General features: G+C 53.1%; 2 protein-coding genes across 2 annotated transcripts; both read right to left on the minus strand.

Moving 5' to 3' along the window:
* Positions 1–3,827: 3,827 nt before the first annotated feature.
* Matn1 (matrilin 1) lies at positions 3,828–12,817 on the minus strand. Its single transcript, XM_038335343.1, has 8 exons — positions 12,715–12,817; positions 11,056–11,402; positions 8,829–9,051; positions 7,514–7,639; positions 6,646–7,062; positions 5,683–5,835; positions 4,390–4,470; positions 3,828–3,877 (listed from the first exon to the last, which is right to left on the minus strand). The coding sequence occupies exons 1-8, from the start codon at positions 12,815–12,817 to the stop codon at positions 3,828–3,830; spliced, it is 1,500 nt and encodes a 499-aa protein (XP_038191271.1).
* Positions 12,818–20,841: 8,024 nt separating this feature from the next.
* On the minus strand, positions 20,842–41,805 carry Laptm5 (lysosomal protein transmembrane 5). The gene is made up of 8 exons (XM_038333767.2): positions 41,677–41,805; positions 29,196–29,289; positions 28,717–28,793; positions 26,719–26,847; positions 25,903–26,025; positions 24,677–24,772; positions 23,706–23,798; positions 20,842–22,174 (listed from the first exon to the last, which is right to left on the minus strand). Exons 1-8 carry the CDS (start codon positions 41,761–41,763, stop codon positions 22,085–22,087), a joined length of 789 nt encoding a protein of 262 aa, XP_038189695.1. The 5' UTR covers positions 41,764–41,805; the 3' UTR covers positions 20,842–22,084.
* Positions 41,806–70,376: the final 28,571 nt, after the last annotated feature.

Consider the following 70,376-nt stretch of genomic DNA (forward strand, 5'->3'; position numbering starts at 1 on the left):
GCTGATCGAGCAGAAGGTGGTTAGTCAGAGTGGAGACCAGAGCCAAGAACAAAGAGGAATGGGGCCCAATAACATGGCTGAACATAGGGCCTTCAGGCATGGTCTCTTCCATTACTTTCTTAGCTGAAGTCCTTGTCAACAATTCAGAAACTTGGTCATATGTCCCAACTGCTGGTGCCTGAGGCCATCTCCTGAGAAACTGGCCAGCTGCTTCCCTCATCTGCATTCCCAACTCTCCTGATGCAGAATTCTTCCTCGCCAGCACACACACACACACACACACACACGCACGCACGCACGCACGCACTCGTGCACACTCCATTTGCTGGGTCCAGCAAGAACTGACTGAGTGGGGACAGCTGCGGCCTCGCACCACGGAAGCCTCTGCCTCTCCTGCCCTCCGCTCTGCGGTCCCTCCTGGCACTGGGCCTTGTCAATTTCCCTGACTGTATTTTCTCTACCCCGCAGCCTGCTTGGTGGGGTCCTCACTCACGGCCAGCACCCTGGCCCCCAGGCTTGGGGCCCTGCTTCTCAAAGAACTGCCTGGTCCATCTGTGAGCCTACCTCCTAGAACAATGGCAGATGAACCGTGGCCCCCCAAGTCTGCTGAGTGCATCCTGTGTGCTGACGCGTGTTGTTCATTGTCGGGAGGTGGGAGTAGTGGGGAGAAAAGCCGGTTTCTGTGTTGGCATCCGGTAAACCGGTAAAACCGGAAGGGATTTCCAACTGCTGCAATCACCAGGATGAGTCCCACATGCCCCAGAATGAGAACACAAACATTGCCTCCTGGGTGGAGGGGAGACCAGTCAGCAGCTCTCCCTGCAGGCCAAGGTCTAAACCAGCCCAAGGGTCTCAATGCCTTCTACCAACCACCTTGCCTGGGATCCAGCAGGGTCAGTTTCAAAGGCCTTGTCCTTCCCTAGAGATGTGTGTGACATAGATGCTCGGTCCCTTCCACCTCCTGTCCCATCTAGTGTTTGCGGGAGGCATAACAAGTCATGCTTGTACAAGAGGGACCTGGAGATGTCCACCCCCTCCCCTGAAAGTCTCCAAGACTTCCTTCCCACTGCCCTCCAGATTAAGCCCAAAGTTCAAGACCAATTCATGGACCCTTCAAAATCTCTCAGGCTTCTTCCCAGCCCCTGGCTACTCCCTGGCCCTGTGGCGTTTACTCCAGGCTTCTTTCCAGTCCAGGACTTCCCTCATGCCTCTCTCTGCCCATCAACACATTCTTCCCACCTCTCTTGCCCCTCTATATGCTGGCCTCTGCCAGGATGCCTTCCCCAGCCCCAGGCTTCACCAGCCACTGGAGTCACTGACCCCTACCACAGCCTGCTCTCCCACTCTCTAGTCCTGGCTCAAATCTCCATGGAGTTCTTTCTAATGCCTGTGGTCCTCCCCTACACAGTAAGTGCAAACTACCAGAGGCCGCGGGGCATTTTCCATTTTATTCCCAGCACCTGGTGTGTACTCTGCCTTCCGCGTGGCTTCGTTAATGTAAAATGAACTCAGGCGTGCATGAGTGAGCCAAGCGATAAAGAATAGGCCATTGAACCTGGCTACTCAGTTCTCCTCCCAAAGCCCTGTACCCTTGCTGTCCTCTGCCCATCTCCTAGTGTGCCTAACATCCTGGGTCCTCAAAGGGCTTTGCCTGGCCTCCAAGGCTCTCCCACCAAACCCACATGTGCCCAGCAGGTCCTGTCCCATGTGTACCCAGCCCTCAGCTCTCTGGAAGCCCTGGACACAGGTATCTTGTGAGATGGCACGGGGCACCAGTGGACAGTCAAGGACGCTAGAGTCTCTTCGAGCCAGGGAGCTGGTGGGGAGGGGTATTGATTCACACCCTGGGATCCTAAACCCTCCACCCTCACCTCCCTGTGAGACAGCTCGTGGACACTTGGAGCCTGGTAGCCAGTCTGTGCCAGGAACGGGCAGTACTCGTGGGTGCTTCTCTACCCGTTTGCTTCTGTTTGGGGTCCTTGGAAAGGACCTGGGTCAAATCTCCATTGCACTGAGAAGGACCCAAGATCCATATTGGCCTGAGATCACACAACATTGGCAAAGCAAGGCTGGAAGCTTTTGCTTTCAGCTCTGTTCTTTTCCTAGCACCTAGACTAAGGCCTGGCCTAAATCCACTGCATTTGTTGCATGACAGACTAAGAGGCAGTCACTGTCCTAAAAGCCTTCAGGCTCTCTCTCCCTGCTAGCTGAGCCCTGGAACCTTCGGGGTGGTGCTTCCCAAAACGCAGACGAGGCTGTCCCAGAGAAACCACCCATTGAGTACCCAGGCCTTGGTGTCTGGAAGCCCTGGGCACAGGCATCACGTGAGAGGGCCCAGGACTCTGTCAGAGAGTACCCCTGTGGCCTAAGTTCCTTATGAGGAACAGACATGGGGAAAGCCCAGGTAGGCTTTCCCCAGTGAGCCACGGAAGCTCATCAGAGTTGTTGAGACTGGAGAATGTTCCCCCACATTCTTGTAGTCCAGGTTACAGGGTTCAGGTGTCCTTTCCACAGCTGAAGACTCAAAGCAGTGACAGGTTTTATCAAGTCACCAGGTAGCTTAGTGGTACAGGAGCCAGAATCTGGGAACTGAAGGAGGAAGCCTCCAGGTCAGAGAGGAGGGGACTGGAACTCAGCGTGTAGCTGGCAGGGCCCAGGAAGAGCCAACATGGAGCAAGGATCTGGGAGAAGCTATCTGTGCAGGGGTTGCCACTGTAACGGCAGAGCATCAGGGACACGCAGGAAGCAAACATACAGGGGACACAAAGTAGCAGAAAACATGAGGGGCCAGGCCAACCCAGGCTCAGTGGACTTCCCCATCACCCCAGGCTCAGCATCACCCCACTCGAATGCTCCCAATCCAGGCTTCCCAGGAGAGACTGGCACCACCTAAAGCCACATCCTTCTCCAGATGCCAAGATGAAGCAAAGATTCTGCCTCCCTGAGTCCCTCTCAGGGCCACCCTCTCCCTCCTGCCTGATCTGGAGGCTGGGTACACTTTCGATGATACCCGAGAAATGAATGCAGGAATAATTCCTAACTGGTATCACTTCCCACCCCTTTGACACCACGTTCTTTTGCTGTCCTGCGGTCCTGATGCAAGAGCCGGCACACAGATAGAAACCTCGTCATCACTCAGCCTTCCCCTCCATAAGGTGGGTACCACGGATGAGCCTTCTCTGGCTGGTCCCTGGGAGTGTGGACTGGAACCACGGGGACGAATGTGAAGGTGAGCAGGCGGGACATAGGCCGATCTGGTCTGGGTGTGACCTCTGTCAGCTTCGTCAGAACCCTGCGTCTGTCCCCACAACCGTCTCATCCCAGCAACCCCAGCATGTGCACCTCCATCATCCTTCCTCCCCGCCCCCAGGCACCACTTCCAGTTCCATCCATGGTATACGGTGAACCACATTTAATTATTTCCCCTCAAGGAATAGAAGAATCACGGAGTCGAGAAAGGCTAAAGAATTAACTGGAGAAAAACAGAAATATATTAAGCTTTTGGTCGGGGGGGGAGGTGCACACTCAGTCTCTCACACACCCATTTTCTGTATTTCCACCTGTGCACACGTCCCTGCTCCCAGACACACGTGAGTACGCTCAGGCACACACATTCTCACAGACATCATCACACACTCCCAACAGGCACAGCACGCGTCCCCTCCTGCTCTCAGCCCTAGGACACCAGAGGCTGGGGAGACCTACGGTCCTTCTCCCCAGGCTACCTCGCTACTGCATCGAAGCCAGACTAACTCCAGCTACAGAGGACCTTCCCAGGACTCTGCGAGCCACGCGTTGGGTGGAAGATGCCAAGGCCACGGGAACTGTCAGACGATTCTGTTCTCCAGGACAGCCAGCCGCTTGCTCAGAGCTTCCAGTGGACTTGGAGTTAAGGGCAGGAGCAGGTGGTCAGAGCTGGGAGTAATGACCTGACCCCACTTCTGGATTCCCCTAGGAGCGACATCCAGAACTTTCTCTCACTCCCTTCCACTCCACCAAAGCCCAGGAGTGCTTAGTCCTGGGGAATTCCTGAGACTGGCGAGCTGTCAGGGCTGGGTCCGCCTCTGAAGTTTGCCAAGTCACCAGGTGCCTGAGAAAGGAGCCCATGAGCTCCACATTTGGAGAGCAGGTCCAGATTCCATCTGTGCCCCATCCCTAGAACTTGGCTTCTGCCTCAGTTTCCCTGCCATATGGGAGCTACTGAGTTTGACAAGGTTCATTGCCAGGCAGTTGCCAGCCTTGCTAGCCAGACGCCAGGCCTTAGCAGGAGGGGGCTGCCCCAAGCCTATACCTAAAGCTAGACCCTCTGTGGTCATGCCCCGATATCCTGGCCCTCTGTGCTTCTCCCACCCTCCTCACCCCTGCCCTCCACAGCCTGAGCAAGGATATGCTTCCTGGTTAGGGCCTGCAGAAGATCCTCCACCTTGGCCTCAAATCTCACTATGGACTCACAAGCACATGGGTCTTCCTCTGCGGTAGAGAGAAGAGAGGGAGGGAAGACCACTGCTGAGCAGTGGGAGGGACTGGGGCCAGTCACTGCTGGGGCTGACACAGGGGAGACTTGGGGAGGAGGGGGAATGGAATCTGGGAGGACAGAAGGAAGAATAGCAGGAGGACATCAGGGGCTTTAGATGGCGCCCCCAGGAGTGATGAAGAGGAGCTTTGGTTGTCCTCAGAGCCCTGATAGGGAACTGGGTTGAGTACCTGCTTTGTGGGGATGCTCATGTCATCTTAGCTGAAGGTTCATCTGGGTCTGACATCTGGAGTGTGTGCTTGTGCGTATGTGTGTATGTGTGTGTGTGTGTGTACGTATGTTCCTGTGTGCATGCACGTACATGTGGCAGGTATTGCCATCTATCTAGTTTTTTGAGACCTAGTCTTGAAGCTCACCAAGTAGGTTAGGCTGCCTAACCAGCAAGCCACAGGGATCTGCCTGTCTTTGCCCCCTTAGATGTGGATTACAAGCATGCCACACCTGACTTTTTAATGTGTTTTTTATGTATGTGGGTGTTTTGCCTGAATGTAAGTATGCATACTATGTCCATGCAGGGTCCTCAGAGGCCGGAAGCAGGTGTCAGACCCACTGAAACTGTAGCTACAGACAGTTGTGAGCTACCACATGGGGGCTGGGAGTCAAAGTTAGGTCCTCCAGAAAGAGCAGCCAGTGCTCTTAAGCACTGAGCCATGTCTCCAGCCCTCTGGCTGTTTTGTTTGATTTCTGAGATGGACCGGAGGGATAGAACTCAGGTCTTCATGTTTGCAAAGCTGGCACATTACCAACTAAGTTCTCTCCACTACCCAGGAGCCCAGACTTCTTACCACAAGGATCGACCATGGGCCAAGACATCAGTAGAGCCAGGAAGGCAACAGGGTTCAATCCTGGCTACAACAATCAACAGTGGTCCCACTCCTTCTGCCTTTGCTTTCCTGGCTATAAAACAGGACCATGATCTTCCTACCAAATGGGACAAATGACAGAACGTGCAGACCACTGAGGATAGCACTGATCAAGGACGGGGGTGGGGTGGGGGGTCAGCATGCCTCGGCTGGTACTGACTTAGCCAACCCAGTGCTGGTGCTGCCACCACTGTGCCACTTTGCTTTGCCCAGGCCACACTCAGACCCAGGGTGGCTCTATTCCCCACAGAGCTCCTCCCTTTGACAGCCCCTGGGCTGGCTCACCCACACAGATTTTCTTCTGCAACTTCTTGCCGATCTGGTTGATGGTCTTGAAGTCGGCTGTGTAGAAGTAGTGGTCGGCCACCGGCTCAGAGGCAATCTCCCTCAGCTCCTCCTCCACAGCGTTGCCCACGCCCACCGCAAACATCTTAAAGCCTGTCAGAGGAACCAAACACAGAAGGCTGGCCTCCAGGCGGGCTGGCCCAGAGATGGGTGAGCCTCCTGGGGAATGCCTAGACTGTCTGTGCAAGACACTTCCTGGTGGCAGCTGCTGGAATTGCAGGCACAGTGCCTGTACCAAGAACAAATAGATCTGCCATGTTGGCTGAGGTTCTGCTATGTGTTCAGTAATGTTTGTACTGCAAGCATCATCTGACCCTCAAAACATCTGTCTGATGGTTTGTATTTTCCTCATTTGGTTAAAATGGTATAACCTGTCTTAAAGTGTGGTTGTTTCCCAACAGTTGGTGCATTCTTGGGAACCAACATTCTGCTGGGAGTTGTGGGAACTCTTTCAGCCAATAGCCTTTAAGATACCAGCCCACTTTGGGTGTGGACTCATGTACTATAAGAATAGATAAAAATCATGTGCGACCGCTTTTTCTGCTGGATTTGGTTCCAGTTCCCAGCTCATGCAGAGAACTGTGGATGGCTACCCTTACTGTGAGTTTATCCCCAAATAAATAAACATTTGTTATTCTCCTTTCCAGGCTATTGTTGATATTACTACAGCTGGGAAGGTTGAAAGTCTCAGCAACAAAGGGACCTAGAACAAGCCACCCGGTCCTCCAGAGCCTCAGTTTTATCATGGGTATAAGAGAGAAATGATCTAACAAACACCTCCTTATTTGAAGTAATCTAGGTTTAAACGTTTATCGGAAGTCACAGAGAAAGCTACAGTATTACTGTGCCTATAGGTATCCCTGGTCATCAGTGGGGTCCAGAAGCCAGGCAGGAAACACATACCGAGGTCCTTGGCCTTCCTGGCAGCATCATTAATATAGTCCTGGCTCCTGCCGTCAGTGAAGACAATGCCCACCTTCTGGGCGCCAGGCCTTGCCCCGCTGGACACGGTGAAGGAATTATCTATGAGATACTTAAGGGCAGCGCCAGTCATGGTGCCCTTCTCCATGTAGGACATGTTCCTCACAGCCGCCTTGATGTCCTTCTTGGTGTGGAAGCGGCCAAGCGGGAACTCCTGGCGTATTGAGCTTGAGTACTGCACCAGCCCCACCTGGGCCAGCCTGTCTGACACATCCAGAGTGTCCACAATCTGGTTGATGAACTTCTTCACCAGCTCAAAGTTCTCAGGCCGCACGCTCTTGGATCCATCAATGAGGAAGACCAGGTCGGTGGCTGAGCCACTCCCACCGCCACTGCAAACTGAGGAGAGCACAGTGACAGGAGGGTGACGCTTGAGGACATGGTCATCCATTGCCACCTTCACCTGGCCACTCAACTGTGTGCAAGCTCTGGACTCAGGGGTCACCCTTTTTGTGTCTCAGGCTTCCCTCTACAAAGCCAGATTTCCTGGCTGCATTTTACGGCATAGGAAACAGCTGGGGAATCACACAGCTCAAAACCGGTGACACCAAGACATCAGCTCAGGATCTGTGCCTCGCCCTACCTCAACACACCGTACCTAGTGCAATGAGAGGGAGTCAGAAGTCAGGAGGGAACCTCCCACACAGTTAAGAGGTTCTAGAAAGCATCTGCCTACTTTGTAGATCAGTCCAAAAGCAGAGAACACTAAATCTCGGATGGGTGTCCTGGGAAGCGGCCAGGATCATCTCCCACCTCCCTCCCCAGGGTCTTCCCAGGTTCATCCACTGACCATTGCAGGTCTTGCCGTCACTGTTCAGGGTGAAGCCCTCGTGGCAGGCACAGGTGTAGGAGCCTGGAGAACTGACGCACACCTGCTCACAGTCATGGTCCCCTGTGGCACACAAGTCTGACACCACTGGGAAGACAAGAGGAGGCCAGATATCACACTCACAATGCTTGCTCATCTCAGCTCCTCCCTGCCCATGAAGACCGGACCCTGGCACATTCAAGGAAACTGAGACTCACACACAACCCACACTGGATAGAGCCCAGTTCCCACACTCTCAACCCAGGGTGGCATTGCTTAGCCAGAGCCAGGGTCCCCCAAAAAAGGGATAATGCTGCTAGTGGAAACCAAAGCCCCCTGCAACGGTAGAGGCCACGGGGGCAGGGTCTCTTGTACGTCCTGTCTACTCCTGTAGCTGAGTCTCTACAACTCACATGACAATAAGCACAGAACACACAAATCCCATGATAAAAAGGCTGTTGCAAGCTGGGAGCTAGTGTTGTGCCTTGCATGACCTAGTTAATCATCACAGTAAGGAATGGGTTCTGAGCCCCATTACCTACATGGGGAGGAGTGGGCCCCAACCTCATCCCTGGTCCAACTCTATGCCTTGTGACTAGTCACATCCCCAAGAAATCCTCAACCCCAACCCACAAAGGACTCCAAATCTTCCCAGGCCCCAGACCCTCCTGCATCATGGAAACCTTTGGTGCTGAGATCTACCTGGTAGGTTGGGTTTGGTTTGGTTTTGTTGTTTTGTTTTTAAAATTCTCCCCTAATGGGTTCAAGCCCACCCTTGGTCCCTGTAAAGTCATCCTATAAAAAGGTTCTTGAACTTCAGGCTGGGGTACTTCCAAAATCTGGAAACACCCCCCCATTATTGGTCAAGCCTGGATGTACTACCCCACCTCAACCTATGCTAGGTTCCACTCCTAAGTCATGGAGGCCTTACCCTCGACCTCATCATGATACTGATGCTAACAGTCCTTAACACTACCCATCCTGGCTCTTTGATCTCACAAGTCCCTAGCCTGTCACCCTGTCCCAGTCCCACCCCTAGGACTAGCCCCTCCCAATGCCCACTCTGCACTGCTACTGTGCTCTGCCCCCAGACCCTCCCTCCCACGTTTATTCTCTGTCTCCACCCTTGCTTCACCCCATCTCCACCATCCCAGGCCGGGCTCTGAGATCAGCTCCATCCTGTCCCATGGTCCCCAGAGTTAGTCAACCCTTGTTGACTCTTAACCCTTCTTCAAGCCAACCTCTGTCCAGGCCCCGCCCCCAGGCCTGCTCGGCCCCGCCCCTCCCGCACGCGCACCACATAGGGCCTCCTGGAACTTCTTAGACAGCTTCTCGATGACATTGTAGCTCTCCACGTAATCCACGTGCTCTTCTTGCGGCTCGCTGGCGATCTGTCGCAGCGTGGCTTTGTCCACGCGGCCCACGCCGATAGCGAACAGCTCGATGCCGCTGGCCCGCGCGCGCGCAGACACGTCCCGCACGCTGTCCTGGGGTCTCCCATCAGTCACCACGATGACAACCTGCACGCGGGGGCATGTGAGGACCGGCTCCAACAAACCCTCAAGACAAGAGTCTGAAAGGCATCGGAATTCGCCCAGGGGCACACACACACACACACACACACACACACACACACACACACATTAGAAAAGAGATCCCACTAGCCATGGAGGCTACAGACTTTTTCTGACTGTGGGAGATGAGGACTGAGGTGTCTCCCTTCTGACTCCAGTCTCTGGAGCCTCCTCCATCAGTCCTGGGGTCCCACCTCCTGAGAACAAACAGGAACTTTGAAAACACGGCCCAGTGTCTTCCTCACACTCAAGCTTTCTGGGGCCTCCAGATGCCGAGAACCACGCCCTGGTGACTGTGGCTTCTGGTCTCCCTGAGGTTCCCGTGGTCAGCGTGGGAGAAAATGCCCAGGCAAGAAACTAACCCCTTGCAATTCTTCATAATGACCACCAGAGGGAAGCCGAGTCTCATAAATAAAGATGGGGCACCTCCAGGATATAGCTGTGTTGTTTGGGTCCCCTAGGAAAATCAACCCCCCCCCCAAAAAAAAATCCAGAGAACCAAGCCACTAAAAGAAAATGCCCTTCTGTCCTCCTCCACTACCCAGGATGACACCTACCCCTTACAGGGAAGAAGAGCCTGCCGACTGCTCCCCTCCCCCATGCTCTTGCTCAGTGCCTTAAAAAGAGGGGCTCCAAGCCTGGCAGTGTCCTGGTGCCTGATATGAAGTAGTTAAGGCAAGTATGGGCCAGAACCTGGTCTCCTTCCCTGTGTCCCTCTTTGCTTACCCAGGGTCTCTGCCTCTGTGAAAGGCATGGGGCCACAGGGAGTGAGATGAGTCACCTGCAGAAGCCCCAAAGGATCAACTGCTATTTCAGAACCATCACACTGTCCCCTGGGAAGTGATTCTGCACATTCCTCCCCTCGGGGACCTAGCTGTGACTCTGAGGTGTCACACTCCACCCAACCCCTGTGGTTTCTAGCTTCTACCCAACCTTGGGACTTCTAAAGGTCCCACCAGGTGTCCACCCCCCAGCAGGCCCCCTGTGACCTGCTGGGAGAGTGTTGTCCTCATCAGCACTCTGAGGCCACCAGTCTGATCTAGGGGACCAGTTGACTCTAGAGATCTACAGGCTGCAGATAGCACGGGTCACCTCTCTCTCCATCAGCATCCGCTGGAGCTACCCCAGCCCCTAAGCACGGCCGTCGGCCCCAGCTCCTGTACCTCGTGGTAAATCATTAGAGCAGCATCACAAAGTAGACCACCAGCGTCTGGTGTCACTTCTCTGGGGACTGGGGGTAGCTGAGATTGTGTGTCACCGTCCCTGAACACTCCTGCCACTGAGAATTTGGACACACTGCTAGAGCTTTCTGTACCGTTTCCCCTGTGTATTCAATGGAGTTATCAGCATCAGGCATTGGTCTCCGGTGAGCAAGAAAGTGGGCTACCGAGAGTGAGGAAGGGGCTCAGGGCAGGGAAATGGTGGCTTCTCAAGCCAACAAAAGCGGGCATGGGGACAAACTCAGAGAAAGGGCGATGTGGGAAGAAAGCCTGTGTGTGGCTCAGCACATGCCTGGGGCCCTCTGTGATGGTAACTCTGGGGACTGTCTCACCTTCCCAAGCACAGGCTGACAAAGTACACAGGTGTGCCATGTAGGGCATGCTGGGTACCAGGCACCTTGTTGAGCCAAGCTGCAAGAGAGGTTATCAGTACCCCATTTCATAGGTGCAGTAACTGAGGAGCTGTGCTTAAAAGTAGAGTATCTGGAGTGGCCATGCGGCATCAAGGCTGCTGAGTCCTTATTGCCGCCACCTGGCCTGCCTTTCTCCACTTCAAAGAAGATTCCCAACCCTAGCTCTGCCACTTCCACGGCGTGGTGTTTGTAATGACCTTCCATCCCCGAAACAGCTGCCCCACGGGAAGACGCCAGGCAACGCTCTGAACAGAGAGGCCTGGAGAACTCGATGGCATCAACCCTGAATCCTACTCCAATCAGCCAATGCTCCGTACCTTGCTGATGTCAGGGGATTTGGTACGCCCCCCCTCAGCATCACTCAAGGCCTTGGTGATGGCGTATTGCAGGGCCAGGCCAGTCATGGTGCCCGTGGACAGCGGCTGGATGCGGCGCACAGCTTGCAGCAGCGAGGCCTTGGAGCCGTGGGCCCGAAGTGGGAACTCAGGCTTGACGGTGCTAGCATAGTTGATCAAGCCAACTCGGGTGGCGTTGGGCCCCACATCCAGCGACTCGATGACCTGAGACAGGAACACCTTCACCTTCTCAAACTCCACGGGTCTCACGCTGCGGGAACTATCAACGACAAATACCAGGTCCGTGGGGCGTGTCCGGCAGAGGTGCCCTAGGAGGGGCAGGGGGGTGGGGAGAAAGCAGAGAGACGGAGCAAATGTTAGAGGAGTAGCCTCGGACTCCAGAGAGGTCAGTGTGGGCCTCAGTGGTCCCGCTATATCCTCAGCTCAGTGTGTAGTCTCGGGCACGCGGCTCAGCCCGTGGGGAGAAAGACGGGAGACCCCTCTTATCTTGGGCCACACATTCTCTCTTGAGCCTTCCTCATCTGAGCAGCGGGCTGATGGCACCTCTTTGCGGAATCCTCCGAAAACAAGCAAAGATGCGTAGAGGCCAGCGGGACTTGCTGGCAGAACGTTAGGCAGGACAATGAGCGGCCTCCAGGGTGGGCACGGCCGGCCGTAAGAGCCAACACGGTACCCATTCGCACAGCTCATTTTCATCAACAAATTTAGAGCCACTTCCCTCCCAGGACATGGAAGGAGCAGCAATTCCTAGAGGCACTTTGTCATCCTGGCCAGGTGGCCCCAAGACACCCCCAGGAACAGTATTCCTCCAGACCCCAAGGCAGCACCAGTGACCGCGAGTGCCAGCCGTGGAAGGAGGCGGGCTTGGGTTCAGTCCCTGCTTCGGCTGCTCTGTGACCCCAGGGCAGAGGCAGCACTTTTTGAACCTCATTTCCCATCTGTGCAGAGGGAGACGAAGCTGAGGACCAGAGGTCTTGGTTCTGCAACCGAAATGGGCTCTGTGACACACTGCCCTGCCCAGCCCTGCCACACAGAAACAAATCCATTCCCTAAGGACACAAGGGACCAGAAAACGAAAGATGTGCCAGGGTTCTTCGCGATTGACAGCCTGCTCCCTGCCAGCTTAGCCTCCAAATGAGTGGACTGGGGTCCAGAGAGACAGAGTCATATCCCAGCCTCCTAATGGACCTGACCCCTAGTGGCTCTGGGGCTATCTCACAGGCCAAGCTGAGGCAGGTCTTCCTCCTACAGCCTCAGTTTCCCCATCTGTACTGGTACGGCTGAGCACCTGAGAGCTGCCAGAGCACTGCACAGCTCCAGAAAGACGGATGGAAGCTGAACAGACACCCGGTCTCCAAATCTGCACTCACAGAGCCCTGAGCCCAGTACTGCTCCCAACTCTGGCTGGCTCTTTGGAGGTTCCTGGTCCCCACAGCATGTGTGGCCCTGAGGGTCACCTGCCCCAGCCCTCACTGACACCAATATCCCCACTGTCATTCCTATACTGACACCCCCAAACCCTGATTCCCATTTAGCCTCCATCCGTATCTGTGCCTGGATTCTCACACCGTTTGTCAGGGGCCGTGGATCCAGCATCCCCATTATCCATGGTCCCCTTACCTCTGGGCTGAGAGACGAGGCCATGGCTACCAGGGACCTGTAGCACCAACAGCAACAGCAGCAGGCTACAGAGCGCAAAGATTGGGCCAGTGGGGACTTTCATGGTTGCGGCAACAGGGACAGCAGTGGCACACCGGAGGGGCCAGAGGGAAGGGTCTTATCAACCCGCTGGGCAGGGGACAGCACCTCGGCCCCAACCCCCGGGGGGCGGGGCCAGGCTGAATGGAGGTGTGTGTCCCTGGAAAGGGAGGGTGGAAGCAGTTGGCCACAAGAGCCCCTTTGCCTGCAGAAGCGACTCAAGCCACAGCTGGAATTCAGGAAATCTCAGGTGGGTGGGGGAGGCCGCTTTGGCCCGAGCCCGTGCTGACTTGGACCTACCACCCAGGGACACTCGAGCCCTTGCCCTACACTGCCCCTCATTCCTAAGTCCTCCCAAATCCCAAACCCACAATCCCAAACCCAGTTTCCTCGCTCAACCTGCTCCCTTGTCTCCTCAATGCGCACACCTTCTCCAGCTGTGCCAGTTCTCCTCAGAGGCCGCTGACTGAGCCGGGCAGGGCCATCTGCCCAGAACTTCCTTCTCACTAACTTCATCCCAGCACAATTCTCCCAGGTTGCGACTAGCACGGCCATGCTTAGCGTGCACAAGGCAGCACACAGGGTGGCGGGGAGGGGATAATGGCTAAAGGCAGATATGGGAGCCAGAGCATCTGCTGGTGTGACCTCCTGCAACTTGCTGCACCCCTCTGTGCCTCGTCCCTCTTCTGGGAGTGGGAACAGTGCCAGTGCTGTCTGCCAGCTAGAGAGACTGAGGGATTATCTGAGCCAGCCGTGCGGGATCACATCAGGGAGGCAATGAGAAGACAGGAGAAGGAAGATGAGGCAGGGGAGTACCACTGATGCACTTCACTGGTTTCAGAGAAGATCCCCGGCACAGCTGACCTAGTCCACGGCTCCATCTTCAGCAACCGCGGCATCATCCCTCACACTGCCTTGACGACCATGTACCGCCATCCTGTGTGCCACTCTTCTGCGTGTGTGCCCACAAACCTGTCAGGCAGTCTATCAGCCCAGAGAGGCCCAGAGAGGTTCAGCACCTAGCCCAAAGCTACCCAGCCGGTTCAAGGGCAGAGTCAAGACATCTTCCCCTTTGTGGCTACGTTAAAGAAAAATTGTTCTCTTTGCCTTCTCCCATTTGGTTTCATCTGACCCCAGTTCTCAGCCCTCTGCACTTCTGCCAACCCAGAGGTCTCTGCGCTGCTGACACCTTCCTTCCATTCCTTGGGGGTGGGGGGTGTCTGCACAGTCCCCAGAAATTGCAGCAGATATCCTGTCTCCCAAACTGTACTGTTTGGCTGTCCTCGCCACCCCGGCGTGGGGGTCCTTTTTGGCTCAGTTCCTTTCCCATTCCTGAGGCCCAGGGACAATGATAAACAAAGAAGTTTGTTAACTAGTATGGTAATGAGTGGGGTCCCATCTGGGTCACATGAGGGGTAGCAATGGCGACAGCGATGGTGTCCTCAGCGAGAGGTGCACGCTCAGGCTCTTGGCAGGGTGGACAGGGAGAGTTTGAGCCAGCACTCATCCTGCGGCTCAGGGGACAGAGCCTGTTGCTGGGCCCAGCTGGGCCCATGAAGCCGCCCTTTCAGCTTCTTCTGAATGGCCGGTCTGTGCCCCCAGAAGCAGCACAGGCGCCTTCTCTGTGTCGCTCCCCTAGTTAACAGAGTCCCAAAATATGCCACAGGTAGGCTTTCAGGAATGGCAAGGGTCGCAGAGAGAAGGACGGCTTTCACATTCCAGCATGGGGCCGACAGCTGGGGGCACCTGGAAGTTCAACCTATACATTGAGGACAGAAAAAGAAATATTTGTGTTTTGAAAATGTGAAACATTTTCCCTGGCCTAAACTCAGGAGCTCTGTGTGCTCCATTCCCATACCCAACAGCCTCCCAGAAATCTAAGGTGCCCAGGGTGGCTCAGGGAGTAGAGTGCTTACCACTGCCAAAGTACGACTCAGGACTCCCTCTCCAGTGCTCACATGCAGACCCAGCACGTTCCTCTCAGCCCAGGAAGCCTGCCCCCCTGCATCCACTGCCCATCACTGACTGTATTATTACTCAATCCCAAAATAAATCTTCATTACTTTTTTCCTAATGTTTTGAGACAGAGTCTCACCCTCTAGTGCAGAATGACCTCCAACTCACAGATCCCCCTGCCTCAGCTTTCCAGGTGCTGAGCTCAGAAGTATGAGCTCTACTCTGTGTGTGTGAGTGTTCACATGTGTTCGCGTGTATTATATGTGCATGTGTGTATGGAAGATTGAATTCAGCATGAGTGTCCTTCCTCTATCACACTCCACCTTAGTTTTTGAGACTGTGTGTGGTGGTTTGAATAAGAATGGCCACCATAGGCTATTTGAATGCTTCCAGGGAGTGGAACTGTGTAAAAGGATTAGAAGGATTAGGGGGTGTGGCCTTGTTGGAGTAGGTGTGGCCTTGTTGATGGAAAAGTGTTATTGAGGGTGGACTTTGAGGTTTCAAAAGCCCACAAGTCCTAATCTCTCTCTCTCTCTCTCTCTCTCTCTCTCTCTCTCTCTCTCTCTCTCTCTCTCTCTCTCTCTCTCTCTTTCTCCTCTCCTCTCTTCTCTCTCCCCTTTCTCTGCCTGCAGATCAGGATATAGTTCTCAACTACTTCTTCAACCCACCCCCACCATGATGACAGTGGACCAAAATGGAAACTGTGAACAATCCCCCAATTAAATACTTTCTCTTAGGATTTTCCTTGGTTGTAGTGTCTTCACAGCAATAGAATAGTGACTAAGACACAAGGTCTCTCAGTGAACCTGGAGCTCACCAATGCAGCTAGGCTGGCTCACCCATGCATCTAGGGGATCTGCCCGTCTCTGCATCTCATACCTAGTCCTGGGGTTACAGGCACCCATCACTATGTCCAGCTTTTATATGGACATACAAGAAATACGTCCACATATGGACTCAGGTCTTCATACTTGCTTATCAAGTGCTTTACCCGCTAAGCCACCTCCCGGCATATATAACTTCTCTAATTCCTCCACCTCCTACCTCGATAACTCTGAAACAACTTGTATTTTAGAACTCCCTCCTCCTAATAAAATAACAGCCGTGAAATAGGTGGTTTGAGGCGCAGTTTCTATGTTTACTCTATTCGTAAATTCAAACTAGTTACATCTCAGCTTCCTCATTTGCATATCGCCCAGAACTATCTTACACTATGCCATGGGCCAGACTCACAGGGATCCTGGCTAGCAGGAAACACCTGAGAATTGAATGGAGCTGGGCTTGATGCCCTGTCCTGTTGCGTGCCCACTATGGTGGCTTCCAGAGGCTCCGTCTCCCCAACCCCTCTGTAAAGCTGAGGCCTTCAAGCTCCTATCACAGGCAAGAAAGGAGCACAGTGAGCGCTACGTGGACGCTTGTTTGCTCAGTACCTTCTGTGTCAGTCAGGGGAGATGAGAACGCAGTGACAAGCACACCTAGGGTCGCAGTGGCTTAGCACAGGTTTTGGCCCTGCAAGGGCCTGCCCCAGTGCTGCTCATGGTGGTGACCTGCTGAGTCCAAGTTCTACGTCCAGACACCTGGCTCATGTCTCAGACAAGGAGCACATGTCCCCTGACTTCCTGACGCCCCACCATGGACACACAGGGAGTGGCAACAGGCTGAGCCACTCTCTGTCATGGCTAACACTGATGGTCAACTTGAGGGGAGTCTACTTGGAGACCGGCCTCCAGGCACACCTGTGAGGAACTGTCTAGATTAGGTCAGCTCTGAGCATGCCTGGAGGGGTTACCTTGATTAGGATAATTGAGGTAGGGAGACTCACCCTAAATGTGGGCAGCCACCTGGACTGGGGTCCAGGACTGAATAAAATGGAGGAACAGAGCTGGGAAGTAGCACTTTATTGCTGTTTCCTGACTGCTGATGCAATACGACCAGCCACCCGGAACTCCTGCAGCCATGGCTTCCCTACCTCAAATTATGGGCCAAAACACCCCATCTCTTCCTTAAATTGAATTTCTTAGGTTATCTTGCCACAGAAACAGGAAAAATAGCCAATACATTATTCTGGGTGAAAAGGTATCTGGGGGCCCAGGTCACCCCCAGATCAGAAATCAAATGGCCAGAAGCTCTAGCAGACACATGTCATCCTGGCCTTGGAAGAAGAGGATTGCTTAAACATGGAGCTTAATACAAGCCTGGGTAACCAAGTGAGACTGTGTCTTAAAAATGGAAAAAAATTTCAGGCTTCCTGGTCAACCAAGTGATGTAATACCTCATACCTTGGGCTGTGCAGAAACCCAAGGTTCATCTAGACCAGAACATCCGAGAGTGGCTGCACAACCCATCCTATTGGAGAGCACATGGGCCAGAGGATGCTGGGCTGACTGCCCTGCTGGACCATCTGGAATTCACTATTCCCCAGACAGGCTGGGCGTTCACATCCAACTTTGGCTCTCCCATGCTGGCATCTTTTCCCTGCTGGGATATACCAGACAACTAACTGGGCAGACATCCTTCAAGATCCTTGGAAGGACCTGGCTAAGGGCACTGGTCCCCAGGAGCCCAAACTGTCAGGGTGGCACACATGCCTGTGGCTGCAGAGATCCACCCAGCTGCTGATTTCCACTCCACAGAGGCTCTGCCACCACCAAAGGCCCATGGAGGGCCCCAGCCCAAGCTCTCAGCCTGCTATTCCAACATGTAAAATGATTCTGTCACCTGTGGTCAGTGTCTACTCCAGGTGTTTCTAGGTTCTTGGCGTCTTGTTCCAGGAACTGAAATAAAGGCGCACAGCAATTGCAAAGCAACAAGGAACCTTTCTTCAAGGACAAAGGGATAGGACAGGTAGCTTTGCTGCAAGTGAGCTGCTGGCTGCCCAGTGAGAGAATGTTGAAGGGCCCTGGTTATTGTTTAGGGATGCCCTTTATGAGGTCCAAGGGAAAGATGAGCTGGTTTCCAGGGGGCTTATCAAGAGCGATTCTCTACGTTGATTGACAGATTCTGTAACCTTTTCCTGCCATGTTTGTCCCTTCCCATGATGCATCTGATTTTAACTATATGCACGCCCAATTACACTCAAGCAGAAGATGGTAATCGGGTCTTTTACCAGAGGACACAGTTTGTCTTACTAAGCATAGACCCAAAGCCAGTCACGTCTGCATCTGTCTAGTATCTGATATATCTAGGCATATTTGAATAAAAACTATTCACAAAAGGAAAATTTTTCTCTGTGTGTGCTTTTTGTTGTTGTTTTTCTTGGTGTGTGTGTGTGTGTGTGTGTGTGTGTAGGCACACACATTCCAGTGTGCATGTGGAAGTTGGAGAGAAGCTTTCAAAAGTCAGCTTTCTCCTACCATGTAGGTCCTGGGATCAAACTCAGGTTGTCAGCCTTGGTGGCAAACACCTTTAGCTGCTGAGCCATCTCACTGAGACATATATGGGGAGTTATTGGTGATTGGTAAATACATTCTACTGTTTGGAGCCGAATGAATGTGCAGCTCAATGCAGGTATAGTCTTGGATTACCAAGTACATTTTTTAGAAGAGGGTTGAGCACATAGTCCAAGCCAAGCCAAATCCCAGGTGCCAAGCTATTCCCTATGCTTGCCTGCCTCCATTCTATTATAAACTGGAGCTGCTGCCAAAAGCGATAGGATTGAATGGAATCCCCAGTCACCCCAAAGTCAAGCAGAAGCCAGGAAAGGGGGGGTAGCTAGTCAGCTGTCACAGAGCAAGTCCTACTCACATGAAGAGCTGTTTGACATCCAGGACCTACAAAAGAAAAGGGACCCTGCCATGTCAGCAGCTAGAACACTGCCTCTGTGGGATGAAGAGCCATCAGTGATGTCACATGATCTTGGGTCCTGTGAGGGGTCACACCAGCTGGAAGCCAAGTGCCAGATGAGGCAGGGGGTGTGCAGGGAAGCCAGCAGCTCGCACTGCTAATGTATGGGATCGCCTTCTACCCGGGGGACATTCTCTCCTAACATCCACCCACATGTCCACAGAGGGCACACACTTCTCTGCTTCCCTGGTCTGCGTACAAGAGCTGTGCAGAAGTCACCCTTGGGGTCCAGGGTAGGGGTGGGCACCAGCCTGACATCACATGTGGGTCATGGGTAAGGTTATAGCCTGCCTGCGTCTGATACCCCATATGTTTGCAGAGATAGAACATCAAAGGGCCCAGGCAATTGGGGGAACATTCTGCCACCACCATAGTCCCCAAGAAACCTATGCGTTCCTGCTCCATCACCCGGCAAGATTGTGCACATTCTAGCCGCTACCATCTTGCCGGCCCTACAACAGCCCCTCTCCCAGCTGGCTTCCTCCTGGCCTCCCACTCAGGCAGCCCCCGGGGGTCCCCATTCCCCATCAAAGAGGCCCTGTCTGAGCCTCAAGTAGAGCATTGAGAGGCCCCAACATGGACTGCCCACGCAACCACAGCCCGCTTGACTTGGCTGGCCACATGGACTACCCCAAACCCAGCTATTTCCTGTCCCTAGGCTGCCCCCTCCCCGCTGCCTGACCACAAGGCACAATCCCACCACACAACTCAGCACCAAGACTCCTGGCCAGCACTGGGGGCAGAGAGGGAGGAGGCAGATGTACACCCAGGCACGCCTGGTCCTTGGGATCCACAATTTGGCTCATTGGATCCAAAGAATGACAGAATGCAAGGTGGTCTTTTCCTGTGGCCTCTGATCTTGCCCCATCCCCTGCTTGCTGGGGCAAACTGGGCTCATGGTAAAAGGGTCTTCGCATGGATCTTTGCAAGACACAAGCTCACACAGGCTGAGGCCCTGATCCATCTCAACAACCCTCACTTGGGACTGGAAATAAAAGACCTCCATCTAACCCGAATGCTGTGGGGCCTTAGGAAAGTCACTTGGTGTCTCTGGGCCTCTCTGAAGTTCCTTTTGCATCCATGTTGGAGTCACGTGCTATCGGTTGCTTGGGGGTTCTGGTAAAAACCAAATAGAACACGCAGGGAAATCTTTCATCCCCAGGGATCCCTGACACCCCTGAGGCTAGAGTCTTTAGCCTTTGGTTTTGTTTCCATGTGGTGTGGGGGATTGAACCCAGAACCTTGTGCATGCTGTCACTGAGTTATGCCCCCTGCAGCTGGTTTTTCAAGACAGGGTCTCACTATGCAGCTCAGGCTAGCATAAATAACTGAGATCCTCTTGCTCCAGTCTCCAGGTGTGCCACCATGTCAGGCATTTTGTCTCTCTTGATGACAGATCCTGACTCAAACTACCCTAGCTTATCTCCTGAAGTCCCTTTTAGGCAGGACTTCACTGCTCAGTGGCCCTAGATTGGGGAAGCAGGATATAGAGAAAGACAAAGAGACACCATGAGGAAAATGTCTGTCTTGGACCCAGCCAAGCCTGAAGCCCAAATTCCCTGGCCTTTTTCCTCTGTGATGAGACCTAAGATCCATGGGGCCATGTATGGGAACCCTGGGCATGAAGGGGTTGCTAACGCTTCTGTTACTCACATTCATCTGCATTCACGGTAAGCTCTTCAGGATGGGATTGGCCAGGGTGAGCAAGCAGAGAGTCCTGCCATGCAAGGGGCCATGCTTGCCTCCTCTCTGCTCAGCTGGTAGAACACAGAGCCCAGATCCTCCCACACCATGGTGGCCCTGCACATTCTGCAACTTGGGCCTGGACCAGCCTCTACTTAGCACAACCTGTCCTTCACTCCGTTTGGTGAAATGTCCCCTAAGGAACTTCATCCTTGAGACTCTGAGGTCATGGACGCTCTCCGTGGCACTGGGTGATGACCACAGTTTATGGATCTGTCTCCCAGCCCCAGTCTGTGAGCTCCCAGCATCCAGAGCAGGCCATGACTGGAGGCCATCTCTCTCCTGTGAACAGAGTTCCCCCCAGATCAGGGAGATGGAGACATGAGGATGTTCACATAGTGACCTGTGGTCAAAAACAGCTTTGGAGGGGTGGCACTGGCAAGCTGAGCAGGCCCCAGGGGATAGGCAGAAGTGCTGTGCACATGTGTGCTGGGGTAATGGAGGCTGGAGGCCAGGGGCGGGTCCTCAGTCCCTGAATTATCTGTCAAGAACCACATGAGTCAGAGCAAAGCTTGCAGCTGCTTTATTGGCCCCTATTCCAAGTCACACACAAGCAATGCCATAGGTGCAGTGGGAACCTCTCTCAGCCCTCTCTCAGCCCTGCAGCTCTGTCTACACCACAGTCAGGGTGTAGACCCTTAGCAATAGGATTAATCCTCAGCATAACCCCTAGCCATGGGAAAGCCAACAGACTAGCATGGACTGACCCTCCCTGCCACCACCATGGAACACAAGCCTCTGTCTAGATCTTCACCGTTCATCGGCTAGCCTGCCCCAGTTGGGCAGCCATGGTGACAGACTGCTCCCCACAGTGAGCCTGACTCCAAGCCTGTCATCACCTGAGCTTAGCCTTGGTCAAAACAGGCTGGATCAATCTGGTTGTTGGGATGGCATGACAACCAGACCCTAAATCTGCCCGTGGCTAAGGGACCTCACCACTGTCTGTCCATAGGGAACACAGAGCCAGCTCTTGACGGAAGGTGAGGACAGCTTGCCATCAGAGCAGTGGCTCATGGGAAGAGTTGTTTAAAACAGAAGCAACCATTATTTCCCACATGGAACAGAATGAACAGGGCAGCGGTGGGAATGTTTGTTGGACTCCCAGCCTCCAGCTTCTAGAGGAACTCAAGCAGAGGCTGGGTGCCCACGGGGTACATGGAAGCGAATAATAGGAGGAACGCCATTTCTTTTTTCCTTCTGTTTGACACCTGTTTTTTTATTGGATTTTATCATAAATCCTAGTGACAACAGTTGGCTGAATTGCTATTTAAGCAACCTGTTTGAAGGGATTGTTTTATATGTATACTTTGGGAGTATGGGATTGGTAAATGGGCACCATAATCATGAACTGCCCTGTAGCCTGAGAGCTACACGTAAACAGATACCCAGAACTGTTGCTTGTCCAAATTCTTTTCCTGCTGCCCCTTGGGTGTTGGCTGCCTGGCTAAACAGATCAATCTGGTAGCTGTTAACCAAACTCACCCTACCAAGTTTTCCGTGACTGGGCTCTGAACAAATACCATTGCCGATGGGGACAAGATGAGCTGCTAGGCTGAGTATTCTGAGACTCAACGGGTCATTTAGCCCAGGGGTGACTCAGTCATGGGTGAGGGGTCCCCAGGAGGAGAAGACAGTAAGGGGATGCACAAGCAGATTGTCCTGTAGTAAGTCACAGCAGCCACCAAAGTGAAGAAGAAGCAGGAGGAGGAAGCTCTCTCTCTCCCAGCCCAAGGGCTGAAGCCTGGTGGCATCACACTTCTGAGTATGGGGGTGGCGCGGGGTCTCCCTCTGGATTCTTAGTGGGTAGAGACAAGGCCTCCTCATAGGACGGCAGAGCCACCTGGGAGAGACAGAGAAGACAACTGAGCACCGTGAGGTCTAACCTGGGGTACGGGGACCCTCCCACATCTATCAAAATGATGATGACAGCAGCTTGCATGCCTGTGAGATCCGAGTACACTTCCTATTCCCACGGGGGATGCACCTGCCTCGGCCCATTGGCCTCAATATCCCAGGGCTTTGATGAACATTCTTGGCCCAAATGCTCTCGAAAGAACTGATCCCCATCCCTCCCGTCCATGGCTATCAACCTCTGACTGGGGAAAGTAAAGTGACCCAAGCTGGCCCAGTCAGATACACCACCCTTCCTGCTCGGGTGACTGAAGGGTAGGGTGTCAGTCCATGGGTTCTGACAGCTCTTTTGCTATGGTAGAGGAGGTCTGCCTGGAATTGGGGCACAGACCGAGGAGAGGAGAGTCAAAAGATAGGGATCAAACCCCAAGATCAGGACTCAGCCACACCTGCATTGGACTTCTAAGTGCTACAGACTAACTCACTCCCTCTTGGGACTTATAGCAACAGGAGTTAGGTCTCTGTTCCTTGCAACCAGAAGTGTCTTAATTAAAGCAATTTCCATGGCTTGAAGAAAAGTGAGCTCCCAACACTTAGCGCAGCTGCAATTTTCCATCATTTGACAGTCAGCTGCTGCCAGGAACCCTCTCTCTTTCCCATCCCCCTACCAGAGGTCACCTCCTCCAGGAACCAGTCCCTAGTGCACTGGTGTGCCAGCTCAATGGTCTAGGTCCCTGTGTTTCATACCATGGTGTAAGCACATCTCAGCAACTGGAATCACTCTAGACTACGCACACCCATAAGACAGAGGTGACATTCTCAGTGTCCTCCACCCTCCAACACTGGGTAAAAGACCAAAGGAACAAGCGGCAGTGAAGGAAGGAGGAAGGATTGAGGGATGGTGGACAGATGGATGATGGTTAGTTGGGTGGTGAGTGGTGAGTGAATGGGTGGATGGGTGGGTGGATGAGTAAATATATGGTATGGATGATGGTTTGATAGATGGGTATACGGGTAAGTGAGTGGGTAGGTAGAAAGATGGATGGATGGATGGATGGATGGATGGATGGATGGATGCTGGATTGTAGAATGAGTAAACGTATGGATATATAATGGTTGGATAATGGGTAATGGATGGGTAGGTTGTAGGTGGGTGGATGCATGGATGGATGGATGGGTAGATGAATGAATGGATGTATGAGTAGGTGGTCAGAGGGATGAATGAATAGATGGATGGGTGGGTGGATAGGTGGGTAGATGGCTGGATGATAGATAGATGAGTGAGCAGGGAAATGGGTTGATGGAGAATGATGGATGGGTAGATGGGTAGATGGATGATGATAGATGGGTAGGTAGGTGGGTGGATGGATGGGTTGGTGGATGGAATCTTAGACTATTAGATGTGATGTTGTTTACATTTCTTCTGATCTAACAATCTTCTTACAAATACTGAGGCCTAGAGAGGGAACAGAACTGGCCCCAAGTGGTAGCTCTGGTATTTGCCCCTTCATCAGGCTCACCTTGAGGAACATCTTGGAGCTGCTGTTCTCTGTGGCCGAATTTGTGTACTTGATGAATCTGTAGCATCTCAACACACACTTGAACATGTAGACCTGGAAAACAGTCCATTTTGGCTGTGCTTTGCCCGCCCTCCTCCTCTTGCCTGAGAGGCTCCAGACGGATGTTCAACGCCTCCAGGGAGCTACCGCTTGCTCACCCACAGAAGTCAGCATCCAAACAGCTGCTCAGACACCCCTCCCATTCTGGCTTTGGGCTTCCTCACATGCCAGTTTGGCATGCCCCAGAGATTGCCCATCCTGATTCCCAGAGCCACCATGCAGCAAGGGATATCCAAGCTTCTGATCAGCCCTCCAGCCTCCCTGGACACAGACACACCCTACTCATCCACCTGGGTGATGAGGAACTCACTGTCTGAAGGACCCCACCCATCTTGAAACAGAACTCAGCAGTATGAAAGTCCTCTTCAAAACTGCCTCTGAGCTGAGATTGAGGGCATAGACTATGATCCCAGCACTTGGAAAGTGGAGGCAGGAGAATTAAGAGTTCAAAGTCAGCCTGGGCTACATAGTGACTTTGAGGCCAGCCTAGACCCTGTTTCAAAAACAAAACAAAGACACCTGATACATTGTTTTTTAAGAGCACAGAACAATGTGTGTAGCCTCTGCCCATAGGGCTGAAGTTTAACCTAGGACCGCACATTGGGCAAGTGTCACAAAGAGCTACAGGCTGGGCCCAGGCGGCAGAGTGCAGATGACTTCAGAGACCCACAGACTCTAAGCAGAATGTCCGGAAGGAGTCCAAGCCAGGTCAGAGGAGCTGAGGCAGGTGGGTAAGGAAAGGTTAGAACCAGGAGGGGACCACAGCGCACACCTCATTCTGCCTCCTCATAGTCCCTTATGGGGAAACCTGAGCCACTGCACAGCCTGAAACCATGCTTAAAAGAGAACCATGGCTGCGCAGGGCCACTCACCTTCAGGATGAGCACAGTGACAAAGGCCACTGAGAAGATGATCATCATGTTGATAAACTGGCTGTGCGGCATGCCCTCCTGGCTCGGGAGATAATTCTGCAACAATATAGAGCCACATCAACACCTCAGTCCTGGGGGCTCTAGTTCCCCACCAGTCAGGGTCACAGGTACACACACACACACACACACGCACACATACACACTCCACCTTGGCAACTCCCAGCTCAGGAGTCCCAGGGAAAATGAGTGTAGCCGGTGCTTCCCAGGTTAGGAACCACCTCAGGTCTTCACTAGATGGCTTCAGGGAGCTGCCTAGTCCTCCAACACCTGGCAGGTCACACCCCCCACCTCCGGGGTAGCTCCAGCTGGGACCAACTTGCTTGATACCAGGTGTGAGAGGCACCACCTCTGGGAAAGGAGGAGATATGCCCGCACATTCTGTCTGCCTGTCTGTCTGTTGAAACATCTTGCAACATAGTCCAAACTAGTCTCAGACTCACAGCAATCCCCCTGCCTCAGCCTCCCAAGTGCTGGGATTCCAGGCGAGCACCACTATGCTTGGCACCCCTGACATTCTTTGATCTTCCTTTTTCTGAATTCAGGAACACTGGCCTCTTTCCTGGAGGGTGGGCTAGATTCACTTGGGGGCAATGTGAGCTTTCAGGGACAGCCAGCCCGATGCCTGATGAAGACATCCTTATTGATGCCTCCCTTTCTCCTTCCCAACCTGTCCACTGGGAAAGTCAGCAGCCATGCCCTGAGGATGCTCAGGCTGCCCTACTTGAGGTCCACACTGTGAGGAACTGCAGGAGGCATCAATGCTGATACAAGGACCCCTGGGGGAGCCGATCACTCGCCTCCAGCCTAGCGACCATGCTAGCTGTCACCAACTGAACCACCTAGCAAGCCACCACAAAGTTCCTGGTCCTCAGAACTGTCACATAACATGTGTTATTTTAAGTCACCATGCTTGGGGACAGTGACAGCAATGGACACTTGGTATTATTCCTATAAGGCAGAGCAGGATGTCATACTGCTCACTGTGGCCTGGCCTCCTTCCACCCTAGAAGTTTCTGTCTGACAGTTGCTCCCCCGGTACCTCACTCACACCTGAGTCTTTCCCCCTGGAAACTCAGCCTCCAACCATGACGCCTTCCCAGCGTAGGGGGACATCTTGCCCCAGGCTGCACAGCCAGGATGTGGCCTGGTTTTCCACCAGCACTCACCATGTGGTTCATGGACTTGAAGTTGAGGTAGGTGGGCACTTGCATGTAGGTGCTGCACAGCGTCAGAATGCTCAAGCAGAAGTCGAGCAGCTGCAGGGTCATCAGGGAGACCTTAGAGGGACCCTTAGGAGGACCAAGAGGAAGCATGAAACCTCATGAGCGAGGCACAGAGTAGCCCTCCCTTGGGAGACCATCCACTAGCCACACCCTCGTCAACTGTACTTAGAGAAAGGGACGTGTGATGCTCCCATCAGGGTGTGCACTGAGCTGGGACCATGACAGGGATTTTCCAACTCCCCAGCCCTCCCACCTTCCCCTTCCAACAGCCCAGGCCTTTGAGGACCAGAGCTGGGGGTTTGAAAGGCAGGTATGACAGAGCTGTGCCTATTGCGACCGGTTAGGCCCACCACAGCTCTCTTCCATCCCTTCGTTCCTTGGTCTTGACCATCCATCCATCTTGCTGGATTCCAAACGAGGAATTAGACTAAGACTGAAGCCTGAAAAGGCACCATGCCTTTCTCTCCGGTGTAACCCATGCACGGCCAGTGTGAAACAGCCATCTCACCAGGCTCTGGGGTCTGGAGACATAGTACTCTCGTTTGGGGCGAGGCTGCTGCCCTATGGTAGCATTACACACCATGTTCCAACCTCATGCCACCCTTATGTGGTCCTAAAGCAGGAGGTGTAGCCTGCAGAAAAAGGATCCTGCCTGCGAGTAGTTTGCAGGGATCAGGGGCCTTGCTGAAGGATATGAGGAGGAAAGAGACCATGACCTGGCTAGCCTGCCCAGGTGAGGTCACACACACGGGTACTCACAGAGCGGGGCTGGGTGGCAAACTTCAGGTAGGCTGGCAACTCGATGTAGGAGCCCAGCAGCGTGAGCAGGCACAGCAGGAAGTCCATGATTTGAAGGGACAGGAAGGGCATCAGGTACTTCTCCCGGTTCTAGAAGGCAGGTTCATCCTGTCAGGCCCCTGGCGTGCCCACACTCCACGGTGCTGTCCTGTCCCCATGCAGTCTGTTCCCTGCCTGGCTTTCACTAATGCCACCAGATCAGTGACTAGCCCTGCCTGGATCCACACACCTTCCTGTGAGTCACACTCTGGGGACCGGGAGACGGGCATCATGGTGTCTCAGAGGACACCAAGGAGCTGGCTCCATACACAGGCGGCCGGTTATAGTTTTTGTTGTTTTTTTTTAAAGATGTGACCTCATATACTCTAGGCTGGCCTCAAACTCCCTCTGTAACAGGGATGACCTTGAACTCCTAAGTCTCCTGACTCTGCCTCCAGAGCGCTTAGACTGCAGGCATGCACCATCATGCCCTGGCTGTGCGGTGCTGGGGATTGAACCCAGGGCCGTGTGCATGCTAGGCAAGCACTCTACCAACTGAGCTCAGCAAAGGGGTCATGAGATGATGACATGGGCAAATGGTACTTAGGGGGTGTGGCCTGACTAGAGGTTGAAGGTCACTGGGGGTGCTCTCTGGACTTAGCCATGCCACCTTTTCTCCTCTCCCTCCTTCCTGGCTACCATGAAGTGAGCAGTTTTGCCAGCCAAATGCCACTTCCTCCCCACTGTGTCGTTCTGCCTCATCTCACACCCAAAGAGAGAGCCAGCACACCGTGGGCTGGAAACACGAGCCAAAATGAACCCTCCTTCTGCATGATTCTCTTGGGTATTTGCATCCCAGCCGTGGGAGCTAGATGACAGACTCCGAGAGCAGAGCCTGGCTCATTGGTTCTCCCACAAGGTGATAATTCTACAAAAAAGGGCACCAGACAGGGCACCATAGAAAGAGACACCAGCTAGATCTGTAATTTGTTAGATGAAGAGACTGAGCACAGGGCCAGAGGCAGGGGAGACCAGCAGGTAAAGGCCCAGGGGGAGGAGCCTGCCCTGTGTAGTAGCCACCTTCCTCCAGGTGGTCAAGGCCAGATATGACAGGCCATGAAAAGAGTGCCCGGGAGGTCAGTCAGCATCTCTCTGCATTGGTGGGAACCCAGTAACCATGCATATCTTCTGTCATGGGGGCTGGGGCAAAGTCACAGAAACACTTGTATCCTTGGGGGAGGGTCTCATAGTTATCTAAGCTACTCAGAGGTGATGGGGAAACCCTGTCTGAGTCTTCAGGGACCTCTGCTCTGGGCAGGGTGAGCTCCTGCAGTATCCCCTATAGGCACATCACAGAGAGAGGACACAGACACAGCAGAGTGGCCGGGAATGAGACACTCCAGGTCAACATTAAAGCCACCACTTCTGCCTAACCTGCATCCCCACCATCTGCCGGGCAGGACTCTTTCCAGGTGGCCAAATGACATGGTCCACTTCCTACCTCCCGGGGGCCATGGGGCCGATGACTTCTCTTTTGCAGGAAGTAGAGCCTGACTCAGTCTCCCCCAGATTCCCCCAAGTCACCCCAACTCTCTCTGTCTGGATCTGTATAACCACATTCCCAGGATTTTGTGAGCAAGTGTCCTTCTGCAGTGGGGGGAGGGGGAGAACAGAGACTCTTGTCCCTAAGGAGAAATTATCCATCTCCCTATAACTCTACACTATTGTCCCCGTCTTCTTGTACCTCAAAGCTCCCAACCCTACTCATAGTCTATAGAATGCAGATCTCCTGTGAGTGCCCTGCTACCCCATAGCTCCCCTGATGACCCAGCCCAGCCCCTAAGGTACTGAAAACCGACAGATGATGGAGTCGCATGGGGAACAGAATCTCTCCCAGATGGGCATATGAAGACCTGTGGGGTATTCAGGACAGCAGGAAGGCGTTTGCTCTTGGCCCCTCCGTCCCTGCACGGGCCTCACCTTGACCACTCCGTACAGCAGGCTGACGCTGATGGCAAACAGCACTCCAATGAGCAGGAAGCTGGAGAGCAGGTCGGCTGCAAGGCAGGGCAGAGACTGAGGCAAAGTCTCAGTGGGTTCTGGGGACCAGGCTTTGGGGACCGTTAATGTGGGGCTAGGAGTGTGAACAGCAAAGCCCGGGATCAGACCAGGGCAGGAGGCTGGCTCTCCTCAACACGGTGGGGGCTAGGAAAGGCAGAGGGAGAGGCTGGTGGGCAGGACATGTACGAAGTGGCCAATGTGGTCTAAGCCTCAGAACCTGAGGCAGGCTTTAGCACAAACAGGGGAGAGCCTCATTTGCAGATTAAATACCCCAGGCTAAAGAGTCAGGGGTACACAGGAGTCCAGTGAAGAAGACAGGACCACAGCCCCCAGCCTCTGTGCCCTAACCGTGCACCGCCCACAGCCCTCCTCCCAACCACGGCTGTCCCCAGACATACCAATCCTGAGGTATGGCATCTTGGAGAATCGGCAGGAGACCTTACCACGGGCCACCTCCACCACATGCTCGATGAACAGCAAGACACTCATGACCTGGGGGAGAGTGGAGCACCAGTCAGCCAGGGCTGCCATCCAAGCAGGGTACTGTCAGGGGCTGGAATGACAGCTTGCCTGGTCAGTGAGCATCCTGGGTAAACATATGGTGTTTAAGTGCCTCGTGTTGGCCCTTCCTCTTCCTTGCTGTATGACCGTGGACAAGTGACCTGACTCCCCACAGCCTCAGTTTCCACGTCTGTAATTAGGGTTCATTCAGAAGCTACCTTAGGTACCTCCTGTGAGGGGTACAGGGCAGACTCAGAGTGGACACCCTGCTTCTGGGCTGAAGATCAGGCACCCCAACTGCACCCCTTTCCTGAACCCTCTAATCCAGAACAGGCTCTGGTTGACATGGAACCTTAGTTTTCACACCCAAGAATCGTGGAGCTTCAAGGCTGTGGGCTGTCGGTGGAGGCCTAAGGCGCACTGTGGAGTGCCAGGCCCGCAGTGAGCCGTTGCAGGTCACCACAGCTCCAGGAGGGGCTGATAACGCCAGCCTCCTAGACTGTGGGGAGCCAGACAGGATGGCTGACCAAAGCACATGACAAGTAAGAAAGTTCAATCTGCACAACAAGGAGCAGGTGTGGCCTGGACTTCCGGCTCCAGCAGGGAGGCCTGGGTCTCTTGTTGATTTACTGACGTGGCTGTTTCATTTAAAGAATTAATAAATGAATGAATGAATGAATGAATGAAGCCTATCCCTTGGGGATCCTTACCATCCGGGACAGACAGAAGGTGTGATTCTGGCAGGCCTAAGTATTGGGTGTCTGTCCCAGTGGCCAAAACTGCAGTTTGAAAGGATGTCAGGGGTCACATTTTATCCACCCAGCGGCCATCTGGCAGAAGAGAGCCTGACACCATGCAACCTCACGGACCTCACACCCTGCTACGTGTCTGCCCATGGAGTTCTGTGCCCCTTCCCTACTACAACACACTCAGCTCTCCAGGAACAATCTCCCCACACTGATCAGCATCCCCCTCTCTTGTGTGGCTGCTCTATCTCTATCAATACAGCCTAAGATCGCATTTGACCACTATGGCAGGTCATACTGAGTCAACAGGCAGCCAGATGCCCTCCGTCTGCTTCCCCTTGCTAACTCCGGGGGATTGGTCAGTTGGTTGGTTGGGGTTTTGGGGGGTTTTTTATTTGTTTGTTTTTTGTCTTTAGTATGTCTCAATTTACCAGTCTCAAGCTATCATTCTGAACCTCCAGTTCAGGAACACAGAAAAGACAGCACAGAAAATGGATGGAGAGATGGCCCCAGGATTTGGGTCCAGATTGCTGTGTGTCCTTGAGAAAGTCGCTTTACCTCTCTGAATTTGCCCATCTGTAAAAGAGGCGATCATAGGATGCAGGAGACACAGACTGCACAGTGTTAGAAATGCCCTAGGGGGGACCTGGCAGGGGCAGAGGCCAGAGCCGGCCTTGGGCTGGGCAATCACTCACAGCTTCTTTCTTACTGCTTCTCCGCCTGATGTTCAGGGATCCTCTGCTTCATGTTGAGAGGCAGCAGGACCAATGGGGTGGGGTGATGCAGACCCACTCCCAGGCCTGAGCCCAGGAACTTTGCCATGTAAGACGATCCCAACTTCCAATTGACAGATGATCCCTGGGTTCTCTTGTATTATAAGATCTCTCTGTTCATGTCATAAGTTCAGAGAGACTAGGGGGATTGTGTCTGAGGCCACACAGCAAAGCAAGAGCAGGGTGGAGATAAACATCCAAGTCTTCAATACTGTCCCCATACCTAGCCATCTCCAAACACACTGAGCCAGGTCTGTCGGCCCAGACCCCAGAATGAGCAGTCACTATGGCCACATACCAACATCCAGGAAACCTTCAAGAATATGCCTGCATTCCTATGCTGTGTGCAGGGTACTGCAAACATCAGAGACACACGCCGAGACCTTCCAGAGATTAATAAAGGAGATGGTACAAACTTCAGAAACCCTCACGTTGGGTCTAGGGTACAATGGATAGTGCTTACCCAGCATGCAGGACACCCCACAAGTCCCGCGTGCTACAGCGTTTTGTAATCCTGCTTCCTGAGAGGTGAAGGCAGGAAGATCAGGGTCATCCGCTCTAAGCTATAGAGTCAGTTTGAGTCCAGCCTGGACTGCACGAGACCCTAACTCAGATGAACAAATACGTCTCTCTTACACTGCATCTAGGGGCCCTAAGGACCCCCTACAGGGAGCTTGGCTCCTCCCTGTCCCTACCCCCACGACTCCTCAGCCTGGGGCTGGCTCTGAGAGATACCACCACTTGGGTCCTAGCAGCAACCCTTGGGAGTAGCCAGTGACCCAGAAACAGCAAGAAAGAGCCATACCAGGGTCGGTCTTTGTACTCTGCCCCCTCCACAAACCAGGCTCAGAGGTCGCGGAACTTGCTCAAGGCCTCCCAGAAACCTCTGAAAACCTATACCAGGCTGTTGCTCTTCACCACTTGGCTCCCTGTGTAAAATAAAAGTTTCTGCTAGCTCTCTGTCACCTTGGATCTCTACTCAGTAGGTTGCTGAGGGCTGGGGGGAGGGGTTGTCCTTATTTGTCATTTGAGACTGGGGCTCAGAGAGGGCAGATAGCAGCCCAAGTTCACACAGCAAGGCAACCGAGGAGTCTGCTCAGCAGCAAGGAGTCATCCTCAGAGCCCATCACCTTGTGCTCCCCAAGAGAACGAATGGCAACTCGTGACATTACTGACCCCACTGTGCGCTCAGACTTGAACACAAGTTTGGCCTACAATTGCCTGTGGCCCAGTAAACAAACAAAATGAACCAGCCCGGGCAATGGGGACCGAGAGAAGAGGGGCTGCTCTGCTCCACAGGACACGTTGGATGGAACCTTGTGCCCCGGTTCCCGCCCCCAGGGCTCTTCTCAGGGCTGGTAGGTCTGTTCACAGCCTCCTCCCTCCTCCCTGGGAACTGGGAAGGGTCTCTTCCATGGGCATCTGAGGCCACTGAAAAAAATATGGGAGGGCCACAGAGCAAGGCCCCATCTCAAAGGCCTTCTACCCACAAAGCCTCCAGCTGCATCAGCCCAGAAGACACTGTTCCGCCATGGCCAAACGCCTCAGTGAGCAGCCAAGCTCCCAAGAAGCAATTGGTTCTTTCGAGGCAGCCATGAGAGGACAGAGGACAGAGAGGGGGATTTCCAGGCTTAGCCTCCCCCTCACTGACCCTGGACTCCACCTGGCTACAGTCCGATGCTCTCCCAGGCTTCGGGAAACTGGCTAGCGGTGTCCTGGGGATCGGTGCTGTCCTCTCTCCAGAGGCCAGCCAGGCGTCATTGAACCTGCTGTGCCACCCCAGCATCCTCTCACCACACAAGTGACCTTTTGTGGCTATGAGCGCTGCACCCTGAGTTAGCCACTGACCTCTCTGGGCTTTGAAATGAGGATGGACACCTTCCAAGGTTGCTGCAGGGTCACAGGGCACACGGGGTACAGAGCCCGCCCGTAGACAGCTTGAGCAGGTCTGGGCACCCACAGGGGAGGGGCGTGAGGGAAAAGGCAGGCCAGGGACCGAGGGCCGAGCATAGTGATGAGAGAAGGCGTCAGGCTCAGAGTGCCAGCCACGCGGACCCCGGATGAGAAGGGGCGGCACCACTTTCCTGGCGTCAGCCTGGCATAGGGGACAGGGCTGCGGCAGGACGGGTGATGGAGCAAACACCAGTGGGCGTGCTGGGAGGCAAGTAAGTAACGGCTGTGGTCGCCGTGACGAAAATCCCTGCCACTGACACTGAAGACAGGGATGGGAGATGACAGGGCCGTGTTCAGATGCCAGGGTGATAAGAGGACGGTGAGCATAGTGGGCGGGGTTAGTGACGTCAGACCTCTCGCTCTGGGTTCAAATACGGCAGGACGAGAAGGGGAAGGTACGCAAATGGTGGGGCTGGAAAGATGCCTTCATCTCCCCAGAGGACGGCTCCCCAGCATCCACAGGGGGCTCACAACCACCGTAACTCCAGTTCCGGGGGACAGGCTGCCCTCTCCTGACCTCTGCGGGTGCGCGAAATATCCGTTCGGGTGAAGGTAATAAAAAATAATTTCAAAACAATTAAGAACAGCTGCTTAAGGCCGCGCTCCCTTCCCAGCTGGAAACCTACAGTTCTCTAGGGCTCTCCTGGGAGCCCCGTTTACAGGCAAAGCCTCATCCTAAACCCCCATGGTATCTCCTGGTTCTTCCTTAGCAGATGTTAATCCCACCCCAAGCACCTCAAGAGCCACCGCATAAACGACTCATCTAAAGGAGAAAGGGGAAGTGGAGAGGTCTCCTAGCAACGCGTGGAGATGAACTCAAGAGTCATGCCCAGGCCTGTCCTCACCCTTCACCAACAGTGAGTCCCTGGTGCCACCCACACCCTTCCAACATTGACCCATGGGTACATCAGCCCAGACTGTGTCCTGCCACTTGGCCTGGAGCCTTGAGAAGCTGCAGAACAGGAGGCCTAAATGTTTATCCCACCCTGAGAAACCAGATCAAGGCATCAGTGAGGACATGTGTCAGCAGCCTGAGGAAGTTCCCTTCCCCTTCCCTCCTTCCTGTCCCAGCTTATCAGGGTGCGTGGGTAGGGTCACTCCCCGCAAAACACTATCTCCTCTGCACACCCCCAGCCTCCAGATGCCACCGCAACACCCTGGCCCTGTTTGCACACTCCACTGCACCCAGCTGTCTCCCTTGCCACCGCCTAGGTCCAGAATCACCAGAGCTGGCTCTGCTCCCCCAGCCCTGATGGTCCTCCCCACCCCTGCCCAGTGTCATTAACTATCCCTCCCCACTGCAGGCTTAGAGGCCCCGGATGTGGTGGTGCATGCCTATCATCCCAACACCTGCCTGATGCAAGCAAGAGGATCAGGAGCTCTGGGTTATCCTTGGGAACATACAGAGTTCAAGGCCAGCCTGGACAACATGAGACCTTCTCCAAAAGAGAAGGAAAGAAAGGAGGGAATGAGAGAGGGAGAAGAGAGAGAGAAAAGAGAGAGAAGCCAGGCGGTGGTGGCACTCTCCTTTAATCCCAGCACTCGGGAGGCGGAGACAGGCAGATCTCAGTGAGTTCGAGGCCAGCCTGGTCTACAAGAGCTAGTTGAGGACAGGCTCCAAAGCTACAGAGAAACCCTGTCTCGAAAGAGAGAGAGAGAGAGAGAGAGAGAGAGAGAGAGAGAGAGAGAGAAGGAAAAACATAAAAGAACCCCACTATAGTCACAAGAGTCCTGTGTGGGCCTCACCAGGCCACTTAAACTTCTCTGTACCTCAGCTTCCCCAATATAGAAGAGAGAGCAGAACCCTCCCACCTCAGAGAGTCATTGTGAGGAGAAAATGAGGAGACATCTATCTGCCACAAAAGATGATGACCCCAAAAGATAGGCTGATCCCCACAGAGCACCTGTGTAAGAACAAGAAACACAAGCTACAAGTAGCTGCAGCTAGAAGCCTCAGAGCCCAAGCCACCCCAGCCCCGTCTTCCTTCACAGAGAGGCAGCCAAATAAACACACCCGAGAAGCTCCCACTGTGAGACCCTGTGCAGCAAAGGAGGGGCCAGAGGGCTAAGGTGACCTCAGGAGTCGAAGGCCGTGAAAACACCACCCTGGAGCGCTCCAAGCACTGAGGCACAGTCACAGGCAGTCACAGGGCAAAGCAGTGACCAGAGGGACACCTCAGGGGACAGTTGCTTGGTGAGAGCTGGTCACGATTTGGGACAGAGATGTCTGTTCGTTTCTAGGGGTAAGTAACCAGTTAATGGATTACAGAAATGAAAGTCACTAGGGCCTGGCTGCCACCTGCTGCATGCCAGGCCTCAGCACTTACGAAAGATGACTCAGGCCAAGCCAACCTCTGGAGCAGCTGCCAAGGCAGAGCACAGAGACATAAGGTGCAGAACCTGGGGACGTGAGGGGGAGGGGAACTCGGAGACTCTGGGGGCTCAGGGGAGGATTCTTAGTGGAAGAGAATATCCCTGGAAAGGGCTCAGTCATAGCAGACGGCACAAGGGAAGGACAGAGCCCCCACCCAGGAACAGAGGCACCCCTCTTAGTAATCGAGATTGGCAGTCGTCCAATCACACAGTGAAATCCCCCACCCCATTAGTGACAGCAGTTATGTGGCTGGGGACGGTGTGGGACAAGCTGGGAACACCTGACGGGCATGGTTGACAGCCACCCTCCAGAAGTCAGGGCACACACAGAGGCCCGAGAACAGCAGAGCTGAGGGGCGTTGATGACGTTGATGACGTCTGACACAGTTTACCACCGGTGTACCCAGAGGGCTGGCAGCCTGTTCCAGCTCTCTGGAGATCCCCTCCCCCAGCAAGGCTGCCCAACCGAAGAGAAGACAGGGTCTGCCCAAAGACACAGAAGCCAGGAATAGATTACCAGGTCAAGGAATGGACAGAACGCCAGATGCCCTGGGGTGGAGGTCCACCCAACTAATCTCCCTTCATGGGCAGCCTTGTGAAGCTGTTCTCCAGGCTCAGTCCACGGCCTGGTTGCTCATCTTTAACTTCCTGTATACCCACCCCAACCAGTTCCTTATACCACCACTTCCTGTTTATCTTGTTAATTGAAGTTAACAAAAACAAACAAAAAACAAAACAAAACCCCACCTCCTCAAAACACTAAACACAACAACACATTAAACTACAGGCTGATGGATTAGGTTTAATGACTGGAGAGCTGGACCGTTACAGGCCTCAGCTTGTAGAGCCTCTCTTTAGCCCCTAAACAGCCACATATTTCCCACCTCGGTGTTTAACCCCATGACTTTGCCATTGTTGGACAAACCCTTTCAGAATGTGCTAACGGACCCCAAGCCTCCACCAGCCAAAGGCTAAAAGTGTCCCAGATAAGCCTCAGAGGCCCTTGGCACAGACGTCTCTGCTCGGCTGTGACAAAGGGCTTCCACCACTGCATTTGGAAAGTCTGTTGATTTATGACTTTCCTTGTTCTGCTTCTATAAATAAAAAATAGCACAAACCTGTTACTGCATTAAGACATGGTGCCTGAGTAACCCGAACACACGTGTGCCCTTCTCGGGGCAAAGACCTCCAATAACAGAAGTGAGTGTTATGGCAGCTGTAATTATTAGGCACCTACTGCATGCCCAGGTCCTCCCCTGAATGCTGACCTAGGCCCTCCGAGGAAGGCTCTGTCAGGATCCCCACTTTCCCCATGGTGCAGGTAATGATGAAATTGAGTCTTGACATGTGGGTTCCATGTCTAAGATTATGTCTGCTGGGAACATCAGCCCATGGCTGCTGGGAACACCACTGTGTCCCCTGCCTCCATCTGGATCAGGAACCCAGGCTCTTTGTTCTTTATCTGATGAGCCAGTTGGCCTGTCCCCTCAGCAGCCTTTTTTGGCTTCCCTGTGCCTCAGTTTCCTCTTCTAAAGAACTGAGGGCTTGTGTGGAGGTGATCGCTGTCAGGGGCTCACGCTGGGGACACTGGCTTCCCAGGCAACTGGGGGATCCTGAGGCTCTGTCCTGAGGTTCCTCCAGATAGGATCGGAGCCGTGTATCTCTGGCTGCTTTCTTGGGGTTCTGAGCCCCCTTCTAAGGCAGGTGGGTTTTATGGGAGGCTCAAGTTCAGAGCCAATCCCTTTTTCTGGGTCACTGCTCTAGGCTGATTCTTGGGTCACTGTGTCCAGGTGATGCCCTAAGTCAGGGCAGCTCCCACCCCGCTAGTGGAGAGGTGTTTCAGTGCTTCCCTAGCCACACCCTTCTCAGGACAGGAAGACACTCAAATAAGATGCCCAAAATGATGCTGAGGAGGGGCCAGACCCCTAGGCTAACCCTGCTGGCCTCTCCAATGCAGGTAGGAAACACAGAGGTAGCTGGATCTTGCCTCTGTCCAGTCCAGGGTATCAGGCAAAGAGGTGCCAGGCCCCAGACCTTGGTTGAGACTTTCCCCCACTGAGTCAATGAGCCTGATTTTTAAGATTCCTGTTGAGCACATATGCTTTCAAAGGGGGAATGACCTCTGTGGTTGAGCCCCATTGCCAGCCACGGACACCCAGGACTACCAAGCTGAAAACCTAGAAAGGATCACCCTTGGCACAGAGACCATTGGCCTTGGCTAACAGCTGGAAACACTAAGGCCCAGAGGGCAAAGATGGTCATGTTTCTGGTCGGAACGTGACACATATCAACTCACTACCCACGGCATGAAGTTCGAGGAGGAAGCCTGGAGTTCTGAGGCAGGCAAGCCAGTGGGGCTTCCTGGAAGAGGAAACTACCTGGAAGACCATAAGAGAAAAATGAATTCCAGAAGACTGAGGGAGGAGAGGGGCCTCCCAGACAGGCCAGCTGCCCCAGCCAGGGCCTAGCAAGGAGTCCCGTTGCTCCTTGTCTACATGCTGCACACGGTGAAGGATGCACCACCTGGTTTTCTGTGTACAGCACGGTGCTCTATTGACACATTAAAGCTCCTCTGCTTGTAGACACAGTATCTGTGAGTCCCCGCCCTATATGCCCGTAAGCCACTCACTAGACATGGACATGAGAATGGACGGCTGTCCCACGAAGAAGCCCCAGTCCTCTGTGTGTCTAGTCTACCCTCCAGAAGGCAGAACCTCACTCCCAACTCCACACATATGAGCTGGGCAAAGAGCCACTCCCCAAAGGGAAAGGGGAGAAAGAAAACTCTGCAGAGAAGATGCCCGCCAGGGGGTCAATATCACCTCTGTACCTGTCTGAGAGGCGGGTAATACAACCCCTCTACACAGTGCCTTAAGCATACTGATCCTCCTCCCTGGTGCACAGGAACCTGGGCTCTTTGTGACAGCCCACCAGGCAACCCCCAGTGAGGCACAGTCCACAAAATGCCTGACAGAGAGCCTCAGAACCATCCCAGCATCAAATCCAAGAGACTCCAGGAGCCCTGAGAGCCTGCTGCTGCCCAGAGGAACCCAAGAAGTATGGCACCCGCTGTGATGGCCCAGAGAGAGAGACTCTGAAACAGAAAAAGGATAAGGACAGAAAGAGAAAGCACAGCATGTGGGTACTGACGTGCGGTTGTCACAGGTGTGTCCCACTGACGTGAGACACAGGCGGCACGGAAGACAGGAGGGGGCACTTGGGAGTTCTCTGTGCACTAACTCTGCCATTTCCTCTAAGTCAGAAACTGTTCCAAAACCAAAATGCGTGCTTTAGAAAGTAGTCTATGTGCTGGGTCTAGTGGTTCAGGCCCATCATCCAAACGTCCTGAAGGCTAAGGGAGAAAGCACACAAGTTCCAGGCCACCCTGGGTCAAAACAAAGAGATGGCTGGGGATGCCATCCCTGCCAGCGAGTTTCCCTGGCATGTGTGAGGCGCTGGGTCCCAGCTCACCCCAGTGTCACAGCTTGGGAGCAGGGTCTGGTGGAGCAGGGTCTGGTGGAGCACACCTGTAAACACAGCTGTGGAGAGGCCGAAGCAGGAGAGTGAGCTCCAGGCCAGCTTGGGCTTCATAGAAAGACCTTGTCACAAAGAAATAAAATAAAGCAAATACAGGAAAAAAAGGGGAGGGGAACACAGAGGTTCCACAGTCCACAAGCTAATAGCAGCCCAGTTGCTAATTATATCAGCCCCACAGCAGGTACGAGCTCCGTGCCCCCACCCCATATCAGGAATACGGGAATACAGCAGGGGAGAGCCCAGGAATGTCTCTAGCAAAAGGTCTGCTGGGGTCCCCTCCTCTCTCCTTGTCTCCTGCCCCAGACTTAGGACACCCTGGGCAGGACTCGAGAGACCAGTGAAGAGCACTTTCACTTCCATGTGCAAGCCTGGGAACCTGAAGCCTCCGTCCAGACTACAAGCCATGCTGCCAGGCAGGATCTTCCCATAATTGTGCCCCTGCAGGTCCCTGAAGCGTTGCCCTATCTCAGGCGTCAATGGCCCAATTTAACCCTCACCCACGGGGGCCAAGTCCACAAATAGCTCGCAACATACAGAGCTGTCACCCATGGCTGGCTCCAGATGACGGCACCTTGAGTGACTGGTACATCTGGCCGTGGCTTCTCTTTTTCTAGCCAGATGTGTGAGGTCCTATTGGCACACCTGCCACCCACCTGCTTCACCAAAGGAAAGACCCCAGCCCCTTTTTTTCTGGGAAGAAACAGGAGTCTCGAGCCAAGGGGGTAGGAAAATAAACTGTGTACCCTAATCCAGTCCCTGGGATGGGTGTCTGTCTTCCAGGCTCTTCCCCTGCTCATCTGCCCCCTGTGGCTCTAGAACACTCCATGGCTCTGCATGTCTCACATACTAAGCAGTGGTTCTACAGCCAGCACAGTCATGGCCCCCATCTACGGACTCAAATGGTGGCTAGGGGGTGACTCCTGGCAGACAATGCAAGGACCCACCAGCCCCAAATAGCAGCAGAACACAGGAGGAAAGGGTGGAAGGCCCAACCTCACATAAAGCTGTTAGCACTTCCTCCTCCCCAGCTTCCCTGGCAGCCTCAGTAGGGCCCTTGTAGCAGACACACCTCATCTCTGCACCCCAACTTCTCATGAACACTTCCCCAACCACACTGCAACCAAACCCTGCCCTTCCACCCATGGTGTCCCTTCCAGGAAGCCTTCCCAGACCACTTGGCCCACAGTCTCCAGGTTTCTATGGAAACAGGACATCACTCACCCATCCATAGCCAAGGAGCTTGGATGGCATGAACAAGAAACCTCAATGGTCACACAGTACAGCCTACTGGGGTGTTGTGTTGCTGTTTTTAATATATTTAATATATTCTGAGATACCAGACGATCAGACGGTAATGTCCTTCTCAGAAAGGCAGGAACACAGTCACCAGAGCAGCCCTCAGAGCAGGCGGAGCAAGGGTCCCCGCTGCTGCAAGCCCCTCCACCCCACTGAAGCCACTTAGAGACCTCTCGGCACTGTGCCATCATCTGAGTTAGAAACCCCCAGACCACAGCGTCCCCACTTTAGAAAGGGAAGCAGCCCCAAGTCAGATTTTCTCAGAAACTCAAACAGCTGGCTAGCACAGAGCTGGCATAAGGACCTCGCCACATCCTTCCCAGAACACCGCGCCATCCCCGAGATGACAGCCTGAAAGACTTGATGCGGAGACAGAGTGCCACTGCCCCGTCAGCTCCCTCTGAGCTCCCCCTGATGACAACCTCTGGATCGGGGGTTCTCAACCTGTGGGTCGCGACCCCTTTGGCAATCATCTATCCCCCCAAAAAGAATTATGATTCATACCAGTAGCAAAATTACAGTTATGAGGAAGCAATGAAAATAATTTTATGATTGGGGGGGTCACCGCGACACGAGGAACTGTATTTATTAAAGGGTCACAGCGTTAGGAAGGCTGGGAACCACTGCTCTACATGGACATGTCGGGGCACACATAAAAAGGCAGTGGGCTGTGTTAAGCGGCATCCCTCACACTTTATAGATACCAGCTTCACCCACACAGCAGCCTCTCACTGGCTCTTATCATCCTTATCGTCTTTTGATCTAAGGAAGCAGGCTCAGAGAGGTTACACCAGTCACCCAAGGTTACACAGCAAAGGCTGGGAAGCGGGGAGGGCAGGGAGACACACACAAGAGCCTATGGACAGAGCAGGTTCTTACCACTGTCCAGCCACCCTGCCTGTGGCCGGAAGCAGATGTCACCAGGCTCAGCAGCCTACGGATTTAGGTTGATTTTGAGGAAGCGCTTCCAGGCCCAGGAGAGTTGCAAGCCACAGGCTCTGTCTGAGTCAGTGAAGCAGGAAGACGCCTGGGCCGCAGGGAGCTGCTTGTGGCCAGGGGCTGGGGGTAGAGGGTGGGGGGCAAGGAGGGTATAGATCTGAGCAGAATAGAACAGAGACCCGAGACCCGACTTTGGGCGCCAGGGGCTGGGGGCAGAGGTAGATCCAAGCACAACAGAACAGAGACCCCAGCCTTGGGCCAATCCAGAGAGAGACTTTTCCCTGGGGACTGTGACTTGCCCAGGGTCATGATGTGGCAAGCCTGGAGTCACTGAGTCATGCTGGCTGCACCAAACAGTTCCCCAAAGCTTAGAACTTGAGCTGCCCTGGAAGGGAGAAGCCAGTGGTTTAACTGAGCTGTGAGCTAAGAGGAACAGGGTCCCCTGGATCTATTGGAAGCCCAGTAGGTGTGACCCCAGATCCCAGCCCTAGGACAGGGCCCAGAAAGCCCTGCAGTCAGGCTTGCGTGGGACCCCCATCCTGGAACCATCCCAGCCTGCCCATCTCTTCGCACACTGACAACCTTAAGGGCACTGTTCTGATTCCATCTGACAAAGGGATGCTGAGCCCAGGGCAGCACAAGGCTTGTCCAGAGTCCCACAGACACCTGATAAGCAGTAATCCACCTGTTGGGAGGTCTCAGTGGGTCGGCACGCACATACACGCACGCACATACAACACCCCAGACACCCCAGTACTCACTATGTGGTAGATAGCCAGGGCGGTGGTGGCAACTCGGACATTGAAGCAACAGCATGTCTGCCGGACCGGTGCCGCGCGGGAGGCCATGGTGCACGGTCCCCTGTTCCGAGGCTCTGAGCAACAAGGAGTCCTGGGCTCACAGCAGGGCAAAAAAAAAAAAAAAAAGAGGAAGCTGCCGACTGCCCGCCTCACTTCCGCCTTGCCCTCAGACAGTGGGGGCCTAGTCTGTACGTCTGGGGTAAAACAGCTGCAGTGGGGGGGGGGGGGGGTCACATCTGACCTCAGGGAGCCCGACCGGGGCATCTACCACTCCCAGCGGCACCGGTGCTCTGGGGCTGGGCTAAGCATTCATACACACCGAAGCGCATTTCTAGAAAAAGAATCTGCCAACCAGAGAAGTCAAGACTTTGCCCCCAATGAAACAGTATTTCTGATAGCAGGATTCAAACCCAGATCTGCCTGGCTGCAAAAACAGCAACTGTCAGTAATCTGACCCTTCTTGAGCTCGTGTGGCTTAGCCCCTTTGCTCCTCACCTGGGCTGTTCCAGGGAGGTGCTAGTCTTATCCCCATTCTACAGAAGGGAAAACTGAGGCACAGGGTGAGCTCATTACTCGCTTGCTGTTGCCCAGCTAGTCTAAAAGGGAATGAAGATTGGAACAGAAGCCAGGGGCTCTAGAAGCCACCCCTGGAGATGAGATCCTCGCTCATTTTCACCTCCCCCTCAACCTGGACTCTGAAGGTGAGAAGAATTGCCACCAAGCAAAGTCATGGGCTTGAGCATGGGCTGGGCCCTGTAATAGGCTCCCCTTTTTGCAATCTGTAACCCCTGGAGGTGATTTGGGAGACCCCTGGCCGAACATGCTTTGTGAGATCTCTGAAACAGAAAACCGGGATTTCTTCCTAGGAAACGTTGAAATTAATAAGCTCGGGGCTCTTCCGTGACTTCTCAGAGCATAAGGGACCCTCATAATTAAAAGGAAGGGACGCGAAGCCCCAAGCGGAGAGCAGGGTAGGAACCTCTGGGAAGCCCCGCCTTCCGTGACATTGTAGAGCTTGGATTGGCTACCACAGGAGTTCATCATTTTCTGCCCCAGGAGAGATTTTAAAAGGCCCTTCAGCACCCCGCCCCCCATCTTGAAAAGGATTGCCCGACAGAGCAGCAAAATCCAGCAGGGTGAGGGCTAGAGAGATCGCTTAATCGATAAAGTGTTCCTCACTGAGTTCCTGAGTTCGGCTCCCCAGCATCCATGTAAAATGCTGGCAAGGCGGCCCCACTTGCAATCCAGTGGGTGAGCTCGGGGCTCGGTGAGAGAACCTGCCGCCAAAAATAAGCCGGAGAGCCATTGAGAAAGACACCAGTGTCCAACCTCTGCCCTACATACACACACACACACACACACACACACACACACAGGAGCTCCTGGGAGACCGAGACAATCAATCCCTTTGCTACCTCTTTTGAATTGAAAGCTTAGCTGAGCCCTGACTTCAAATGATCCGGGAATTGGGGACTCGTGACCAGGGCTCAAATCCTGACAACTTCCGGCTGGGTAACCAGGGCAGAGGGTCTGGCCTAGGACTGAGCAGTGCTGGGAGACCGCACACATCCCTGGGGATCCACATGTGATGGCTGGAAAGGTGGGGGAGGGGAGCACCCATGGATCATGGCAAGGGACCGCTGTCAATACTGCTATGGTCGGAAGAAGCAGCTGCAGAACCTATCCTGAGGACAGGGATTGTGTGGCATTGCTTTATATAATCTGTAGATAGACATTTTTTTGCTTGTATAGTGATAAATTATATTTTAATGTGCCTTATAAAAACATATATAACCAGCCCATGAATTCTGTGATTTCCCACTTACGGGAGCTTATAAAGTTCCATTTTAAGACAGATGCATTAAACTACAAGGCGGTCCATGGATTTAAAGGACATAGGAAGGAGGTCTTGCATGCATGACAGCGTGGCAGCTACAGCTTGGCTTGACATCCCAAGGCCTGGGAAAGCCCGACCCCTCTCAGCGGCTGTGCTATCTCAAGAAGAGAATTCGGCCTCTCTGAGCTGCTGTTTCCACACTGCAGAGCCCGCAGGGCAGATGAAATGAGGTCACTGGAAGCATCTGCTGGCTTCCTCCATGGTAGCCCCACCCCAACCTCCATCTATACCCTGCCAGAGGGCTGGGACCTGCCAGAGGGCTGGGACAAGGTAGAGATGGGATTTGAACTCTGGTCTGCTGGATCCCAAATCCTGGGCTGGATCTCACATACTGCCACAGATACACATATTCTCTGCACTGCTTACCGGCCAGGCCCTGGCTGGATTGCCAGCCTTCAGAGGCTAGGGACTCCCTGGTGGAGCCCGCAGTCCCCTCTGGAATGATCCTGACCGGCATGTCCCCTCCCAACAGCTGTCCTTATTAGTGGGTGGCCATTGTCTTCAAAAGTCAACTCTCCCCAAGGCCACCATGTTGTCAGGACAGAGCACCCCACAACACCCATCTGGTCACCCTAAAACCTGCAGTTGCAATTTTTTTATATGGCAAAGAGACTTCTAGAGAGGGGATGGGTTACTGATCTAGAAATCAAGAAATGGTCTCAGACGGTTCACACAAGCCTGGTGAGTGAAGGAAGGGAATATGAGCCAGAGGCAGGAAGACTCCATAGGGCTGATGGCTCTGAAGGTAGAGAGACAAAGGGTCTGTGAGCCCAGGAGTGCAGGCTGCTTTTAGGAGCTAGAAGAGGCAAGAGGAGGGGATCAGCACCTGGGGGCTTCTGTTCTCAGAGCTTAGCTGTGGGGAACCCTCTTAAGGGCTCCCAGCCCATAGACTGTAAGACAGCAAACTTAGGTTATTTAGGGTGACTCACTCTTAGTAACAGATGCCAATACCCCCTGCCCCCTCCATGGAGGCCACCCTCCCTATTCATATGCATGGAACCCTCAACTCCTAACTGTTACCTTGTTTGGGCCTCGATGGTCCTACAAGCCTCTCTGTTCCTTCATGCACAGAGCGGTGGCCAGGACAACCTCCATTCCCAGGGGAGAGTTTAGAAGGAGCAGAGGACAACAGCACAGACTTCTCCTGGGCACTGTCTGTCAGGCCTGAGTTTCCCCCAGCACAGCTGCACCCTTCCTGCTGGCGGATGGAGCCCTCTATAGCTCAGACCCTCTGCAGTCACCTAGGTTATAGGGAATGGAGGGCGGGAGGCTTCAGTCTGCTCACAAAACCGTCCTTGCATCAGGTTTGGCAGAGCAGATCTACGATCCCAGCTGCCCAGGAGGCAGAGAAAGGAGAATCAAAGGTTTGAGACCCATCTGGGCTACACAGTGAGTTCAGGGCTAGCCTGGGCAACTTAGGGAGCCATTGTCTCAAAAAGACAGGCCTGGGGCCTCTCCGCTCAGTGGCAGAGAGTTTGGGGAGCATAGGAGACCGTGGGTTCCGACCCACTGTTGAAAAAGGAATAAACCAGTGATATAAAAGTCTCTGCAGACTTGCTACCTGGTGAGACTTCTGAGATCCTAGCTCATCCTTTCTCCTAAGGAGACTGGGTTCCTGGCAGGGCTCCTGTTCTGTCACCTGCCACAGCCTGCTCCAGAAGCCAGCACCGAGGAGGAGCACTCTGCTCAGTGCCTGCCACTTTCTCCACGTGGCCAGCGCAGGCTCAGAACACATCCCTCTCCACCCACACGCTGGGAGGTAAAAATAGCCCTCACAGCTCCACCAGCTTTCACATTTCAACAATGAGTGTGGGAGTCTGCGTCCCTTCGGCCATCCCAGATGCGGCAGCGGCTGCTGTCGCGTCTCTACCTGGGACCTTCTTCTGATCGCTGTTGTTGCTGCCACCTGTTCTGTCCTTGATCAAGCCCTCTCATGAAAGTCACCCCCAGGCCCAGCTGGGAAAGGAAGGCAAGAGGGATGTTGGTGTACTCCTAGCTGACCTCGACCTGAGGGAGGGTACACAACAACCCGGCAGCAGAACCCTTCTAGGAGGCAGGTCCTCCTCAGGACCCTGTGGGCGCGGTGCGTGGGGCAATTTAGGGAGGCTCCTGCTCCGGGGACCTCTTCTAACCCTAGGGTGGCCTCTATGGGGCCTTCTGCCTGTGACCTCATCCTCCTTTGCCCTTGGGGCTTGGAACTGAGACCTATAGGCCCAAGGGTAGAGTCACAGGAAATATGAGAAGCCAGAGAGCTCCCTGTCCCTCTCAGCCCCGCCCAGTGCGTTGGCCCAGGCTTGTCTGCGCCTCCATTTTGCTGAAGATGCATTGCTCTGAGAGTCACCTGGCAAACACAGCCTCAGACCCAGGCCGGGAAGCTCCCGGTCTCCAGTGAGTTCCAGGCTTTCAGAGGACCCTGCTCTGAGGTGTTGAGCCCTCCATCCTCCAGGCTCGTCACCAGGCAGTGCAGAGGCCACGGCTGCCCCGAGCACTCACATGTTGAGACCTCCATGGGCCCTGCAGACAGGAGGCCCTCAGGGCCACCACCCTGTGGTTGGCAGGGACTCTGTGGTAAATAATCTAAACAGCCCAATTGGTGTCCATAGTTGAAGACTGACTCTGATCACCCACCAAAACCCAACATAGGCGTGTGGGTGTGGCCAGTGCTATGGGAGGGGAGCAGAGCCCCAGGCCTGTGTCTCACACACACACACACACACACACACACACACACACACACACACACACGCAGTTACCCCACCCTCCTAGGAAATGACTGAGGCAACACCTGTAGCTCACACCCTAGTAAGAACAGTAAGAATTACCTCACAGGGCATTTCCCCCACAAAGGGGATTTTTATTTAACCAAATAAAACAACAACGGCCACCAAACAAAAATAATAGGCCCTACCCCTGAGAGAAGCTAAAAATAAAAAAGCAAGGCAGAGGGCTTTAAACAGCCTACTGCTCAGGCACTTCTAGGAAACCTGCAGTTTTCTGGTCTAAAAAGCATAGCTTCCATGAGCACAGGTCCTCTAACCACTGTCTGGCCTCCCTTCTTCCCAGAAAGGCAGCTGCAATGTTTGGAGGAGCAGCAGCCCTTTTAGAAACGTGAGAACCAAAGCTATCATCTCTGGAGGGATGAGACAGCCCAGGTCCCTGGCGACACCAAAAGCTCTGACTCGGGCCTGTACAGCTTTCCCTGGACAGTTTATACTAAGAAAAAGAGAAAATTGTCCAGGTATTCTGACTTCCTGTGTGAGTTCATCAAACAGCTTGTTTTAGTACCAGCGAGATGGCTCAGTGGGTAAAGGCGCTTGCTGCCAAACCTGACGACGACATGGGTTCAATCCCAGGACCCATATGCTGGAAGGAGAGAACTGGCTCCAGCTAGTAGTTCCTTGGTGGCCACACATGCACCAAGGCCTGCTTTAGCTGCTCACGTCAGAACCATAAAGAAGATACACAGGGTATGTGGTTAGTTTAGTTAGCTTGACAGAATCTAGAATCTTCTCGGAGATTAGCTAGGTAGGTTAGGCTAATAAAGGCAGGGCGTACACTGGAATCCTGGATCAAACATAGAGGAAGCAAGCTGAGCATGGAGCCTTCAGCTCTCTCTCTGCTCCCTGTTGCCAGATGCAATGTGACCTGACATCTCCTAGGCCTGCCTCCACATCTTCCCTGCCGTGATGGACCACACTCTCAAGCCATGAGCCCAGAGGAACCCTTCTTCCCTTAAGTTTCTTTGTCAGGCGTTTGATTTTGTCTGAGCCATGAGAAAAGTAATTCACGAGGTCACTGCTCCCGGGGAGACAGCCTACAAAGATGTCCATCCATGAGGCCGTGTCCGCAGTCGGAATTCACTGCTCCCAAGCCTGGCTTCTGGTCTTGATTAGAGTCCAGAAGTGATGTGTGACCTTGGGATTTTCACTTCCTCACTCCAGCCTCTATTTCCCTATCTGTAACGTCAAGGAGGCTCCAAGCACCCCCAAGTCTATATTCTCTGAGGTTCTCCTGCTTAGCGGGACCCATCCCTCTGCACATCTGTGCTCAACAGCTGGCTGCCCTCCAGCAGGATGGGGCTGATGCTGCTCTCTGATTTCCTGGCTCTGGGTAAACAGCCAGGAGGCCCTGCTGCCTGCCAGGCCTCTGGCCAGCAGCTCTCTGGAGATGCCAATAAATCTCGTCAGGTGATGAAAAAGCTGGCTCCAGCCAGTAAGCCATGGGCTGAAGAGCCCTATTGTGGCTAGGCCTCCCTCTGGCAGGGCCAGGCGCAGCCCTTGGGCAGGTTGCAGGTCCAGGCTTTGAGGAAGCCAGCTCTAGTCTGGGTACTCAGTTATAGCTAGCCCCTGATAGGCCATTGCTGGGCTCTAACTCCCTGAAGTACACATGCTCACATGTGTGTGTATACACATGTGTGTGCACACGAGTGTGTGCATACACACGCATATATATGCATAGCCCTGCAACCACGGAGCACTTGATACATCTCAAACTGACCCCTCTAGGGATGGACGCCTCTTGCTTTTATTGCTGGCCAGTCTGAGATGGCGGACTCAGCTTCCTCTGCCTTTACCTCCAACTTCTCTCTCCATTCACCCAAGCCCTGTGGCTTCTGAGTCCTTCTCATGTGCCACTATCAGGATCCAGCCACATCAACTGTCCCTGTACCCCAATATGCAGCAAGGCAGGGGGGTTGATGGAGAGAAGACCTCATGCTGGGTCGCCTTCCTGGCCACCACATACAGCTATCTAGACAAGGAGCGAGCTAGGCCCAGGGAGCTGAGGGGTTGGGATCTATTATAAGACCCTGGCCAGGGACTTCTGGGTCTAGAGAGCAAGTAGTCAGGCCACCATATCATAACAATACATGTTATCAATTAGTAGTTTTTTAAATATTTATTTATAATTAAATATATATAAATTATATTACATATTATATTATATATCATATATTATATAATATATTGTATAAATTATTATATTAAATATATAAATTAAAATATTATTAATATTTATTTATTATGTATACAATATTCTGTGTGTATGCCTGCAGGCCAGAAGAGGGCACCAGACCCTATTACAGATGGTTGTGAGCCACCATGTGGTTGCTGGGAATTGAACTCAGGACCTTGGGAAGAGCAGGCAATGCTCTTAACCTCTGAGCCATCTCTCCAGCCCCTGATCAATTAGTAGTTTTTGACAAATAGACCACTGTGTCCCACTTAAGGGCTACACCAACCCCAGATCAACTCAGCCCCATCCACAGGCATCTATCAAGATCCTAGCTGGACATGGACCAACCTCATTGCTGAGGGAACTTGGTCCTTGATCTTGCCCTTACCCAGGATGGCATTGTGAATGTGCTCTTCTGACCTGTGCTGTCATCACTTGGTGACTGGGTGCTCACTGAGTCTTTATGAGGACCTACTACGTTCCCAGGAATGTAATCTAGATACACGAGGTTCTGCCTACAGGCAGTCCAAAGGTCCCGGCCCCACTCACCGAGGTCAAACAGGGCCTTAGCAGGGCCCAGGTGGCAGCCTCCAGGACCCAACAGAAACCCTGCAGGGACAGGTGGGGACCACAGTCTCAGCTTTAGTAATGGCTCCCAAGTCAGGTACAAGGCCCCCACTTAGTAAAAGGTGCAATTGAAATGACACCAGCCATCTAAAAATACCTCTCTGGAGAAGAATCAGGTGGATCTGGGAGGGCACAGCCTGGCTTCCCATGCTGACTCTACTGGGGCAAGCTGGATGACAAAGCCTGTGTCACCACCTCCCTGGGGCCCTGTTTTCTCTCAGTGGTGAGAAGGAGGTGACAGCAGCCCCATCCTGCTTACGGAATTACTGTGAGGGCCAAGATAATGCTGGGCAGGTGGCCTGCGAGGACCCACTCCTCCTCCCCCAAGTTGCCACCTTCCCCCTAGGCCAGTTGTGCTCCCGAAAGCTGGTTCTGAACAAGCCCATCTGGCGCAAGAGCTTTCAGTGGCTCCCTACGGCTTGCAGGCCTCATTCGGAGCAAGTGTTTCAGCTTCCTGGTGACTCTCTGGTGGGCACAGAGCCTCTCCCGAGGAGGCATGGTCTCCAGCCCCAGGGCATCATGTCCAAGAGGACCTGGGGTACAGGCCATTGGTCTCACAGCCCCCCAAGCCTCCTCCTCGTGCTGGAGGGAAATGCGGGGGCGGTTGTGGTTGAAGAGGCACGCCATTTCCCAGACAGCCTATCTGAGGCCGTCATTTTCCACCCACCCTAGCTGTCTTAATGGCAGCTGTGGCCTGGCACTTTGCCCAGGAAGGGGGCACTGGCCCTGCTCGACACAGTGTCTCCATACAGAGAGAACCATGCTGTCCAGGGATGGAGAGGAACCACATCGAAGAGTCCCTGGGACTGCGGGTCTTTCACACTTCCATCTCCCATTCCCCCATGAGATGGCTGTTGTCCCTGTGTCACAGTGGCAGACAGTGTTACAGAGGACGTGTGAGAACAGGGGTTCAGGCATAGACTCCCAGTCATCCCCACTACACCACTGACTGCCTCATGCTGCTGAATGCAGAGGTGTTCTGAGGCCTGTGTGTGTGCAACTTTTCTCAGCCTCACTGCCTCCCCACAAGCCCCCGGTGACATCTGGATGCACACCTCCCACACACACTTACACCTCAGCTCTTCAGTCCACATGGATTTCTGAATTGATTACAGATGCACGCGGTGCCGGACCGAAATACAAACTCAGAGGTAGCACAAAGATAAGGAACCACTCGATGATGGTGTCCTTCCCTGGGACAACATTCTTGAGTGGATTCTTCTGTTCCTTTCTAGAGATTTCTAAGAACAGACAAGGACGTTCATGTTGACACCATGATCATATATGGTAGTGTACTTAATACATAGGACTTTGCTCAGTAGATTTATATATTGCTCCATTTAACCACATTAAGAGTAGAGCTGAAGCCGGGTGGTGGTGGCGCACACCTTTAATCCCAGCACTCAGGAGGCAGAGGCAAGCAGATCTCTGTGAGTTTGAGGCCAACCTGGTCTACAAGTGAGTTCCAGGACAGGCTCCAAACTATGAAGAAAACAAAACAAACAACAACAACAACAAAAAGAGTAGACTTGGTGATACAGGCCCTCAGGAAGCTGGAGCAGCAGACTAGCCAGGCTATAGAGTGAACTCAAGCTCAGTCTGGGCAGCTTAGTGAGACCCTATCTCAAATAAAAATAAACAGCCTGGGGCTAGCCGGGTGGTGGTGGCGCACGCCTTTAATCCCAGCACTCGGGAGGCAGAGGCAGGCGGATCTCTGTGAGTTCGAGACCAGCCTGGTCTACAAGAGCTAGTTCCAGGACAGGCTCCAAAGCCACAGAGAAACCCTGTCTCGAAAAAAAAAAAAAAAAAAAAAAAAAAAAAAAAAGCCTGGGGCTGTGAGTCCAACGATGGAGCTCTGTGCTCACTAGTTTCACGTGAACTTGACGGAAGCCAGAGGCTCACTTTGGAAGAGGGAACCTCAACAAAGAGAATGCTCCTGCCAGAATGGCCTGTGGGATCCAGAGGGCCCTGATCCCTGTGGCAAGTGTTACCCTGGCCTGGCGGCCCTGAGTGCCAGGAGGAATCAGGCTGAGCAAGCCACAGGAGCAAGCCAGGAAGTAGCGCTCCTCCACGTTCTGCTTCTTCTTCCTCCAAGTTCCTGATGGAGGTTCCTGATGGGCGGTGATGTGGACGTGTACGCTGAAGTCAACCCTGTCCTCCCCGAGCTGTGTTTGGTCATGGTGTTTCATCACAGCACTAGAAAACCCAGCAAGCACTCGGCCAGCACGTGTGAGGCCCAGAGCATGGGTGAGGGGCAGTGTCTTTGAGCCTGAGAGATAACTCAGCAGGTAAAGGCCCTTGTCATCGAACCTGACAACCTAAATCCAATCCCCAGGCCTTACTTATATGGTGATAGAATACAACTGACTCCCACAAATTGTCCTCTTACCTCCACAGTTGGCATATGCACACACACACACACACACACACACACACACACACGTATGCGCATACACACATTAAGTAAATACTTAAAATATAATGGAAAATGTTAAGTCTCTTTTATGGTTTGCCCCACAAAGGCCCTGTGCTGAGGTGACTGTAGGAAGGAACTCTTCCTCACCCAGGGCTGGATTCTAAATTTTCTGGGCTCCCGAGAAATATGGGGACTCAGGAGGGCATCACTGATGGAAGCAGGGCTTTGTGGGGGTTCCTTGAGCACCCTTGCCCCAGCTCCTTCCTCTGCTGCTTTCTGCTTGAACTTCATCCTGGAAGCTGACCTTCTCAAGCATTTTGTCACCAGGGATGGAAACGGACAGAGCCCCCCTTTGGTCTAGCTGCAAAACGCTCTCTCAAGCTGCGGTGTCATAGTTAATACCCTTGAGCCAGTGACCTCATGGCACCTTCTGTTGCCGTAAGTGAAGGCAGGAGGCTAGGGAAATTGTGGTACAGAGGATTGTGTAGCTCCAGGTTGGGCTCCATGGTCCAAAGGTCAGAATCTAGGAAGCCTCCAAGCTGCAAGGGAAGATAGGCTGGACATTCCATGAGGAAGACCGAGAGGCCATTAGCTGGCATCTTTTTATAGAGCCACTAACTGTACCAAGGGGCTCCATCCCTCCAAGAGCCCCTGTTTCCGAATACCATTAGCACAGAATTTGGGTATTAAGTTTCTAACATTTGGGGGACACATTCAAACCATAGGAGGAATGTGATTACTTCCTATCTTCTGTCTCCACTTAAAATACTAAAACAAAAAAACCTTTGTTTATGAATTATTCCCATGCCAGTTTAAGTATCTGTCAAATTAGATTTAGTATGTCAACTTGACCAAGTTTTTTTTTGTTTGTTTGTTTGGTTTTTTTTGTTTTTTTGTTTTTCGAGACAGGGTTTCCCTGTAGTTTTTAGAGCCTGTCCTGGAACTAGCTCTTGTAGACCAGGCTGGCCTCAAATTCAGAAATCCGCCTGCCTCTGCCTCCCGAGTGCTGGGATTAAAGGCGTGCGCCACCTCCGCCAGGCTTTGACCAAGTTTTTAATCACTGTTCTCTGCCTGCCTGTGGGGATGTTCTCATTCATTCAGGTGGGAAGACCTGCCCATTGTTGGTGGCACCATCCTCTATCCGGGATCCTGGACTGTGTCAGGGAAGGAAGGGAGTTGAGCAGCTACAAGCATTCATCTCTCGCTAATTCCTGTCTGGGCATGTGATGTGACCAGCTGCTTCAAATTTCCTGCCACCTCAGCTGCCCTGCCACAACGGGCTGTACCCTTGAGCCATGAGCTAAAATCAACTCTCTTTCCCTTCAAGTGGTAAGTAGGAGCCCTGGGTTACAAGGTGGGGTTGAGGACAGAGAGAAGGTAGGAGTTGGTGGCAAGGGATGTGCAGATGGTAGACACAATCTCAAACAGGAAACAAAAAAGCCAGGCCAAGTGTCACACAGCCCCTGCCAGGCCCCCTGTCCATCAGCAACAGGTATGGGGGCCATGGGTGGCAGGAGAGGACAGCAAACCACCAGGGCCTTTGGGGCTGTGCCCCCATACCTACAACACAGTACTTTAATCTCAGCCCTGTCTACCTTTGAATATCCCTGGCTCTCCCTATTATCTCATGCCTGTCCCATCGCATGCATGTACCCAGACTCTAAAGAATTTTGATTTCCTGTCAGATGTGGTGGTGCATGCGTGTAATCTCAGTACTTAGAGGCACAATGAGGCTCACCAAAAGTTCAAGGCAAACCTAGTCTGGATAGACTTTCAGGCCAGCTAGGGCTACATAGTGAAACCCTGCATCAAAGAACTATAACAAAAACTTTGATCCTGTGGACCCAACTTAGCCAGAGCAGGTTCACATAAAGTCAAAATTGACAGCTTGCAGGGGTCTTTGCAATAAAAGGGCCCCCAGAGGTGTCCATAACCTCTCAGAGTTCCAAAGTGGAACCAGAGAGAGAAAGATCTATGCTGGGCTTGCTGCCTCAATAACAGCTGCCCCCAGAATCGGGGTAGCGTGGGGTAGAAGCAGAAATACCCTCAAAGAAAGAGTGGAGAAAACGAAAGTGTGTGTGTGTGTGTGTGTGTGTTTGAGAGAGAGAGAAAGAGAGAGAGAGAGAGACAGACAGAGAGAGACAGAGACAGAGAGACAGAGAGAGACAGAGACAGAGAGAGACAGAGACAGAGAGAGACAGAGACAGACAGACAGACAGCCTCTGAACTGTGATTAAGTCAGGTCCCTACCCACCCCACTCCAGGAGGAGGGTGGCTCCTACCAGCTCCTCTAAGCTCCCTCCCTCCAGAGGCCTAGAACGAGTCTCAGCTCCTGGGACCTAACAGTGACTCCGCTGTTTGCTCCATGGGTCCCCAGCCTATGCTTTCTGGGCTGTGTGGTCAAAGTGTCAGAGCCACAGGGTCAGGCATAGGCAGTGCCTCATAGGTTGTGGGAGGAGACAGAAACCACAGAGGGTGCTGCCACCACCACTCTGAGCGTCTAGCTTATTTTCAAACAGAAAGAACCTACCAAGCACATTTATAAAACTTCCGTTTTTGTCTTTTTTTTTCTTTCATTTTCCTTTACTGTTGCACTTCATAAGTCAACTCTTCTATGTCGTACCCAGCATGCACGTGTGGGCTCAGTGCCGGGCCTCATTTGGAAATCAAATCAGCCCACACGTTGGAGTAAAGCTGGATCGGGCTGGCCAGGGAAAATGAGATGAAGACAGGCCAGCCTTATGGGCTAGAAAATGAGGAACTGAGTAGAGAACATGAAGACACCCTGGGGGCCAGAAGCCAGCATGAAGCCCCCTCCAGGTCCTTAGGAGTGACTAGGCCCTGAATAAATCCAGAAGCGACTGATCAGTGCTGGAGGTTTAGCTGGAGGACCTGCCACTATCTCCAAGAGTTCGTCAACATTTCAGAGAGGTCTGGGGACAGTGGGGAAGCCTGCAGCCTTGACCCAAAGGGCATCAGTAAATATCATCAGCATGAGGGCAGATCCAAGCCTCAAACACCCTGGAGGATCCGCGAGAAAACATCACTTGCTAAGCAGACCCAGCTGAAGGTCCTGCACCCACTGCAAGGAACATGTCTTGGGGACCCCATGAGGTCCAGAGGGTAAAGAGAGGGAGCCTGGAGGATAGCTCCAGACTGCGGGAGGCTAAGGAGATGAACCTGGGTCGAGACTGAGAATGGGCACAGAGGGGCTGGTTCCTGTTACGGTGTTCTTGTAGGAGGTAATGCCTTTGTTGGCAAAAAGCAGACACTTAAGTTCCCAGTACGAGCGTGGAGCACTGCGAGGGTGATTCACTCCCAAAAGACCAAGAGAAATTTTCCACTGTGTTTGCCCGCTGCTCTCTTGGAAGTCTGAGGCTGTGAGAAAGCGAGGAGGCCATCAGGAAGAAGGTTTCTCTGCATCCTTGAGTCTTTCTCCATCCAAAGCACCCCAGTCAGCAAGATGGGTGTGTGGCTGCAGGCAGGACCTCACCATCTCTGGTTATCAGTTCCTCATCTTGCTGTCCACACCTCAGAACTCTCCACAGCAGCGCTCCACGGAAGCCACAACTGTGTGCCAGTCTGCCCCCACTCAGAGCATCCACACGGGCAGGCCTCCTCTCCTCTCTGGGTCTCTGTCCACACCTGACCAAAGTAGACAATAAGCTTAATCCAAAGGTCTTCTTATTTTTATTCCTTTATTCATTCATGCATTTTTTTTCTGGTTTTGGGTTTTTGGTTTTTAGGGTTTTTTGAGTTTTGTTGTTGTCATTTTGAGGCAGGGTCTCTCTCTATATATAAAACCCTGGCTGTTCTAGAACTCACTCTGTAGACCAGGCTGGCTTCGAACTCACAGAGATCCACTTGCCTCTGCCCCTCATGAATGCTGGGATTGAAGGCATATGTCACCGTGCCCAGCCCAAAGGTCTAGAATTAGTGGCTTTCTCCAGGGCTAGGGTGTAGGGAGTTGGGGGTGGGCTTGTCCTGCCTCAGACAGGCTTCAGACATGCTTTATGCTGTTTGTTTGGTTTGGTTTGTGACAAGGCCTCACTCTTGTAGTTCCAGTCGGCCTGTGTATCAGAGAATGACCCTTAACTCCTGATGCTCCGGCCCCCGTGCAGGGATCACAGGCATGCCACTCCCTGCTGCATACATGCTTTATCACGAAGGTGTGCTGGAATCCCCACCAGTACTGCTTCCTCCCAGATTTCTGGTTTCTCCTTTCTCCCTACCTGGCCCTTGGCCCTGGTCCCTCCAGCAAATCAGGCAGAGAACAATACACCAATGAGACAGAGGCCCTCCCTAGCCAAGCCAGGTGCCACAGGCCTGTGACCCCAGCAACTCCAGAAACTGAGGCATGAGCATCACAAATCCAGAAACAGACTGGGCAACTTACTGAGACCCTGTCTCAGAATTAACAGGAGCTGGGGGTGGGGGTGGCCTGGTGGGTAAAAACACTTGCTGCACTGACATGGTGACCTGAGCTTGAAGTCCAGACCAGGTAGGGGATAACTGAGCCCTAAAAAGTTCACACACACACAAAAAAAAAAAAAAAACAGAGAGAGAGAGAGAGAGAATTCACACACACACAAAACAAAGAGAGAGGGGGGCACAATAATAAATAAAATAATATCTTTTTAAAAAAAAACAAGTCTAGGCCGGGCGTGGTGATACATGTCTTTAATCTTAGCACTTGGGAGGCAAAGGCAGGTGGATCTCTATGTGTTCAAAACCAGCTTGATCTACAGAGAGAGTTCCAGGACAGCCAGAGCTATACCGTGAAACCCTGTCTCGGGGAGGAAAAAAAAGGCATATATAAATAAGTCTAGGATATAGCTTGGTGGCAAAGCATTTGCTTAGCAGTCTTGAGACCCTGAGTTCAAACAGAAGTGCCAACCCCCAAAAGAAGCAGAAAATAAAGAGCCTGTGCCATAGCCGAGATCTGGATGCTAACATAACCAGCCACCAAGGTTCCTATCCTACGAGAGCAGGGTTTCCAGGAATGCCAGAGAAGGTCACAAGGAGCCAGGAGAGACCCTGATTGGAGGTCCTAAACCAGCTGATGGTCCTTCTGTCTAACTCTGGGAACCCCAAAGCAGAGAGAGCAAGTATGAGTTCCCTCCCAGCTCAGCTCAGACATGGCCCTTCCTGCTTCATCATCATACCCATGAAGGCACGTATGTGTTTGGATATGTCATACTGTCACCCCAGAACATGGAAAGGTGAGTTTGGGGCTGTGCACAGAGCCCCTCCCATGCTTAAATTTATAAGCTGAGTTGCTACTGGTTGCACCTCAAAAGGGATAAAGCCAAAAAGCGCAGCAGCCCTTGGGGGTGGTACCCATAACCTGTGTGAGCAGAATTTGCATGCCTGTGTCTTCCTGACACAGCCTATCTCTTGCTGCTGCTGCTGCTGCTACGTGCGCGCATGTGTGTGTGTGTGTGTGTGTGTGTGTGTGTGTGTGTTGGGGGTGTCTTTTAGCCTTGTATTATTAGAGTCACTCTCTCTCTCTTTGTTTCTGTCTGTCTGTCTGGGTCTCTCATACACACACACACACCTATACTTTGAGAAAGCCTTATCAGGAGAGAGCTTCACTCTCAGGTCATGTCCACTGAAGAGGCCTCTCTGACTCCCCCAGGAGACAGGAACACCAGGCCATGCATGGGCAGTGACTCTCAGGGCACTAGGAGATGGGCTTGAGCCTGGGGCGGGGCTGGGGGGTGGGAGTAGGGTGTGGGGGTGGTAGACTCAGCAGTAGAGTACATACCTGGAGAGTGCTCAGGGACCTGGCCCCTGCCCTGCTGCCAGCCCCACAACCTGACCATACAGGGACTGTGCATGGCTCAGTGGAAAATTCAGACTTGCTTTGCCAGGTCACATGAGCTGTGTATGTGTGAGCGGCTGACAGGAAAGTGGTTCTCTTCCTGGTGGTTGTGTCACGGGTCCTGCTGAGCACTGCTCTGGGGCCTCGCAAGTGTGACATGGGCTGTTTGTGCTGATTACAAATGTCCTGCTCAGCCCAGAGACCACAGTGCTGTGAGTCATTGGACCACCTGTACTCCACCCATAGGGCCCAGGGAATACAGGCTGGACCCAGACCCCTGCCAGCAACAGGGGCCATAAGAGGAGGGGGGGGGTGGTCTAAGACTATGTGTTGCGGTTGGTTTATTTAGCGGAGGGCACAGTGCCCTAGTCAGGGTGTCCTAAAATAACTCAGAGACCAGAGCAGACATCAGTCCTCCATGGAAATTTTAAATTAATTCTTCCTGAGTGTGGGATCCAGTCTCAAAGCCATCTCTGATGGGACCAGAAGCCCAAGGGAGCCAAGCCCCTGTCTCTGAGATTCCTCGTGCAGCCAGATGTTATAACAGGCAAGAAGAGGAAGCTCACCAAGCCGCAGGCCCTAGGCTTTGGTTCAGCAGTGCTGTGAGAGCTAGCACAGTCCTGAAGGGTGGCCGTTCCCTCAGCCTTCCTGAGCTCCTCACGGCTCAATATGTCTGCCATGGGAGGGGGCTCAGAGGTTACTTCCTGTGCAAGGACACAATCATAGTGCAGCTGTTAGGCCAAACACCCGGCCTTCCACCCCAGGGGCCGCGTGAATGGCCTCCGACTGGGCAAGGCTGAGAAGACTGAAGGGTGCTCAGGGGATGAGGAAGGGGGAATACTCCAGGGGATGAGAGGAAAGGAACAGTGCTCCAGGGAGTGCAGAAGGGAGAGTGCTCCAGGGAGGAGGGAGAGTGCTCCGGGAAGTGAGGAAGGGAATGTGATCCAGGAAGTGAGGGACCAATGCTCCAGGAAGTGAGGAAGGGAAGGTGCTCTAGGAGTGGGGTGAGGGAGAATGCTCTAGGGTGTGTGTGTGTGTGTGTGTGTGTGTGTGTGTGTGTGTGTGTGACAGAGAGAGAGACAGAGAGAGCCAGGGACAGAGAGACAGAGAGAGGGAGAGAGAGACAGAGAGAGAGACAGAGAGAGGGAGAGAGAGACAGAGAGAGAGACAGAGAGAGAGAGAGAGAGAGCAGTTCCTGAATGAATGAGTACAGGCAGCTGAGAACAATCAAGGATTGTCCTGGGCAATTGTGAACTAAATTGGGCATGGGCCCCAGACTATACACATGCAGAATGGGCCAGGGAGAGAGGCAGAGAAGACCCTCCTGAGAGACGAGCCCACCCAGACAAATTGAGGAAGCAGGAACCAGGGTGCCATCACCCACTGTGCAGAGTGCCACGAACACATACACACATGAAATATAGACACATACACACAACACACAAACTCTACCCACCGTCCACATACATATGCAACACACACACACACACACACACACACATCTCACTCACAGCAGAAAAGCCATCATGGGCCCCTGGCTAGCAGGGGAAGAGCCCGCCAGGAACAGAGGGAAAGAAAGACCTGGAGAATCTCATCAGCTTGGAAAGAGGTTTAGTCCAGACTCCAGATGAGCTTCAGGGCCGCTAATAGGTCACAGCTACCTCCAAGGCGCTCTTTCCCCACATGTGACATGTCCTTCAGTGGCTCAAATACTGTGGCAGGAAGCAGCCGGCACCCCCAGTTCACTGGAGGAGACTGAGGTACTGCATTGAGTCCTCTAGTCCCACAGCAGCTGTGTGGTCATCACAGGAGCCCTGGCTACCACACAGGGAAACTGCCCCAAGTGTGGCGTTCTGTTCTGTGCCCCTGAAGTAGCCACAGTGACCCCTGCGATGGAAAGGGGGTCCATGAACTAACTCAGATCCATGACCTGGCTAGGACCTGGTCTCTAGTGAGTCACCTTGCCCTTTCCTACCAGACAAGATAGCAAGTTTCCTCAATTTTCACCCAGTTCTTCTCAGTATCCAGGGACCAGGAAAGAGTACCCTACCCTGGCCCCACATGGCAAAGGTTTATGGGAAGCAGCCTGCCCTGGGGCCCAGCTAAAGGCCGGCAGAGCAACCTCAGAAACACAGAACCACTTCATCCTCTTTCCCCAGCTCCATCCTCCCTAGGCCCAGGTACCACTGGGGACTTGGGGTTTGCATGCATCTAATTAGCATAAATTAACAGCTGCAGCAGGAGGCAGGAATGCACCCTCTTATTTTTGGAAGCCCTGTAGAAACTGCTAAGAGAAAGCCTTGTTCCCCAGCCTCCTGTGTGCCTGGTGTTTGTGTACCCAACCCCGCCTATCTCAGGCCCCGAGATGAACCTCAGAGCCCAACTCCAAGGATAACACCAGGAAGGAGCATGGTGGGGTGGGGGGCTCCACCCCACACCCCTCACAGGGCCCCTCATCTCCATGCCCCTCACAGGGTCCCTCCATCCCCATGCCCCTCACAGGGCCCCTCCATCCCCACACCCCTCACAGGGCCCCTCCATCCCCAAACCCCTCACAGGACCCCCTTCACCCCTATGCCCCTCACAGGGCCCCCTCCACCCCTATGCCCCTCACAGGGCCCCCTCCATCCCCACATCCCTCACAGGGCCCCCTCCACCCCTATGCCCCTCACAGGGCCCCCTCCATCCCCACATCCCTCACAGGGCCCCCTCCATCCCCACATCCCTCACAGGGCCCCCTCACACTGAAGAGTCTCTATCTAGGGGTGGCATAGGGGTATCCCATAGCCTCTACTAGCTTTCCCAGCTAGAGAGCACTGGTTATATGCCACACTCTACCTGGCAACCACCGCAGGTTCCTTAGAGACAAAGCTGCCTGCCCTGGTGTTCCAACAGTTGGCCTACTATGGGCAAGAGCCAGGCTGGTACTTTCTCTGTAATCAAGGACTGTGTGGTAATATGGGACCAGGTTTCCAGGTGTCTGCCACAGCCCTTGCCCCGGCTTCTGCTGCCTGCACCTCCCTTCAGGAGAATGAAGAGCCTAGACTAGCAAGGCATGGGGGTACACACCTATAACCCCAGCATCAGAAGTTAGAGACAGGAGGATCAGAAGTTCAAGATTATCTTCCGCTACAGCTGAATTTGAGGCTAGCCAGGGCTACACAGAACTCCAAAACCCTGCTTACACACACACGCACACACACACACACACACACACACACACACGTGCACACACACGCACATGCACACGCACATACACACACACACACACACACACACACTTCAACTTTACCACTCACCAGCTATGTACCATTTGCCTCACAAAAACCCAAAACCTTGCTTGCTTACACACACACAAACACACACACGCACACTTGCACATACATGCATGCACACACAAACCTCAACCCTACCACTCACGAGCTATGTACCATGTGCCTCACAAAAATCCAAAACCCTGCTTACACACACACACACACACACACACGCACGCACGCACAACACTTCAACCCCACCACTCACCAGCTATGTACTGTGTGCCTCCGTCCCCACCTCTGTGAAACAGGACCTTGATTGAAATAACCCCATGAGTGTGCTTGCAGGCTAAACTCAGCTCAGTTCTTAGGTCAAGTGCTCCGCCTGATGGCCATAGAGGGAACCTCACCCAGGCACCTGATAAATCCCCAGGGAAGGTGGTTAGAAGCTCAACTGTGTGACTTTAGGCAAGTGGCTCTCCCTCTTGGAGCTTCCGTTTTCATTGTCCATGTGTGGATAATAGTGTCTTCAGTCAAATGATGCTGGGAAGAACCTGGCACAATGCCCAGACCAGTGGCCCTGGCTCTCCAATCTGTGCCATATAGTCTCTTCATGGCACGCCCAGAGGGTCCACTTCAGTCCATTCCTAGAGGGGCCTGAGATGGGATCTTTCTGTATAGCCCAGGTTAGTCCCAAACTCGAAATCTCCCTAAGTCCTGGAATTACAAATGTATGCCACCATGTGCAGCAAATCTAGCAAGTTTCCAGGTGATTGATAGTGGTGGTGGAGATGGAGGTGGTAGAGGTGGAGGTGATGAAGGTGGAGGAGGTGGAGGTGGTGGAGGTGGTGGAGGTGATGAAGGTGGAGGTGATGAAGGTGGAGGAGGTGGAGGTGGTGGAGGTGGTGGAGGTGGTGATGGTGGTAGTGGAGGTGGAGGTGGTGGTGGTGGAGGTGGAGGTGGAGGTGGTGGAGGTGGTGGTGGTGGAGGTGGAGGTGGTGGAGGTGGAGGTGGAGGTGGAGGTGGTGGTGGAGGTGGAGGTGGAGGTGGAGGTGGAGGTGGTGGTGGTGATGGAGGTGGTGGAGGTGGAGGTGGTGGAGGTGGAGGTGGAGGAGGTGGAGGTGGTGGAGGTGGTGGAGGTGGAGGTGGAGGTGGAGGTGGAGGTGGTGGAGGTGGTGGAGGTGGAGGTGGTGGAGGTGGTGGAGGTGGAGGTGGTGGAGGTGGTGGAGGTGGTAGAGGTGGTGGAGGAGGAGGAGGAGGAGGAGGTGGAGGTGGTGGAGGTGGTGGAGGTGGTGGTGGTAGTGGTGGTGGTGGAGGTGGTGGTGGTAGAGGAAGTGGTGGTAATACTTTTGGTGGAGATGCTAGCAAGGGAGAACAGATGTTAATTTTAAAAGAATAAAAAGGTCTAGAAAGATGGTTCAGGGATTAAGAGCACTGGCTGCTCTTCCAGAAGACCAGGGTTCAATTCTCAGCACTCACATGGCAGCTCACAACTGTCTGTAACTGCCATTCCAAGAGATTCAACACCCTCACACAGATATACATGCAGGTAAAACCACCAATGTACATAAATAAATAAATTATATGCAAATAAATAATTTTTCAAGCAATAAAAAGATCCATATGCTCTCGAGAAAACACACCTCATTATTCATCACTAGGAATCATAATCAAAACCAGAATAAGATGCTACATCCCACCATTAGGAGAGCTACTGTGGTTTTTGGTTTTCTTTTGTTTTGTTTAAGGAACAGAGAAAAGAGAAGGAGAAAGAGGAGACAGGAGCAATCGGTGACTTGCATGTGGCTGGCACACCGTAAGCTGGCACGGCAGCCTGTGGAAACTGTGGTGAGCCTCAGAAAGACAAGCACAGAAATTACCGGCAAGTCCCTTCCCAGGACACTCTTGAGGGAAGCAGGAACAGGGACGTGGCTGGCTTTGTTCAAGCCCCAGATTTACAATCGCTCCAGGTGTGGGAGTCACCCAGTCTCCATCGAGGGACAGACAGACTGGCAGGATGAGGACAGACATGTGCATGGGGGTGGTTACTTGATCATAAAAATAAAGAAAGCAGGGCTGGGGTGGTGATTTGGTTGGTAAGTGCTTGGATCTCTGGCAGCCGAGATAAAAGTCCAGTATCCTGGTTCTTATGACCCTGGCACTGAGGAATGAGGCTGAGGAGACTGCAGGGGCTTGCTGGCCAGCTGTTCTGGCCAATCAGTGAGCCCCAGGTTCAGCGAGCGGTCTTGTCTCTACCTCCTCCTGGCAACTGTAGCTCTCACCCCTCATCAGAGCAGCTTTTTCTTTGACGCAAATGGAAACCATGACAGAAACAAATCAAACGAAGGACCCAGAACAACGGACTTGTGCCCAGCCCCAGCAGCTACATCTACAAAGCCATGTCTGCACCTAAGACTCAGAGAACATCTCCCAAGATGGGCGGAGAGACTGGGACCAGAGGACCAGGAAGTCCACTATGAGATTGTGTCTCCTAGAAATGACAGGAAAGCTATACCCATGGTAACTCACCAACATGACTGCCTAAGTAAGGCCTGAACAACCCCAGCAGACACTACTAACATAGAAAGAGAAATCTCACAAGGCCCCACCCCTAGCTACCGGCAATTAAGGACTGAAGAGAGGGAGAATTAGTCTTCCCCAAGGATGAGCCCCTAATTAGTTATACAACACCATGTAGTCAGTCCTGAAATCATACACATCCATGCAACAGTAAATAGACTCAACATAATATATGCATATATATAACAATAATAATCAAAGGGGAAAGGGCCATAAACTTGAGAGAGAAAGGGGGCAGGGCATGGGAGAGGTTGGAGCAAGAGGGCACAGGAGGGGTTGGAGGGAGGAAAGTGTAGGGGGAAATGTTGGAGTAATATTTTAAATAAAGTTTTAAAATTATTGAGAAAAATAAGTCAGGCAGTGGTGGCGCACACCTTTAACCCCAGCACTAGGGAGGCAGAGGCAGGTGGATCTCTGTTGAGTTTGAGGCCAGCCTGGTCTGCAGAGCAAGTTCCAGGACAACTGGGGCTACATACCCTATCTCCAGAGTGAGAGACAGAGAGAGAGAGAGAAGAAGAGAAAAAGATGGAAGGAAGGGAGAAAGGAAGAAAAGAAGGAAGGAAGGAAAAATACATGGAAAAATAATAACAAGATGGAGCTATAGATAAAGATGTCCCATATCTACCTCTGGCTTCTACATGCACACATGTGCTCATCCACACACAAGTGCACACACACACACACACACACACACGTACACAGACACACCCAGAAGTTCTGACATCTATGACAACACAGACTAGCCTCAAAGACTCAGCAAAATAAGAACACAACACAGCTCGTCATGAGGTTAGGGTTGTCACACTCACACAACACAGCTCATCATGGAGTCCCCAGAGCTGTCACACTCACACGACTCGGCTAGTCATGAGGTCAGAGCTGTCACACTCATAGAGACTGAGCAGAGGAGACAGCTGCTGGGAGGTGGTGTTGCGTATTTAATGGGGACAGCAATGGAGTTTGTGAAAAAATGTGCTGTGATGTGCAGGCCTGTGACTGTCCCCCAACAATGAGAAAGTGCATAACGCCACTGAAATACATGTGAAAAATAGATAAATGGTCAATGTGAAATCAGACATCTGTTCCCTCCATTTTTTTTAAATAAAAATAAGTAAAAGAGCAACTGGAGGCTGGGGACCCCGTGGTCGGAAGAGTGCTACCTACTGTCACAGTTTTCGTCAGCTAGGCACAAACCTAGACACACCTGGGAAGAGCGAACCTCAACTGCGAAATTGCCTCCATCAGATTGGCTCGCAGGCAAATCTATAGGGCATGTTCTTGAGTGTTGACCTATGTAGGAGGACCAAGCCCACTGTGGGTGGTGTCATACCTCTGCGGGTGATCCTGGGGAGTGTAAGAAGTTGGTGGAGCAAGCTGTGGAGAGCAAACCAGTGAGCAGCGCTCCTCCAAGGGCTGGGCTTCGGTTCCTGCCTCCAGCTTCCTGCCTTGAGTTCCTTGGCTCCCTTCAGTGACGGACTGAGACCAGCAAACCAAATAAACCCGCTCCTTTTCGAGCCCTCTGTCCAATCCCAGCACCCCACAAACTGGGCGAGGTGTTGCTGCGGGAGCTCCTTCCGCTCCTTCAGCCAATAGCCTTTAAGATACCAGCCCACTTGGGCGTGGTCTCTTTGGCTTGAAAAAGCAGTGGTAGCCGATTATTCCCTCTCCTGCTACCAGACTCTTTTCCTGGTTGTGCAGAGGGCTATTGTCTAGGACAGTGATCTGTAAGTTTTTCCTTTTAAATAAATAACCCTTTTATTAATCATAATTCCAAACTGGTGTGGGATTGTTTTGTGACTTACTCCTTTAAGGTGTCATCTCGGCACTCAGGAGGAGGAAGCAAGAGTTCATCCTCCGTTGTACATTGAGTTTAAGGTCAGCCTGATCTACATAAGACCCTGACTTGAAGAGAGAAAATGAGTCTTACGCTCAGACTAACAGTTTTCTTCTAAGAAAAGGAAGGGTCTTTTCGGGGAGAAGCATGATAGGCCTTCTCCTGGGAGCCAGAGACCTAGGGAGGAGTCTCTAGAAGGGTGGTGACTTCATGTCTTTCCCTGTTACTACAATAAAATATTCTGACAGGAACAAATTAAGGGAGAAATGTTTTATTTAGCTCGCATTTCCAGCTTACAGCCCCTTGTGGCGGAGATCGTGTGGTACCCTCAGTCAAGAAGCAGAAAGGAAAGGCATTTCCTCCATTTTATACGAGTCGGGGTCCCTGCCCTGGTAGTGGTCCCACCCAGAATTAAGATGTGTCTTCCCGAATTAATTAAACATAATCAAGATATCCACACACACCCCCATGGCAGGGCATGGTGGCTCATGACTTTAATCCCAGAACTTAAGAAGCAGAGTCAGGAGGATCTCTCTGAATTTTGAGGCCAACCTGGACTGCAGAGTGAGTTCCAGGACAACCAGGGCTACACAGAGAAACCCCATCTTGAAAAACCAAAAAGAAAATTCCAGATTCTGTCAAGTTGACATCTATCACAGAACAGAAGGAGGTTGGGCAGGTCACGCCCATCATGTGGACTTTTGAGGCTCAACCTCCTGTCATGGTGTAAGGATGACTAAGTTCCCAGGGACAAAGGTCCCACCAAGCAAGAAAGGAAGCCCCAGCCAGGGCCTTGGCCTTGAAGCAGCAGAGGTCAGCGGCAGACTTGCATCTGGGGTCCATGAAGCTTCCCAGGAGCTGTAGCGATCTCAATTCCCACAACAAAGGGGGAAAAAACATTTTTTAAAAAAAATGGTCCCCCAGGAGAGATAATTTGGCTACCGGGGCTAGAACCGAGCAGTGCGCAAGAACAGCCACCAGAGGGCGCGCTGCACCGATGAGCGGCTGGTATCAGCCTCCAAACTGTGGTACAAAAAAGGAAAGGTGTGTCCCAGGACACTCTCCCTGGTAGGGTGGAATGTCCAACTAGGGAGGCGATAGAACCTGGGCTCTTGTTCCAGAAGCAGAGCCCAGAAGTTGACGGCATCCAGACACAGCATGCCGATACCTGCTCTTTCCTCCAGCCCCTATGGAGCTCAGCCCAGACGGAAGCCAGTGTAAAATCAAAGGGGGACCAAGAAAGAGGCAACATCACCACCCACACCTACCCCAGGTCGCAGAAGTACGGGGAAACTGAGGCACACGTTGGAGATAAGGCAGCTGAGGTTGTCCACATCCATCTTGAGCAGGTTCCAAGGTGGACGCCAGGAAGCCTCTGCCCCTCCAGGAGGCTTATCTGGGAACCATGACACAGCTGCGGGTCCTTGTGGCCCTCCCTGGAGGCAGCTGAGATCTGATTTACAGCTCTTTTTGGACTAGGAGTGGTGTGACTGGTGTTTATGTGGTCCAGGATGATGGGCCACAAGGTTCTTATGACACACCCTCACCCGCCTTGAAGGAGCCTGAGAAAGTACAGAGGACCTCAAGTTTCTATCCAGGACCACGCAGGCTCATTTAACTGGCTTAGGAAGGGAGATGCCCTGACTCAGCTCTCTCTTCCCGCCTGGAAAGGGAGCTCATAGGGAACCTGGACAGAGAGAGGTGTAGCCAAGCGTGATTACGGACTCACAGCCCTTTCTTTAATCAAGAGCAAAGCCTAAACCGGTGGTGGTAGTATACACCTTTAATCACAGCACTTAAGACAGAGGCAGGCGGAGCTCTGTGAGTTCGAGACCAGCCTGGTCTACAGAGCAAGTTCCAGGACAGCCAGGGCTACAAAGAGAAACCCTGTCTCAAAAATAAAAAAAAAAGCAAGAAAAACATAGGGAATTTCAGCTGGTCCACTGGGCATCCCTGAGGTTCTGGACCCCACACTGCAATGTTGCAAGTCCCTCCTTCTCCACCTGCACGGACTGGGGTATTCCACGATTGAGGGTTCATTCCTTTGTATGTGGAGGGGTGAAGAAACTCTCCAGGTGATGGGTCCCCTCTCTGAGATGCTCCAGAGGCCGTCATAAATGTTTAAGTGACCTGAAGTGTGTCATCGCCCGAGCTGGGGTTAGGGAAGGGAAGGGTTGCTCACACACCCTTCCCTCTCCTAGTATGGCAGAAGGGCTCAGGAAGAGAAGCCTATTTGGAAAAGGGGGCACAAGGCTTGCTAGGGGTGGGGTAGGAGATGGAGCTGGGATGGCTCGTGGAGGACCCAGCAGGGGTTGGATGAAGAAGCCTTCTGCAGGAATAGCAACATCAGAACATCAGAGCATCCCAGAAGCCCAGGCTCCAGCTCTGACTCTGGGATGGTCCATGAGTCACCGGACAGATAAGCCCAATGGTCAATGGTCACTTCCTGACCTCTCAAGAGGTCCTTTGTCTGGTGAGTGCCAGAGATCACTTCCTGTCCCACTGGGGCCTGATCAAATTGTAGAGTTCATCCCAAACAAAGGGCCTCACAGGCCAGAGAAGCCTAGCTCTGCTGGGGGTGTGCCCACTGACTCAGGGGCCCACACAGCCTTGCTGAGATCAGAGACAGTGGGGACAGAGGGGCCTAGATAAGGGACAACAGGAAGGGATGTAGGAGGGGTGTAGTCAGATCAAAGGCCCCCCCAAAGGCTGCCCTGCTAGGGCCAGAAGGCATTTGGAAATAAAGAAATACAGTCTCCCAGCAGCTTCCGGTCAGCTGTTGACTGTCAGCTCCAGTCTGCCTTACACACTCACGCACACACATGCACGCACGTACACATGCTCACACGCATGCCCCCACCCCATCCCATTCTTCATTCCATGGCAGCTTCCTTACCTGGTAGCAGGGGGCAGGGTGCTTCTCTGGTTCCTTGGTCCCTGAAGCTTGACTTTAGAGATCTCCCTAAGTCCTGACCCATGACCCTTGACCCCTGATACCCAGAGTGCTTCTGTCTCCCTCTGGAGGTTTCTGGCCCTGTCTGCCGCTCTTGTCAAGGTCCTGGGTGCACAGCCAAGCCCTGCCCTGGGATAGGTGACTGGCTCGCAGCAAGAGGCACTGGGAGCCATCTGTCCTGGTGACTGAGCAGTCCCCTGGGTCTTGGTCCAGTTTCCCGGCCTTCCTTGGCAGCCTGCTGTGCCGCCTCCTCCCTGACCTTTGACCTAGGGCCCTCTCCTGTCTCTGAGTTTACCCGCCTTCTTGCCACTCTACAAGGCAAAGTGCTCACCTATAGCTTCCCATGCCCCAGCCTCTGCAGCCCAACAAGCAGATCACTCTGCCATTCCTGATGCTTCACTCTGGATTTCTTTTTCCTTCTTCCTTTCTTTTATAAGACTTACCTATTTTTTATGTATAGTGTTCTGCTTGCATATATGCCTGTAGGCCAAAGAGGGCACCAGATCTTATTATAGATGCTTGTGAGTCACCATGTGGGTGCTGAGAATTGAACTCAGGACCTCTGGAAGAGCAGCCAATGCTCTTAACCTCTGAGCCATCGCTCAGTCCCACTCTGAGTTTCTAATACATATTCCTGCCTCTCTCATGGCCCCTCTAGGCTTTCCCCTTAACCGCTGTCCCCTGGAGCCCAACCCTCTGGATCCCTCTCCTTCCTGTAAAACCCAGTGAGCAATCCACACTGTAGGCTGCCATCTCCCCTCCTCTCCCCAACCGCCCTCTTCCCCAGGCTCACCCCTCCTCCCAGCCTCACCCCTTCCCCGTTCCCCCAGCCTTCCCCTTTCCCCAGCCTCACCCCTTCTCCCAGCCACCCTCATCTCAGCCTCCCTCCTCCTCCCCAACCACTAGTATCTGTGTCCGACTCCAGAGTATTCTGAACTCACCCCCACCTCAGGGCCTCTGCATCTGCTGTCCGGTCCTTCTCAATGATGTGTATGGCGCCCTCTCTCACCTACTGGGTCTCAACTTAAATGTCCTTTTTTCTGAAAAACCCTCCCCAACAAATCACAAAAAAAGGAAAAGTCCACCACCACCACCACACACACACACTTCCCTGACTGATTTCTCCACAGCACAGCCTTTAGCTCTGACTGACCCTAATGGTGATACCCCTCCACCTCTCCTGCCCTGATCATGACCAGCTCCTGGAGCCCTTAGCACAGTAGGGCCTAAAAGAAAACAGCAAATGAAGGAGGTAGGCAGAGTTCTGACTCAGGGCATGGAGGCCTGGCAGGTAGGGTGGGCCCAGGAGAACACTACCTTAGTTCACAAGTTCAGTGCTGGGGGGCAGGAGGGGCATCAAAGCACGTTTATTCCTTCATTCATTTTTGCTGGGTTTTTTTTTTTTTTTTTTTTTTTTTTTGGTTTTTCGAGACAGGGTTTCTCTGTGGCTTTGGAGCCTGTCCTGGAACTAGTTCTTGTAGACCAGGCTGGCCTCGAACTCACAGAGATCTGTCTGCCTCTGCCTCCCGAGTGCTGGGATTAAAGGCGTGCACCACCACCGCCCGGCTGGTGTGCATATTTTTTTTTTTTTTTTTGGGGTTTTTCCAGACAGGGTTTCTCTGTGGCTTTGGAGCCTGTCCTGGAACTAGCTCTTGTAGACCAGGCTGGTCTCGAACTCACAGAGATCCGCCTGCCTCTGCCTCCCGAGTGCTGGGATTAAAGGCGTGCGCCACCACCGCCCGGCTTTGCTGTTGTTTTATAGTACGGAGTCTCAAGCATCCTTGGTATCTCGCTAAATTGCCAAGGATGACCTTGAACTTCGAATACCCCTGCCTCCACCTCCCAAGCTCTGGGATTATAGGCATGCACAAGCACACTGGCGCCTGCAGTTGGGGATCCGGGTCCTGGCTTTGTGGGTGCCAGGCAAGCTCCCTACCCACTGAGCTGCACCCCACCTCCTCACTGAGTACTTCATCCATCTAGACTTAATCCGGAAGGTACACGGGAGCAAATGAGAGACAAGAGCCGGAGCAGTGTGCCTTGTTCCTGATTGCAGCATCCGCTGTCCCTGCCTGCATACCAGGGTGGCCATGGATGCAGGGACAGCTTGTGCCCTGGGGCTTCTGGGAAGGCTGCTGAGCCACTGCCTATGCCCATGGCTCTCCCCAAGTGTGAGTTCTACATCTCCCCTCCCCCAAGCAGGAAGAGCCCAGGAGGGAAAACCGAGGCTCTTAGAAAGGACCTACCAAATCAAGACCACACTATGTACCCTTTGCAATTCCTGGTGATAAGTGGCAAGCATGGACTGACCCGACAGGGTGGA

This window comes from Arvicola amphibius, chromosome 6, assembly GCF_903992535.2.
Source record: "Arvicola amphibius chromosome 6, mArvAmp1.2, whole genome shotgun sequence".
NCBI lineage: Eukaryota > Metazoa > Chordata > Mammalia > Rodentia > Cricetidae > Arvicola > Arvicola amphibius.

What these genes read in the sequence shown, in the direction of transcription:
- Laptm5 (XM_038333767.2), bottom strand. Translation starts at nt 41,763, where the DNA reads ATGGCCTCCCGCGCGGCACCGGTCCGGCAGACATGCTGTTGCTTCAAT. An exon ending in TTGCCACCCAGCCCCGCTCT is followed by an intron (nt 26,026 to 26,718) that starts GTGAGTACCCGT and finishes GGTCCTCCTAAG; the next exon opens with GGTCCCTCTAAGGTCTCCCT. An exon ending in GCTCCAAGATGTTCCTCAAG is followed by an intron (nt 22,175 to 23,705) that starts GTGAGCCTGATG and finishes TGTCTCTCCCAG; the next exon opens with GTGGCTCTGCCGTCCTATGA.
- Matn1 (XM_038335343.1), bottom strand. Translation starts at nt 12,817, where the DNA reads ATGAAAGTCCCCACTGGCCCAATCTTTGCGCTCTGTAGCCTGCTGCTG. An exon ending in CCTCGTCTCTCAGCCCAGAG is followed by an intron (nt 11,403 to 12,714) that starts GTAAGGGGACCA and finishes TGCCCCTCCTAG; the next exon opens with GGCACCTCTGCCGGACACGC. An exon ending in TGACGGCAAGACCTGCAATG is followed by an intron (nt 7,063 to 7,513) that starts GTCAGTGGATGA and finishes TGCTCTCCTCAG; the next exon opens with TTTGCAGTGGCGGTGGGAGT.